The following is a 70,587-nucleotide window of genomic DNA, read 5'->3' on the forward strand; positions in this document are numbered from 1 at the left end:
GCACTGTTGCTGGGCAATGTTGCTAGTGGCAAGTCCGACTATGTTTTGAACGGATAGGGGCGGTGCGGGGCGGGTGGCGGAGTGGTGGGGGAAAGGGATTACGGCGGTAATCTTTACTCATTACTATTGACGGTAACGTTGCCCTGCACGATTGCTCTAAAAGTAGCTCCGTGTATCATCAGCTTAATTGACTGCAACTCAAGCCAACAGACACAGGAAGGTCTGTGAACAGCGACTGCCACTTTGGTTTTTAAACACATTACCATTGATTTTTTTGTGTTCTCTTATCATCACACTGTACAGGCCATGAATCAGGAAACTACATACCCGATAAAGCTTCCTTCATTGGACAAAGAGGTGAAGTACCATGTGACAACGTTAGAGTACAAGAGCACGTTTCGTCACTACGTTGAATATGTACGAAGAAGAATAATAATAGTAGTAGCAGTAGTAATAGTCATCGTCTGGTTTGTAAGAAGTAAGTAGAGAAATAAAATTTGGGACAAATGTAGGACCACATATATAATTTAGCACAAAAAATGACAGAGCATGTCGGACAACGTAGTTTCTCCTACACATTTACAAAGGGAGGGGTGAGCAGTGAGTGAGTCATTGGTTGCAATTCGCAACCCTCACCACTAGATGGCACTAAAACTTTGACACTGAACATTTAAGCAACTAGCAGGATAAAACATATTACTAAAACGTGCAGAGTACCTGACACCAGTTCTGCCGAGGTTAGTACATACATATGGAATATCTGAGGTTTGGATCATTTACTGTAGTTAAATGAGAGAAGAGATGTGAGGTAGTTAGAAGGTTTACCAGTTGAGCTGTATAGAAGAATATCATAAGAGTCCATCCAACTCTGTGAGCCACACTCAGAGAGCCACAATGAGTTCAAAATGTGTCATTAGTGATAAAGCCTAACACATTGAAGTAACAATGGGACATCACAAGAGTACAGAAAATCTCCAAAATCAAGTAGAGACATCAAAGTGAAAAATAGCATTCAGTTTTAGAAAAAAACAGACAGCCTTTTTGGGTCAAATGACTCTTGAATGACTTTCAAAGGATTTGCATGACTCAGAAAGAGTGATATGGTGCACCATTTAAAGTTTTAATGAGAAACATTAAAACTCCAATTTTCTGCTCTTGACTAAAATTACACCGTATGTCAGAATTAAAGAGCCACACTGCTGTCTAAACAGTCAAGCCACAAACCTGTGCAGCTATATACAGTATGTGAGTGTAAACAAAAACATGGGATGTGCTGCATGGCTGCCTGTGTAAATAAAGGAGGAATGTGCTGTGAACAAATTGCCTTATTCCTTATGCAAACATAAAGGAACACCAGGGGGAAAAAACATCATCCCTTTTCAATTAGTTAAACGGCTAATGAGAACTGAAGCCCTTCATTTTAATTACAAAACTGTGCGATCGAATCACTGGCAGGCAGACAGGCAGACTCTCCATGTTAATAGAAAAATTATGCATTCAACAATGTGTTGAATGAAAACAACAAAGACATGACAAGCATTTTATATTGGAACAGACAGAGTAGTCTGTGCAAAGATCTATCTGGGACATACAGTATACTACATTTGATTAAGAAAATGTAGTACAGAAGAAATGAATACTACCATAGTGCACAGAAAAAAACTATTTAAATCTTCATAAAAAAAGAGTATATTATGAAAATACACAATGCACTTTCTTGGAATTCTTTGAATATTATGGCCATGTAAACAAACATTAGACATGGTTGAAAAGAAGGCAGAAAGATAGGGAATTTTAAAAATACTGTATATTTTGCAGCCTTTTGCATGTGCGTCACTGTGAGATGTGTATACAGTATGAAGAAGAAATTCCTGCTAGCAAATGGGAAAACTGGGCATTAAAATATGTTGAATATTAGAGAATTACCTGCGCATCAACACAGCAGCAGCGTACATCATCTAAATAAATCAATTACAGACAGGAAATGGCAGATGATGAATCCTTGGAGGGCAAACGTAACCTTGCACTCCAAACTGTCAATATCCCCCTGACAGAGAAGCTCATGTTCACTCCCTCTCCAGAAAATGCATTAGACACACGATATCCTGAGCCCGGGCCTTCAATCTATCCCACACAACCACTAATCTGTTAATTGATCTGGCTAGGGGAAGGAGAGAAATGGTGTATGTGGTTGTGAAGGGGGGTTAGGAGATGGTGGGATGACATTACTGAAGAAATATATAATCTTTTATAATGGGTTCAAGGACCTTGAGTGGATGAAAGCTTGCTGTTGTTTGGGGGCCCTCTTTAAGAATTCATCCATCCCAGTTTATTGTTGGCCATCTCTGTGAGTGTTTTGAACTGTCATTGTACAATAAAGATATCAAACTACATTTTTGAAAGATAGTATTGCAAAAATGTCAATATTTTCCACTAAAAGATAGGGTTTCAGATTTCAGAAGACACTCTATACATCAAAGTGGGTCATCACTTGTATGAGTTGGAGTAATCACCTCACATAAAGGTATGATATATGTCTGTGTTTTACAAGATATATCACACAATAAAATCTAGTGTACAGTCATGCAAGCAGCTCTGTAAGGTTATACTTAATTTGACTTAATGATGATGTCAGCATGCTAACATGCTCACAATGGCAATGCTAACAGGCCGATGCTTAACAGGTTAACAGCAACACTAGCAGCTCTTTGACACTTAATATAACATGTTGCCATGCTAACACTTGCTAAGTACCACTGTACACAAAATACAGCTGAGGCTAATGGGAATGTGATTAGTTTTGCAGGTATTTGGTCATAAACCAAAGTATTGGACACATTCATTTTGGCCAGATGATGTGCTCTGTATGAAAGGTCCGGGTCACCAAAGTTTTTACAAGTTATCCTGAGCAGGGCAAGAACATTACACATTTCATGGCAATCCATAAAAGTGTTTTTGAGATATTTCATAATGTGATTATCGAACATCTCTTTCCAGAGCCCTGGGCTCTAATCTGCTGCTATAACCGCTCCACTCCACTGGGAAGGCTTGTTGTAGTTTCAAGCTCTCGGTTTTACTTCAAACCCATCATCAGAGGCAGATAGAGATGTCAGGAAACAACAGCTAACACACACCAGGTGTGCCAGCTGATTATTTGGGTGGTGGAGATGGGGCAGTGGATAAGACTCCCACTAAGCCACATCCACCAGTGTGTCCCTGAGCAAGACTCTTAACCCCTAGTCGCTCCAGAGGAGTTCAAACTCTGACATAGTAATTGTAAGTCGCTTTCGATAAAAGCATCAGGTAAATATAAAATGTAAATGCATCAGTTAGGCTGATGAAGTCACAGGCCTGTTTAATCTTACTGCTTTTAAGATAAATCATCAACACCAATCATGTGAACATCTTCAATAGATCTTAGACCACTGTTCTGGTAATGGTAATATATGCTAATGGGAAACACTTAATTAAAAAGCAGAATGTCCAAATATTTCCTTTGATGAAATATTTCAGTGTTTTTGTAAACTGTCTTTCTCATGATGTTGTCTCCTGAAACAAAATCTGTTGTTCCATGATATGTGTACCTGCTCCTAATGATTTAAAGTAAGCTAAACTGCAAGCTTGAATCTGCAACAATGTCTCGGTCCTTTTTGTAACTCTGCTGTTACAGTTTAGTCCTTCCTCACCCAATCCATTTCTTTATGAGCCTTACTTTGTGCGTTGGGTATTGTCATGAGGGAGATGGGCGGGTTCCCCAAACTGTTGCCACAAAGCTGGAGGCACACTATTGCCTAATCCATTCATTTGGTGAAGCATTAACATTTCCCAAACTGTAAATGTCTAAATCACTAAAGCACAGAAAAGTACAGGCGTCCACTTGCTTTTGTCAAAACAGTGTAATTCGCTGTCAGAAAGGGAAAAATATTAAGCTTATTGTACCATGTTTATGTTAGTGATGATCACATTTTGTACGATCCAGAAAAAGAGCGCTTTGATTTGACTCAAGCCCACCTGGTACCAAACTTCCCACTTTTCCAAGGGGACCCGAAGAAAGCTGAAGAAACCTCAGGCCGGGGGAGTCTGGAGGATGACAGCAGGCATTATTTCACACAGAGGATAATGAATGCAGAAGTGTTTTGGTATTACTCCGCTTGTCAACCACTAAAGGGATTAAGGGCTCGATCAAGGCTGCAGTGTAGGTGATAAGAGTCAAAAACAAGAACAAGAAGTGAGTCACACACTCTAATCCCTTCTCCACCGTTCTCACCAGCAGACATTTAGCAGCCTCCTCTGCTTGACACGTCCCCCCTCTGAGACATAAGGAGCTTAGATGATGCAGCATTTTTTTTTCTCCTCCAGAATAAAAAAAGATGAAAAATAACTTGAAGAAGTGCTCGCGGTCATTGCCTGCCTTCTTATTTTGACTCCTGACAAAACACAAACTCTAACAGAATATAACACACAGAAGGGTTGATGTTACCAGATATACCTTGACATGATAGTAGATTGAATAATCGTTAGTTGCAACCCTACACCATTTACAATATATTAATATATTGTGATACACAGTTATATAATATATAGCATGACAGAGGATTTTATCCATATTGCCCATGTCTAACAGACAGTTCTGGCACCGATCAATGAATAATTAAGAAACATAACTTTTAAGGTGAGACTGTTAACTTTTAATGAACAGCAGCCACTCAAGCCACAAGAGACAATTTCAAGCTCATGTTACATGCTAAGTAATGTAGTGGTGGAAGTAATGAGCAGTCCGCAAACTGACTCAGTGGACAGCAGTATCTATCTATACGCTTGCTAACCTTTGCTACCATAAGTTGTTGGTCAAACCAGACCAAGACTGTAGCAGCAAGACCTCAGAGTGTATAAATGTGAAGAAGGGTGTGTTTTACGGTTTATGAACTTTTTATTTTTTGAGGAAGAATGTGGTCTTTCTTTCTTAAAAAGTTATATAGCCTTGCTTTAAGTCTCACTGTAGTCACGTCTGCATCTCCTGGTATAAAAACCTATGCAAGTAATTATGTAACAGTAGTTTAAGTAAGCATGTGTTTCAAACATGCAGTTTGAGCTGAAATCATATTCATCACTGGTCTCTGTTGTTTAGGTTACTATTCAAGGAAAACTTCTGTAATTTCATCAAACAAAAATCATTTTAATTTTATTCAATGCAGCCTTTAACCTTTCATCTATTATAATTTTTAAATCCCCCACACTTTTTTGCATCAGTGAGAGACGATTACAGAAAATCCTGTCTTTCAGGTGAGAAACTGGAATTAATCCAGGCTGCGGGGGCTCAGTGTACAAGGCACCAGAAACACCATGGGGTTTGCAGCCCACATACAATTCTTCCTTCTCCCCAATACTCACAGTGCTTTGGCATAAAGAATTATAATGAAAGATGCACTAATTTCATTATGACTGATTTTCCCATTAAGCCACATTACATAATTTACTGCTGGGGCTTTGAATCGGTACACAAACAGCTTGAACATTGTTCAGATACTGACACCTGGTGGTCAATAAAGGCAAGGCAAAACATTGTGTGATAAAAAGCATCAACCACTTAAATAGGCTAGCTCTATAATATAGACTGCCCTCTCTGTGCCATCTATTGATTGATAAACACACAACTTTCACTGTATAGAATCAATATTGCACTAAACAGAGCTTACAAAATGTACAAATGTCCCCATGCAATTCAGGCCAGTTTCCAACCCTTTAAAAACACCTTTTAAATTTCACTCCTCTCAAAGAAGTCAGATCCACTTTGGATAAAAGTTTAATTCACAAAAATACATTGACCAATATAATGAAAATGTACTAAAATGTACTTTAATAATCCATAAAAGCTGGAACATCATTGACAGAAAAACACAAGAAGCATTATTAGAGTTGGTTTAGTATAATATATTTCAGCTTCAAGAGACATAGAAATCAATCCTTATTTTTCCCCATATTTCTTCTATAAAAGACCCATTTTTTTCTGAAGCATTATTATGCAAAAAATGGCATTAGAATATATTATGGGAGCTATGAAATCCCAGTGACTGAGTATAAAATTAAGTCACATCAGAGAGAGATATTCGCAGAAGAGAAGTCCATGAACAACAGGGCGAACAAAGAAAAAAAAAAAAATAATAATAAAAATAATACATATTATAGACCTTGATCTATCATCACTGACATGACAGGCATGGAGAATAGGTGTATGGCTATAAAAAAATTCTCACTTTTCCACTTGAAAACATCTACACTTAATAACTGATGCATTTTTTTCATGCTCGTTTTTGAAGAATATTTATAATCATACAACTAAAGAGGTCAACTTCCATGTCTTTCAAATACGATATTGAAAAAAGATGAAAAATACTGTTCTAACTTTGTTTTCCTTCTTTAACGCTGTTATTTTCTTTTTGTTAAACTGTCAAAAAAACAAAACAACACAAGGGGCTGCTCTCTGGCCATGTAGGCGGCTCATGGACACTTTATACTTTCAGAGGCTTTCATCATCATCATCATCATCATAAGTTTGTGGTGTTTGTTGGTGCAGAAATGGAGACTGTCCGTTCAAGGTTCACACTGTAACTGAGACACAGAGGAAGGTCCTCGCAGGTGAGAGACTGGAGTCTTCTCTCTCTCTTACTGTCTTTCTTTCTCTCTCTTTTTAAATTCTCTCCGTCTCTCGTGTAGATCATCCTCATCTTTGATAGGAGCAGTTCAGTCAGCTGATTCACCGTTTATGGCTGATGGAGGGAGGGGTGGGGGTGTTTGTGGGGGGGTGGGGCTGTTGGAAGGCTGGCACGTTCCAATCAGGGCAACAGTTCTTCATTACAGCATTTCTGCAAGACAGCATGGTGGTTAGGTCCTCGTTTCACATCCTGACTACCCACCTGCAAGTTGTCAGTTCCCTCTAGTGGCCGGTCAGTGACATTACATTCTTAGAAGTAGGATTAAGTGCATAAATGATCCCAAACGTCCAGACTTCTCAGGGGGCTACACACCCTCCATATTTTTAATAACAACCATATAAAAAGCTAACGGTCTGTCCTAATACCCACACCACCTCTACAAGATTTGGGGGGGGGATTTACAACATGATGTATTCTGTGTATACGTATTAGTGAGATTGTTTCTTGCGCTCAATCACATCTACGAGTGCATCTCAAAGAAATGTGAATATCGTGGAAAAGTTACTTTTTCCCTGTAATTTTATTCAAAAAGTGAAACATTCCTATATTCTGGATTCTTTACACAAAGTGAAATATTTCAAGCCTTTATTTTTGTATTAATCTTGATGATTACTGGGTCAGAGAAGCTCATTTTTGTATTAGCTGAGCAGTGACATACAAGTGTCTCAGTGAGTCTGAAAGACAAATATAAATATGACAGACTAAACATATTCTAAATATGGTAACTTGCCTGTAAATGTTTTAAGGAAATGCTTCATTTTTAGTTCGACCCTCAAGTTCTCTAAAATGGTTAATATCCTTATTTAACTCATTTAAGATTAAGGGGGATGTATTAATATTGCCGACATAACTGTAGGGTCAATATAATATATAAAAGATTTTCCTCTTTCATGTTTATGTAGTTGATTTAATTGAATGCTAAGTCAAAGTTTAGGAGCAAAAGGAAGATCAAGGAAGCTGAACGGAGTGAACACTGCTTTGTTTTGGTCATAAGGCAGTCTGTTGAGCTCCTCCAGGGGGCTTAGACACTGTACAGGTGCAACGGTGGAAAATATCTGTCTAGCTCTTCTGTGGACCTCCACTTCCCCCACTTAAGTCAGTTCTCACGGTAGAGACTTCCTGCTCTGTGGCTTATGCAGTGTTTGTCAGATGCAAGCGTTCACAATCAAAACCAACTAAAGACAGTTGATGTTAGGTATTTATGTTTGTTTTAGAGGCACTTCTACATCAGCAAGTGCCAAATCGGATATTTCAGAGCTTTAGAAAAATTCATAATTACAACTTCAGCTTGATACACCTGCGCTCCTTTTAGCTTTGTAATTAAAACAAGGCTTGGGTGGTTGGACATTGAGAGCCACTGGGGGGCAGTTCTGCATTGTCTGATCAAATGCTTAATGGGCTCAGCTTTTTTTTACCAATAGCAAAGCCTGAGTGCAAAGCATAGACAGAATAGAAATAGAAGTGAGAACACACATAGCTCTGCAAATGCATGCCCAGCTGGCTTTTTGAGTTCGTCACTCATTTAAAGGGAATGCTACCATCCAACTTTTTCACAGCAGACATTTTGACTTGAGACAGTTACAATGCACAGGCGCTATTAATAAGATTAACTATGGCTGGATTCCATTTAGATGTTCCAAGTCCAGGGCCATGCTATTATGCATGCCAGCTCTCTGGCATGACTTACTGGGCCACTTAGATATAACGCAGCCATGATTAATGCAAATGGTTACATCTGTGTTTTTGCTGCTGTGACAACTCAAAGTATCGGCTTAAAAAAAAGACTATAAAGTTTGTTAGAGAGTTGAAACTCCCAGCTGGATTAACACCCAGGTTAACTTCTAGATTTCAAAACTCATTATCGGGTCTATAAAAGTCTGATCGTTAAGTCGCATATTGCTGCTGTAGGTGCCCAACAGAATCTGAATACATGCCTGTAAGGCCTGTCCAGATTTTTTCTGAAATACATAGTTTTTACTTAAATCTTTAAAAGACACACTATCTCTTTTTTTTTTAAAAAGGTTTTTACCCCCTGTAAATAGTATGTCCTACAACGTTTGGGTTTAAAAATGTGACCACAAATCGGAAAGAAAACCTTGCAAATACCAATAGTCGGCACCTTTAGAATCACTACTGAATCATATCAGGTATCAGCTCGATGCCTCTTCCTGTCCCAGTGAATACAGTGAGTGCTAAAATCAGAGCCCGGTGGCTCATGAGGTCAGCAAACTGGAAATGGCAATGTTGTACAAAGTGATGTCCCATTAACTCCCTCTCTGTCCTGTCTGAGGCTGGCACTGTAATACCCCCCCCCTCTTGCAGTGTATGAGCTTGTGTGTTGTAAGCAGTGGAACAGTGCAGCTGTAATCCCATTAGTGTTGGTTCATTGGGCTGGCCAGCGTGTGAAGGGGTGGGGGGGGGGGGCAGCAGACACCGCCCCGGGGCCTGCTGACAGAGGCCCAACTCTCACACACACTGGACCACTAACTGACCAACACAGATGGATTCAGACGAGGAACGCAGTGGGTGGTTTAGCAACCCTGATGTCTGGGCTGGGCACAATGGTACTGTCTGTCTCACTAATCCGGTGTTATTGTTAATATCACAGTTTTATTTCCCCCCTCCCCACAAGTTAAAATTGACTGAAGAAGGTAGATATAAAATCTCTGCTGTGCTTCACAGTGTGTTCCGTCAATACTGCCCACAATGTGTTAACACTGATAATAACACCCTCGAAGGGGCTGCACTCTGACCACAACTCTTGCAAACTGCGGAATATTCAGCTACACCCATTTTAATATCTAAACAAGGACGTCCTACTGTGACACCAGACATGCACTTTTTAATGTTACATCTGTCCACTTTTAATGGTTAGAGTTTAGACTTTAGTAACTTTCAGTGCTACTGAACTGTATATGGTTTTTATTCTTGCACATAATTAGTCTTAAGCAGAAGAGGTTCGTGCTTGATACGGTCAGCTCCCTACATGGACATTTTTAAATGAGAGATTATGGTTATTATGATTATGTGGATTGACAATGTGATGCCCAAGTGGTACTGAGAAATAAATGCATTGCTCCTTTTAAAGAAATGTTTTTGTCCACTCCAAAAAAGGGGTCAGCTACAGGAGAACACCTCTAATCATGGTAAAGAGTTTTGCTCTAGGACACTTCAGCACTAGTCTCACTGACCAAACACATTAGAGTTCAAACAGAAAGTTAAATAAATAAATAATTCAGGCAGCAGTTTTCAGAGGCTCCTGGATCAAACAAACAGATCAACTAAACACAAAAAGTGTGGAGGTCTTAGTCACAATATTTTGTATATATTTGTATGCAAGTGTACGGGAAAAAATCTGGTTTGGCCAGTAGTAGAACTGGCTTCAAAGCACGGAGCACTTCCTGGGGGCTTGGAGGAAATGCGATGCTAGCAACCTGACCAATCACAGTTCTTGCAGTCTGCGTTTCCGCGAAGTGTAGTTACATTGTTGGGGAGGTGCGCGTCAGGCTTTGGCATAGGCTACAGCGTACGATATGCAGCTACGCGAAGTTGGCCTTAAGTGTGTACATCCGAGTGCAACACCGTGGATGCCTTTGAAGAGATGCAGTCCGGCCTTTCTCCCTGCCTTTGAGAGTTGCCATGGAGAACAGCTGTAAAACACCCTTTGCATGGTCAAACAACATATCCTACAAATAAAGTATTTTCTTTATTCTAAGGTCTTTCACCTTCAAAGTTTGGAAACACTGAGGCTCAGTAATCTCCATGTGACGCTGGATACACATCATGAGATTTGCTCAACTGACTGAATGTAAAATCTTTCAAAGGAAATTTTCCACATCAGGGTGGAAACATTCTTACCGTGACTTTCTAAGATGGTGAGCGGTGGGTTAAATCTTATCAGGAGCTTAAAGTGACCTGCTGTGACCTACTGTGGGTTTTTGGGTCAGTGTGACCAGTAGCTAAAATCAGAAATGGGCAACATGACAATATATACTGTGAGAATAGATTTTGCTACACTGCTTGTGCCAAGGCCGCCATGCCTTTGCTATTTCTGGATGTCAAAGGTCATTACGGGCATTATTGCAAATCAATAAGCATGACTGCTGTATGGTAATGTTTTTAATTATAGGGACCTTGCACCAATGTGATGAAGTACTTTGATTAGTCAGGCATTTAAGATACTAAATTATCAAAAAAGAAGCTAGTTCTATATTTATTTATAAAGGGTTTATAATTAATTTTTCCATAAAATGTACCATCTCTCAATACACAATGGGATTCCAATATAACAGTAAATTGTGACAGGAGATACTGTCTTGACGCTACCAGTGCTTACAAAAAGGAAGCTCCAATGTACTGTCAGGCTGCAATCCAACAAGTAGTATGGATGAAGGTTAATTATTGCATCACATACAGTAAATAGCAGTAAAGGGTGATCTAAAAATAGCTTGTCTCTGTAGAAGGACTGACACTAATAAGCAGCCCGGTTTACTGAGTTACTGTGTTCAGACTTCCTCATAACAAGTTTCCGGCCAAACTGTTAAAAACGCTTTGAAAATTTTTGAAAAGAAGAAGCGATCCTGATTTTCCTGGGAAACAACCTGATGACCTGGATTTCCTCAGACATAACCAGCTGCTGCAGTCTGCTGAGCACCATATTTAAATCCCAGCAATCATGCAGTGACTCATTCATTCAAGAGCAATGAAGATGAAAAAAGAAAATGCTAATGAAAGCACTTCACACTGTTGAAGGCTGACTCAGGATGTGAACCACAGTATTACCACCTGACAATTGAGAAAGAGGGCAACAATATTAAAGATCAACACTGTTCCTGTACAGCTGGGTATTTCTCTATTCACTATTAAAATCAAGAAAAAGCAAAACAGTAGGGTCCTTTCAACCTCTCTTGGTAGCAACTGTAATTATTACAAGTGCCCCAGGAACAGCGTTTGACCATATCTTGGAAAAAGCAAAAATAAAAAGAAGCTAGAAAACGACTCCTTATGCATTAGAGTCAATGGAGCGCAGACATGAAAGTGTCGGACCCGAGTTAGAGAGAGTCTTATACTGCGCGGTGATTGGCCAGCTACGTATTCGGGCCGTGGCTTAGGGAAGGGTCAATTACTTTGCCATCGTTAAATACGTTAAACTGGAATAACTACACACAAAAAAAAATTAATTTTAAATTAAAAAAATATACTGGTTAATTTGGAATTAACTGACCCTGTTGTTCAAGGAAGTTTCCACAGAAAATGTATTTTCTCCCCACTTTTAGCATTTGTTGTACCCCTATCTGCCTGGATTGGGGGCTCCCTCTCTGCATTGCACCATCCAAGGTTTATCCAAGTTTCTTTATCTGCTCAGGTTCTTCTTAGAGAGTTCAAAAAGCAACAGTAACCACTGTTGACATGATGTAATATTTACAGATTCATTTGACTCGTCTTGGCTGCGGGCAAACACACACGTAATAGACTGTGATGAATGACAAACTACACCTGATGTAAGTAGCATCATCTAAGGTGACATAGAAAGCTTTTATAGAATAATAATTACCCTTACAGCCTACCTATGCATCTTGACATCATGAATGTGTGAGCTGCTGGGCCTTCATGATTAACACTGTTATGAAATTTTAGACCCACTCACCTGGCTCAGAGCTGCTGCAGGGGCTGGAGGAGGGGGGGGGGGGGTCTTTAAAGCAGGACACAGTTGGATTTCTTTTTTGCCTTCTTTTTTTCCACTGGCGTTTTCCTATTTATCTGTCTGACCAGGTCATAGAAGATCTAAGGAAGACACAACAAAAAAGATCAGTGGTTTAGCAGTAAAATCATCTCTCCTCTTTTAGACAAGGCAGTTCCTAACATACCGTGGCACTGTTAATCACCTGAAGCCTCATCACTAAATTGATTGATGCCCTTGTTTGCACACAGTAAGTTTAACAAGGGTGTAGCGCTGAGTAGAAGGTATAATCCAGCTGAACTCTTTACCACCTGTGTCTTCGATGAACCGTGCTGTTCCTTGTTAACATTACATAAGCTCCTACCACTAGAACGAGGCCAGCATTTAAAAAAAAATAAATAAATAAAAAAAATTGTGACTGGTCTTTGAGGGCTAGCTGTTTACAGCATGGTCAGGTGTCACCATTGGTTGGTTTCGGTGTATACTCACATCGAGGACATTGATCTTTGACTTAGCAGAGGACTCTAAAAAGGCACAGTGGTTCCACTGTCTGGCCAGGTTCTGGCCCTGCTCCTTCCCCACCACACGCTCATCCTCCAAGTCGCACTTGTTCCCCACCAGGATCATCGGCACCTGAGGACAAGCAAACTAAAGGTAAGTATGAATCCTTTGAGGCAGGTGTGTGATTGCGGTATAAAAACAAAAAGCAAAAGCAAGGAAAAGCAAAAAAATCTGAAGCAATGAAAAATGCTAATCAGACAAATGTGGGTAAAAATAAGAGTAAAAGAGGGAAGTTTGATGGTAGAAAAAGAGAATAAAGAAAAGTAGGAGGTTTAGAGCGGAAAGTGAAATAGGAGATAGTATTCAAGTAATGAGAACAATGTTAGTGGGACAGTGTGAGTTATGTCTGTTTTTAATACTAATGCCAATACATTACACAAGTTTCAGTAATTCCAAATCATACTTTTTAAATGAAACTTTGAACACATGAAAAATGTGTTTTTCTGTTAAATTTATCAGAAATGTTTAGATGCAGAGTGCATGTTTGTATTCACCCGTTTTAATGTGCATATTGAAGGTGTGCATTAAACAGAGTGGAAATGCCAGGAATTCCACATAAAGCGCAGGCATTGCAGACATTTGTAACGCTTGGCTGGGACGAAGAAGGTGGTATATCAAAGTGAATATAGAATTTAAACTGACGGAAACAGATTTCAATAAACCAATGGTGCAGTGCATGCTGAGCTTCTGTAGATAAAGACTCAAGTGGTATTTTGTTGCTATTCATGTTCATACGTCATGTCTCTGTATATATCTGCATATATGCAAAAAAATAATCTATAAGCAGGGGGGCTGTGATAAATGACCAATGAAATTATTCTTTGACTCTTACTTCCCTTGAAAGTTTAACAAATCTGACCCTATAGGGCCAGCCCTCCTCGGCACACCGGTGATATTAAAGTCTGTGGGGGTCCAGTGCTAAGGGTGGACATGGGACTGGGATGTGAAGGATGAAAGTACTAGCAGGAACATATATTTCTCAATGCATGCTGAACTCATGCGTCCTCAAGTAAAACAGTGGAGACAGGATTATTAACAGTCAAGTAGTCTACGCAATTCAATTTGAAGCCTGGATTGGTTTGTCACAAAGTCAATCCATAAAATCAATCAATCCCTGTGGGAAGGCAAAAAAAGTCATTTAGGTTACACAACAGTGACAAAAGAGATTAAAGAATCAATATGAACTTGCAATGAATGGAGTTTCTCTTGGTTTTCTTTCTTTCTTTAGAAGAGCCAATTCTTTTCCAAACAAAAGTGAGAACAGAACCACGGAGACGATGACCACTGACATGAAGTGCAGCTGGTTGTGGAATCTCCAAAATACCAAACACTTCTTCTTTTGTGCCCTGAGTCAGATGTTTTAACAACCAAGGTAAAAGAAAAAAAAAAAAAAAAATATATATATATATATATATATATATAAACCTCTGAGGAAGTGAGAATATTCTGGGCAAAACTTCAGACCCAACTGTCACAGTGGGGAGAGCCGGGGCGGTCGGGGTGTCGGGATGCGTCTCATCCTGCCTGCTGTTTCCTGACCGGCTATCTAGGGAGCATGCCGGCCCGGAGGAAGTCATGGCAGCCCCGCCCAGCCGGGATAACATCGCTTTCCTTCCTGAATGTTTTCGAACATTTCAGATGGATTCTATGCTCCGGCTGCTCTGTGGAATTACATGATAGTGCAAGACTGTGTGTGTGTGTGCGCGCTTACGTTCATGCGGCATGCAGTGTATTTTTGTTTTCATCACTATACCACCCTCCAAAAAACTGGATGACAATAAATAAGAAAAGGCTCAAGACTCAAGTTTAAGGAGGACTTCAGTATTTTTTTCTGTCTTTTGTTTAAGTTCACAGGATATTTGTGTTTGCAGTACAGCTTAGCAAGCAAGACACATAATCAACTAGTGGAAAATTCTGCATGTAGCACAACAGGCACCAATAATATATCAGCTGGGGAAATCCATTTGTGGTGGGCCTGTAACAAATAAATCATTGCATGGGAAATCCTGCCGGTCCACTGATCGCCCCCATTCGTGTCTTGTGAATCTGTAAAAACTGGATATTTGTGAGGAATATGGTAGTACCCTGACATGCACTAACTTGCTCAAAACCTCCTTTTCCCACCCACAAGTCTAGTGTTCAGATGTCGTTTTTGACAGCAGTTATGGCCACGCTCCTCCAGATGAATACTTCTGAAGGTGTAGGATTAATACACCATGGTCCTTTTTTCTTTGCGCTCTCTCTCTGAGCTGTGAGGCAGACGACAGGAAACTGCGATGTTTAGTTTAACCCCATGGAGGTTGCTAGCGATGTTTCATATCCAAACAAGCCCTCGGACTGGACTGCTGAACGACATTTCTCCCAAGGGGTCCTGGGAGAACCAGTGGTATGCCCTCCTAACACAAACTCAGAGCCAAACTGGGAGGAAAAGTATGGAGAGAGGGGTGGTAGGATGGAGGTATGCATGCAAAAATGTTTAGTGTCAGCAGCACATCAGGAAGCATTAGCCTACTTGAAGAATCCACGCAGCCCACAGAGAATCTGTTCAGACGCTGACGTTAACATGCTATAGACAGGTCCTGTCCCGCCCACAAGGCATGCTAGAGATTGGATTGTGGGGAACACACACACACAAGAGGGAGAATGGAGTAGCTTAAATGAATGGAGCCAGTCGTTTCGAATGGAGCAGTGAGTCACAAGCATGGAGTCAGGCATTAGTACCATCCGAGTCACACAAGCAGAGACAGAGATGGCCTGAAAAAGTCATAAGACCTCTCTTACATAAGAACTGTGGAAGGAAGGGAAGTGAGCTTTTAATAAACTGGTGACTGCTCACTTACTTTATTCTTTACTCCTAAGAACTTTTTTAAGGAGATGGAATTCGGCCCTACTGTGTTTAACGTACAGTCATAAAAAAGGCTTTTTAATTGAGCTTGGCAATATTAAGTGCGTCTGTCCATTTTGCAGGCCTTGCAGTAAATGGTGCGTGGAAGAGCTGAGAATGAGAACAGCTGTAGCAGCAACTACAATAGCTGTTTTATCTTTGCAATAGCTTGAAAGCTTTCTCTATAAGAAATCTGCCCTCATGGATGAAAAAAAGAAAAACACGTTAAGCATTTCCTTTGGTCATGCATTCCTGCAAGGGGCAAAGAAAGATAAACAGATGTCACGGCCATCACAGGTAAAAGCTTAAATCACCAGTGGACTGATAGCTGACAGAGTCGCCATAATAGCCAGATAAGCACAAATGTTAAGACTGGGGATATATTCAAAGGGAACGCAGTTAGAGAAGAGGGGACGTCGACTGTTTTCTTGCACGTTGAGGAGCCACTGATCCTGCCATCCATCTGTTAGCCTGAGGCTAACCTCAGTTCCCTAACCACGAAGGGTCTAATGAAGTACCACAGCCTCGCGATCCAGTGTGTTCTTGATGAGCTGCAGCTTTCCTTGCACATCATCTCTGCCAGACCACAAGCCAGGCCATAGAGAAGAGGAGGGAACTCAGCAACAGGCAATGAAAAAGCCATTCAAAACAAAAAGCAGAGGGATATACTGGCAGATGTAGAGGAAGGGGAGCAATAGAAAGATGGACAGAAAAAAAGACATGTGACAGTTCTGCGCCAGGCTGCAGAAGGGTTTTTTTAGATGGCTGACAGGAAACAGAGAGAGGGAAGGAAAGAGTGAGAGAGAGGGTTATGGTAACATTCATTCCCTCCAGAGATCACCAAAAAAGGGCATCTCAGATCCTGCTGACGCACTATCTGCCCCACCAGAGAGGGGATGGAGGGCTTACTCACTTAACCGCCTCACAATTTACCAGAGATACAGAAAACTGGACATGTGCTTCTAACAAACAGCAAACCGGAAAAAATAAGAGGACTTCCGATTTTCATTTGCACTGTTACAGATACAAGCTGAGCGGCAGACTTGGAGGGGGAAAACCACACTGTCTGCATGAAAAGCAAGACTCAGGCTTGAACATCCATTAGTGAGACAAAGTTGTGCTGTTGAAAGGACTATTAGCTAAGTGACTATGGACCTTGGTCCCTGTTAAACACATCTGAAGAAACCAAACCACAGGGACCTTCATGCTGCTAATATTACATAATGCCAGGCTGCATACACAAGTTTCACTAAGTGCTTTGTCAATGTTTTCACATTACAGACAACACAGAACTGACACCATATAACACAACCTGCATTAATTCGAGGTAATACAAATCTGTAATTTCTGGCATAAGATGCAGTGATTACAGTGTTGAATGGTATCCATAGCAACAGTGCAATCTGGTTCAATGTAGGCGGCTGAGAACACAGAAGTGGGGCGATTATAACTTATCTGCACAACTTTCCACTATGTGTGTTTCTACAACCCATTCAACCATGAAAATAAAATATTAAAACTAAATGAGAAAAAGTCCTGGAAGAATGTGTGTGCATACTGCATACTTACATCCTCGGTGTCCTTTACTCGTAGAATCTGTTCTCTCAGGTCCTGGAGGTCGTTGAATGTGGACTGTGCTGTGATGGAGTATACCAGGGCGAAGCCTTGGCCGTTCTTCATGTACAAGTCCCTCATTGCTGTGAACTGCTCCTACACAGCGGGGAAAATAAAGAAGGACAGGCCAAGAGCTCTGTCATATTTCATATATATATTTATTGTAAAGGTCCATTGCATATAACAGGAAATCACATTGACCTGTTCAGAGATTCAGTACATACAGTGGAATGCAAGATTTCTGTCACCTTTTTCCACAGCACACTTACACCATTGTGCAGTGTAGGTAGACTGAGCGCCCTGTGATTTTCCACTAGAAACAAGAATCAACACACATGTTGCTTGCACGCAAACATACATACAAGTACCAAATTAAACAGATTTAATTGGTGAACTTTGCTAGATGCAATGTTAAGGAATGAGGAAAATTATTAACTCATCCCTTAACAGGAACAGGAATGTCTGCACCAAATTTCACAGCAATCAATCCAATAGTCATTTAGACATTTCACTCAAAACCACAAATGTCAATCTTATGGTGGCCCTACAGGAAAAAGTCAAGGAATCAGCAAAATTGGTAGGTTTCATTCTCTGGGGGCCATATGTCTTTACAAAATTAAATCTTACTCCATCCAACAGTTGTTGAGATATTTGAGATGTGATAGTTGAGATACCTGACAAACACACACTGCAATCCAAATGTCAGCATTCAAAATAGCAATACAGGGCATTGACAGATTTCAGTGGTGAGGAGTTCACTTACTGTGCCTGCTGTGTCGAGAATTTCAAGCATACATTGCTGCCCATCTACCTCCACTTGCTGTAAGAGAGGAAGAAATGGCAAAAGACTCAGATAATGTCAAGTTTAATTTCAGGTCAATGTGTATATCATATTCCATATCAAAAATACATAAATAAAAAATAAATAAAACCCAACAACCCTAGAACAGGAGACAGATGGGGGGGGGAACAAGAGCACAATATCATGACGTGAACCTGCAGAGCAGCTGCTAGCAATCAGCTCATTCCAAACCAGCACTCTGCCTCTCCCCCCTCATGGGACACTCACCTTTCTGTATGAGTCTTCTATTGTCGGGTCATATTTTTCCACAAAGATTCCCTGTACAAACTGAACTGTCTGTAAAAGAAGCCACAGAGCAAGCAAACATTAGAACAATGCGACATCCTCCGGGTCACAAAAATAAAACATTCAGAATGGCAAATTTGGCCGAAGAGCAGCATCTCCCTGCTGTATTATCGCAACATCTCGGTAAGACGTTGCCAGTCACACCAGCGCGGAAGCAGACCAACCTCAGCTAAATCTTTAATTTTATAGATTCACGTGAAACATGCAAATAAAGAGTCTAAGCTAGGACTGGCCTACATTAAGCGCTGTGCTTAAAAGGTAGGTTTACATTAGGGGTAGACTGAGTTCATCTGATAATATCTTAAGATCTAAACACGTCAGCCTGCCAGTTTGAAGGATTAACCCGACTTCATCACCCGGTCGAAGTCAGCTAAGCAGGGCATAGATTTCACAGATATTTATGGCCTCCTTACAACCCTTTCATGACTAAATAAAATACATAAAAGTTTAAGATTTTGTGTCCGTTCTTAATCAAACCAATGAAAAAGAATTGGTTTCCACATCTACAACCAATGGCAAGTCTAGGATTGGCATGTCTAGTCAGACAAAAACACTCCTACACATGGATTACACTGACTAACAAGCCTGCAGCATACATTGGACATTTTGAAAGAACTCTTCTGTATAACACTGGGATGGAAGAACACGTGTGAGGAAACAAGGAAACACAAGCATGTTGCCTGTAATTAGTTAAATAAAGTAAGTTAAAAAAAATGAGGAAAAGGACTGATCTGTGCTCTTGTAGCTCACTCTGACAAAAAAAAAAAAAAAATGCAGTAGCTTCTTTTACAACATTGTTTTCTCCAAAAATGTTGAAGCAAAATTCATTCTTTGCCATATAAATGACAGTTTTCCCGCCAGTCCCACCCTGCAGAGGTGTTAGAGGTGGGGGGGGACAAAGGGGGTGAGGAGGGAATACTCACCAGAGCGGACTTGCCCACACCTCCAGAGCCTAACACCACTAGCTTGTATTCACGCATGGCGGGTTTGCTTCACCGGACAGCCCAACAATCTGCACTGGACAAACAGGGAAAAGCAAATTGGGACAAACAAAATGAGAAAAGGTGCAAAAATCATGAAATAAAAAAAAAAAAAAAAAAAAAAGGAAGCAGCACCAAGATTCAACTTGCTTTTCAAGCTAAACAGATGAATTTTCCCAGTCTGGTCTTTCCCACTCCAGAAGGGAAGGATTCTAGTCATTCCTGGAGGTTATGGACAAGAAGCCGCACAACAATAGAGGGAACACCCATAAGTGGAGCTGCTTCAGGGTGGAGGAGGCTAAGAGTATGTGACCCCTCTCTAACACAAACCAGCTGTGGTGTGTACTCGTGTTTAGGGGGGGGGGGGGGGGGGGGGGGGGTGATACATAGATCTGGCAAATATTCCTCCTAATGACACAATCAATCTGGCGTTCACACACCAAAACACACCCTGCTGTTATTTTTTCAGTCACTCACTTGTTCTTGGTATTGTAAAATAGCAATATAGTGTCGGTCTTTTCAGACTAATTACAGAAACCAGCTGAGGGAAGTGGAAACTGCGATGGGGAGGAAATTATGAAATCACTGGAATATCCCTTTAAGGGACAGGGAGGCTTCGAATCATTGGCACACAATGTGGCGTAAAGTCAGTTGGGTTAGCCAACTGGGTCACTACAAGTTGGGCTACAGAGACGGAGAGGCTGCTACACTGAGGTTTAGCTGAGGCTGGGTGATGCGGGGGATTTCTGATTTGTCGTCTACTTTCCAGCTTCATTTCAAATTATATTTTTTGGAAAACTTGATGTCCAGCAGTCCCAAATGATTGATTTGAATTACTAAACAATTCTGTCATGTAAAAGTCAAGCCTTTCCCAAAACTTTAAGAGGTTTTCAATTATTTATTTAGTTTAGGAGAATGTTCTCAACCCATAAAGAAACACTTAATCCTTGAATTTAGAGCTGCAAAGAAAATCTTAATTACTCAAGTTGTTAATTTAAAAAAATGAATAGGAAACAATTTTGATGATCTATGCATTTTTAAGTTGCGTAAGAAATAAAAGCCTGGTTCCAGTTTCTCGCATGTGAATAATATCTGGGTTTGTTAGTCTTCAATAACTGTAAACTGAATATCTTTGGGTTTTGGACTGTTGGCCAGACAAAACAAGACATTTGAGGAAGTTTTCAACATTCTGACATTTTATAGACCAGGTGATTAATGAAGCATATAATTATTAGACTAATGTATAATGAAAATAATCACTTGCAGCCCTACTTCACTTCATATGAAAAATTCCTTGTCACCAAATTTGAAAATACATTACTTTTTTACTGACATTTGTGTTGGGATCATTTTCCCCGTTAGTATAATTCTTTTCAGTATTCCCTCGATTTGGAGATACTGTTTTCACCTGTTGCTGCATTGAAAATAAAGATTAGCAGGTCAAAATAATGAAAAATGTTAATACTAAAATCACAGTGTCCACACAGGTAAGGTGGCGCCACATTTATCCAATTTATGATATTGAGCCAGACCGATTTATCGGTCGATATGAGCTAATTGCATTTAATCGGCATCTGCTGTTTATAACGGCAGATATATGACAATTAAAAAAAAAGAGTTAGATCCTTCACTCATGTTATGGGTGTTTCATAGTTTGCCCACCAGAGGGCGACCAGCTGCAGCTCCCCTGTAACAACACTGCCTCACCACCACAGAAGAAAACAAGACCGAAGTCTACCGGAGCTTACACGCAGCATTTAGAAACCAAACACGCAGAGGCCTGTGTGAGCAGTGAGTCGGTCTTTTCCTCACATTAATACCATGACTTAAATAATTATAATAAAAACAGACCCAATCACTTCTCTTCTCCTGAAAACATTCATGACTTGCTAACCCTCCTGTTTTTCACTGTCATCTCCCGGCTTCCTAGTAGCTCACAGCAGTTTAATGTTACGGTGTCTGGGTGTTGGAAGCTGCTGACAGATGAACTGTAGATTTATTCTGAAGCAGTGTGGCAGTTCTAGTGAACAGTCCATATTTGTCTCTAGTTCATCACTTCTAAATATTCTCTAAAATCACAAAACGTTACAGCAGCTAACGCTGCCCATTGCTAAATTAGCCACAAAGCTAAGGCCGTATTTATCAGTGGAGGAGCGCTAACGTCGTAATGAGCCATTAAACTATAGTTTCTGACCTATTCTAAATACGATTGCTCTAAAAGTTGCTCCCAGTATCATCAGCTTTACTCTGTTTACAGATGGCTGAAAAAGTTCATAGGAAATTTTTGAAACTGTAATCTATTTTATTAACATAATCCATTTAGGAAAAGGTTTTATAGCCCACATACATACCAGCTTTCAATATCGGCCTGTTCGAAGTGTAGTTTATACAGTAAAGGGGTCTACTATCCAAATCATTCTCTAAATCTAAATATCAGCTCATAAATTGGCTCTTTTTCACTTTAATATTGGCATCGGCCTCCAAAAACCCATATCGGTTGGGGCTCTATAATGATACAAGATGAAGGCTGTGCCCAAACTTTGAGGGAAAACTAGAGACAGTATGACAACAGGCTTCTTCAACTACATATACTGCCTGTGATTCAGAAGCCAGAGGATTCAACTTCTCGGTCATGGGTTGAAAAGTGCAGCTTGTTGGCATCAAAGCTGTGTTGAGAAAGTGGTTAAAGTTAAATTCAGGTCTCAGACAAGACAGCATAGCCTTGCTTGATAATCAACCCATTTTTTGCAAACCATCTAAAGAAGCTAATCGCCAGCCATTCTGGGAAACAGCTGATCCCCTCCTACACGGCTCTTTTTACAGCACACTCCATCAAAATACTCGGGGGGGGGGGGACAAAGGACCTCCAACTTCAATCGCAGTGACCATGTGGGATATGAAGCCCAGACTGTGAATAATTCATACTCACTAATCCTCTACACACAAAGAGAAGTTCTCCGTCCTACAATTAGGGAAGAGCCCTTTGGAGGGGAAAAGAAAAAGAACAGGGCTGCACGAGTGCTACGCAAACAGCTTCTGCTGCACCCTCGTGTAAATTCAAGTACAGAGTCAAGTGCATGCACAGTGTCACACATACGATGTCACACAAACAATGTCACACTTAACTTTTGGCTAGGCCTCACTTGTCAGCTATCCGCATGTCACGGTATTTGTATGGACACTGTGGACTGACTACAACAGAGGATTTCAGGAACCTGCTCTGTGACAGAGGCTGTTAGATGCGACTGCTTCAGAGGTCGTTATGGAGGACGTCTGCTCCTCTAAAAAGAGTGCAGACAAAATCTATCTTCTCCCTCCCACGCTTTACATCCTCAAAAGGGGAGCAAAATAACTAACCAGTTTGGTTTCCAATATATGTGTTAGGCCCCCTTTATACTGATTCACCTGCATCTTACAGGAAGTCAGTTAGCGATGTAATCATTTCATCTGATGTTTGAGGAGGCACTCTATCTTGTGAGAGGTTGTCTCCATATAAAATGCTGAAGGAAAATTTGTTTTCCACGGGATAAAAAAAAAAAAAGCTACAAGGGTATGCTGTTAACCCAAACTGAAAATTGAGTCTTCGTGTAGAAAGATAGTTGGCAGATGTAGCCAGTTATAAAAAAATAAGTGAAAGTAGGAATGCAAGTTGTGCAAAATCTGATTAGGAAGATATCATCTGCAGGGCAAACTAACTACATTTGTGTTTTTGCCTTTTTATTACATTTTAATATTCTTGAATACTTACAACAAATACTATGTTTACATGCCATTTTCAATGCATAATGAAAATATGTGTGCATTGTATGGCCTTTGTTTTTTCGGTTTTATGTTTATAAAGCCTATGTTATTATTGGGGATGAGAGTTTGGTTTATCATTACTGATATTGCCACATGTTAGGTACACTTTACATTTAGCAGACACTTGTCCAAAGCAAAGTGTGGTAACCACTTACTCAACTAAAAAGAGAACTAATATAATTTTTTATTATTATTATTATTATGTAATTGTGGTGCTTACCACAGCAAAATAATGGTCTAAACTCTGGTCCCTCTTCTCCAGATTCTTTAAATGCAAGAGTTTAAACCATTGCTCTCTAATTCAACAATTTCCTTCAGGATAAATAAAGTTCTAGCTTTATTTTAACAATATTGGCAGTGTAGATTAAGTTACTTCAAATTTAGTTGTTTTCCTATTAACCTTTACATAACCATGTCATACAATGGATGGAGATTGCTTGAAGAAGCTCAACTTTTGCCTATAAGTAAAAAGACAATCAAGTTAAAATGCATCACTAACAAAAAGGACAAGATTTTAAGTATGTCTGAGCTTGAGTAGGAGAGAAGAAGAACATTTCTCAGCTCAAGTGTGTTAATTCATGTTCTCGAGAACGGCAAAGTGGTTGTGCTTGACACCTGCCAAGATACAAATACCAGCCTCCCCAACTCAAGTGACCTTTCTGATCAAGGCTCAAACTAATTCTGCTTAATATTCAATTAGCGAACAACACTCGTCTCCTTTGAACTCCTTCCTTATTGAACTTTCCCCTCGTAAGTGACGCATTTTCTACAAAAGTCTAAACAACAATGAGGGACTTGACTGAAAATTATGCTCTTGCACGGATACCTTATCGACAAACGTTCACAGCAGGAACTACATCCAACTGCACTCCCAACAGCCTGCCTACACACTCACGACACACACACACACACGGCCATTTAAGGACATCTCCCTTTAAAACCAAAACCTCTCGCTCTTTCCACTGCCCTCAACTACACACTGTCATTCCCAACAAAACAAACACGCCGCTGCCGTTACTCTGCTCTCGTAGTAACCCCAGCAAATAAGGAGCGAGGGAAAGCCACATGCCACAGAAAACATGCTCCACCATGACATCACTGCATCACTCACCCTCTACGGCCAAAGGTATGTATCCATCTAAGGCTGGAAATTGGACGAGGTGGTGCTGCTAGCAAGAATATGCAGCGAATGTGTCTGCATAAACTACTCCACGACTCAAACTAGAGGATAGTGAAATTAGGGAGCAGGAGGCTTCACAGCTGAATTACAACATTCAGGATCCACACAATCCTGGTCTAGTGAGGCTTATCTGACAGCATTGAAGCCGTCACAGCGCCTGACTCAGCACAGCGGTATGATTGACAGCTGCACTGTAAATCTTCCACCAAGTGCGGATGTTGAAAACGCACACATCCGTTTGGTTAAGCTAGCAACATGATACCAACTCTTGTGCCATCTTCTTATTTGCTTGCTTGACAAGCACAAGGCAACTTGAGGTTTAGGGGTAGAAAAAAAAAACAAGAGACAGTTGTTCTGCTGTAGCGTTTTTTGAGGTTGATAAGCTCCTGGTTACTCATTACCCCCACCACAACCCCAGTTCACATCGCTTGTTCACACTGAGCTTAGCATAAGAAACCCAGAGACTTTGGGGGAATAACCCAGAAACTACTGACAGCAGAAAACCTGTCAAGGAGAGGGCTTAAGTAAAGAAAACACAGCGGTAACGCGTTATTTTACAGCCAACTTATTTCCTACCAATACCCTCCTTATGTCTTGAACATTTCCTGGAAAGTCGAACGTTATCTGGTACTAATTATACGGAAAAAGGTTCTGACACTGTTAAGTTTGTTGTGTTGAGTTTAAAAAGGAGCTGTTGAAATCAAGAGGAATTTCCTGCAAAGTACTGCTCCTTTTAAACATAAGTTGAAATGTTTTATGTCATTATTTCAATTTATTTTATTATTGGAAAGTTTATTCTTCATGTTAAACTGCATGATTCCCCATCAAACTGTACTTTTTTTTTTTTTATTATTATTTATGTTTAGCTGACCTGCTGTGCACCAACTAAAAGACTAGCTAGCTTAGCAGTTAATTGGGATTAATTAATTGTAAGTATACAGATTGAACCCTGTCTCTAATTTAACTTATAATTAGTGCCAAATTACATAGTTATTTCTAGGAAACAACGTAGGAAATTAGGTTTTTACAAGCCTGTAAAACAAACCCTTTCCACCACAGAGCTTAAACAAAGAAATGCTACATTTTCACAGCGCACACTACTGTAATGTTTAAGGGCTGATATTCGTGTGTGACAGATAACACTGCATTTAACTTCATTCAGGAAACCAACACTTATGAATAATTAGGGTGTTTCTGATTACAACCTTTCAGGTAACAGATTTTGAGCACAAGGCGTCAGACTTCCTGCACAGTCTTCTCTATCAAAATTACACCGAAAGAAAAATGTCTTAAAAGAACCAAAAGCTTCAGTTCTTGCATCTCTTTTTCAGGTTCACTACAACCTTGAATGCTCCCTGTGAGTCAGAACAAAACTGCAGCTGGGCACACAAAACTTTGCTGTGACAAAGATCTGTAACTGACAAATACCATCAGCGGTATGCATCTGTGTTGCTGGGGCCTTGACCTGTAACCACATCCTCTTTCCAGAGCGAATGAAGGCTTCATGCTGATAGGATGGAAACGGAGTAGCTACCTACTAAAATAGTCTCTTCCAGTCTCTGTTCCTGCTAGAGAGTCCAGACAGCAGGCTTGCTGAAAGAGAGGGGTTTTATAGCCAGTATCTCATCATCAAAACCTGGACTATGAGAAGATTCAAGGGAAGGGGCAGATTAACTCAGTTAGCGTCTTTGCAGAAATGTCTACTATAATTGGAAGCTGTAATTATGTATAATTAATAAAGTTGACCAGCTGTGTGTTTATAGTTCCAGCATGGAGTTCACACCTTTCCTGTTTCACAACACTCTCCCTGCGGCAGAAATAACCTGCAACAGCTCGGGCTCAGACAACAGAAAGTCATTTGAGCTTTTGGGTTATCTCACTGTGAATCTACCTAGTTTGCTTACGGCAGTAGCATATGTTTATCACTCCAGGTCATGCTAAATAGCTACAATCTGTGGCTGTAACCACAGAGCAGTAACTAACACCCCGTCGATGTCTTGGATTATTGCAAACCTTAGCTTCCGTAACATTAATCAAATTCTCTTCTAATCATAAACCCGCTTAGAGACAAATCCTTAAAACACCATAATCTTTAATCCAGTCAACCGAGAAAAGCAGCTGCCCATAAACAGTCTAGTTTCATACCAGCAACCACGCTAAGACCCGTTATCAAGCTTGTTAGCAAAATGCCGCTAACTAGCTAGCTTTAACTGCTTGCAAAGGGCCGCCGACACTTAACAACCGCTAGCTACGGCTTGTTAGCAAGCAAGCTAAGCTAGCCGACACATTCCTGCCCTTAGCGTAAAATCAAAACACAGCTAGGTTGTCAGAAACAAGCTGCAATAAAGCGCATCTCATAGCTCAAACGTTACCGGACGTGGCAGGTTTTTAAAACAACCCTCATTACGGTGTATTTGCTCGGGAAAGACACAGCCGATTGCTAACGTTACCTGCCCTTCCGCCTGGCCTTGACTGAAAATGGGAGTGCACACTCCGTTTTGTACTTGAGGACAATTATTTCCATTTATTCGACAAATGCAACACACGCCGTACACTCCGCTGTGTCTGCTTATTATCCCGCAAGTGTGGACGCGGCGTGCTGCCACGCAAAATACTCATTTGACCGCGTTTAGCGTGCAGTAAAGTTTGGCATTTCCACTCACCGTTTCTCGCTCGCTGTCTTTCGCCGCTCCGCAAGTGTCAGTTCGCTTCTGTGCGCAGCAGACGTCACTCCCGACTATTTCTCATTTTTCTTAAAAGGGCATGACACATCGGCCACTCGTCCCCCGTCATTTGCATGATAACGGGCTGCGGAGTAATAACGAGTGTCACTAGAAATACACACACACGCCTTGGTTTTATTAATTGTTTGTAATATATTCCACATCAGCTGCACTTTGCTTCCAGGATTTATATTTAAACATAACAAATTCTTGAAGGATGAGTTAACTTTCTGGTTCTGAAATCTGTCAGGGATTGCCAAAATGCAAAACAACTACCAACTCAATAAGAGCTCTTTTAAGTCTATTCTGGAGTAACTGAGGGTATTTCAAAGCAACTTTCTAGTCATTTTCAGGTTTCACACAATTAATAAAATAGTCATTAACAGAAAATGAATAGACTTTGATAATCAATTGTTAAACTTTTTGTTCAAGCAAAAATGCCAAACTTTGGTTAGCACACTGTGATATTTGGTTGGACAAAATTAGCAACCTAAATATGTTATATAAGTGCTGTGTCTTCATTAACTACTTTCAAGTCAATTTCAAGTCTCCACCTGAGGTCTCTGAATACCAACCATGTAAAGTGACAAACCTTTTGACCATTTTCCTTTCACAGCTGTTAAATGTTACATAGCTGAGACCAACTCCTGTCAATATATGGACCTGCTTAGAACTGAAACATCTGGTCGATTAATCAACTAGTCACTATCAATTGACAATTTAAGAGTGAAATTTGATCATCAGTTGATTGTTTAAGTTCTTTTTAGGTTAACTTGCCAAAAATTATTGGCTTCAGTTTTTCAAATGTGAATATTTGCTGGTCCTCTGAGCCTTTTATGACAGCATACGGAATATTTGGGGTTTTACAGTGGTGGTTTCACGAAACAGACACTTCAAATATGCCACATATGATATACCTTGATCGAAATAGTCAAAGTGTTCTGACATTTTATAGATAAAACTATGACTTGATTAACCGAGTGACCAAATTAAGTCTCAAATATCCAAGGTGTATGGTCTTCTGAAACTGTCTTAGTGCATTTATTTATTGTTCTGGATTTTTTTTTTCCTGGTCAAAACTTGGGGACTTGAATGATTCTGCACTCAAGTCCCAAGTCAAGTCTTTAGGAAGAGAGCTCTCTAGCTTCATCTTGTGATTTCTGCTCAACTGAAGCCTGAAGAGTGAATGATCCCTGACCCCACATATCAAACCGGTGACGTCAAAGTTGCATCAAGGTCCCTTGCCCATCGCCTTACTCATCCCGTGTCCTTCAGCTGTAACTACACACGGAGGGCTTCAAGCAGACAACAGGTGCGTGATGCACAGAATGAAGAATATGAGAGGGAAGTGCTCCCTAAAGTGGCTTTTGTAAACGCATCCTTAAAGTGTCAGTTACACAATTTCAGCCAGGCAAAACACAACACTGGTCTGGATATGTTGGCGAGGACTACCCTCTAGTGGGGGATGAGCAGTCCTGCCCTGGCAGCAATAGTACAGTACACTTAAATTCATTCTCACTCGTAATCTACATTTTTCACAACTAATGTATTCATGTATTCATGAAACTACAAGAGACACACTTAACTTATTTCTTTATTGTACCATAGTACAATCTGTCAGACAGTTTGAATACAGTATGCATCAATCCCTTGCTCAAGTTTTGCCATTTGTTTGTACTGCGCCTATGCCATCCTTTGTCATTAGCAGACTTTTCCACACCTTCGTGTTGAAAGTAAAAGCACTGGTCACATAAAATAGAACAATCTGTTACATCTTTTTACAATCTAAAATAAATAAAATCACTTTAAAACAAACTAATATCTCATGAAGAGCATTGTATCTGATGTACGTTTACCTTAACAAATCTGAATAAAATCTATTAAAAAAAGGCCAGCCAAATGTCAGTGGCCAGCCCAAGCAGGTCACGTAAGGCAAAAAAAGACTAACATGGATGAATACAAGCAGAAAGCCTTTACTGTATATACACATAAGTATACCATACTTCTGTATTATTCATGATGTTCCATGTGTGACATGTTTTTTCTAGAGTGAACATTATCCATAGCTTGTCAGTCTTGACCTTCCGATTGTTGGGCTACATGCAGAGCATACTCTACATGGACAGACATGACAGACAGACAGACAGACAGAAAGACCCCCCCCAAGAATATCAAACAACAAAATCTCGCCACATATCTGTATTTAACCAATGTTACGTGAAACAGATGCATGAGAATGGCAAAAGGTAGATCTGTACATGGCTCTTGAAAGAAAGAAAAGTGAAGATGTGTTTTGTCCCTTCACTTCTCTGACACAGTCCACACAGTTGGGTGCGGCTGCTCCTGTTTGACGTGTGGCATTTTGCATTTCCATTTCTTCTTTGTAACTTCAGCAAGGAATTCAAAAAAAGGCCTAGTGAATGAGAAGTGGGGCATCCTTTCACTGATATTGTCTGTAGTCTCCAAAGGGAGGAGAGGGCATGGGAGCAGGGGTGGGTTCCTCTGCCAACTGGGGGCCTGGAGAGAGAGAGAAGGGGAGGGGGTCAACATATGAGTCATATGACAGCTAATGAGCGGTCTTAGCAGTTAAGTGGGCTTTTACCTAAAATATAACTTCATTTACACCTGAGTTGTGTCCCAATTCTATATTAGGTATTAATTATAATAAAATAATAATACAATAAAAAACAAACAACATACATCGTATTAAATTGCTGTATAGCCGGTACTTTTTATTTGCCACATCATAGGCCATCTTTCACAACTAAGGAGAAATTGATACCTGGCTGACTTACTGAGCTCGAGGTGCAAAATAGTCCAATTACACTTCATCCACTTTGAGTTGGTCAGCTTCAATGAAACAAACTTCCAATATCAGAAGTATTACTCACCAGCTGTGAACTGTGAAGAGGCAAACCTAGTGAGCAAGATTCCAGCGCCCTCTATCAATGCCAGCAGGATACCTCCCATGGCTGCAGAGCCTACCATGGCTACCGGTCCATCTACAGAGGAACAGTTAATATATTTTACACACACACACACACACACACACACACACCCTGTGCATTAGTCTCCACAGTTCACAGAAGTCGATTAAAAGGGGGAGGTGAAACGTCACTGTAAATAGTGAAACATGTTTTTTATGTCGTTGACATAATTTAAGGCTCAGCACACCCACACAGGTGTTTTCACTTACTCCGCATGTTTAAGCTAGGTGGAGGCCTTGCTGGGAAGACCATGTACTAGTAACCAGTAAATGCAATAAAAAGGAACAGGACAGTATAAAGGATGTCAGTCAAGTCTGATCTGTACATGTCTGATCAGGCAATCAGGCAAGAGTGACAAGGTGAAGGTGGACATCTCACATGCACCACAGTGATGTTTAGGGCTGGGCAATTAATCAAACTTTATTTTCAATTACAATTGTGGCATCCAACGATTATGAAAACAAGATAATTGACATAAAACGATTATTGTGCCACATTGTTTCGCAATAATGCTCTTGTCTTGCGTTATGAATTCAGCACTCTTTCCTTTACAGATGTGCTTTTTTACCTCTCCCTAAAAGCCCAAAGTCACTCACTCTCAGGCTGTGATGTAACAGTCAAGGTTCATTAACTTAAGCCTACGGCAATTTAAACTGCATAAATTAGCCTAGCGGTGAGCTGACTTTTCCTCTATTTTTAGTTTGTTTAAGTCACTGCATCACCCAACAGAACACCACACTGAATTTCAGCGTTATGTTCAACATTAATTTCACGTCTCTCCTCTGCTCCGTGTGTCTGTGTGTGCTACTGTCTCTGACTACCAGTAGGAAATTCTCTTAACATGGCACATAATGGAAGTGAGATGGATGTTATATAATGAGTTAATCCATAGTTTAGAGGAATCCTGTAAGAGAAAAAGACATCATTCAGCTTTAAGCTCTCACTTCCTGTGATGGCACTGGACAGTTTCGACAAGTCATGGCGAGGAGGACAGCACCTCTTTTAAAAGTTAGGCAGATTTTTTTTTTTTCCCACTCAAAGTTTAGTTCAAAAAGTACTAATGGTTCTGGCACTCTAAAAACATGCCTTGCAAACACATCTCCACACACTGAATAGTCTTCCTGATGCTTTCTACCACACACACTGTAGTTTTGATAATGCAGCATGTGCAACATCATCATTTGACTTTTGCTCGAGGCATGTATGTGCCATCTGTTGACTGTTAACTGCCAGCTTCTTCTAGGCTTACTCACTTCTTGCAGCAAGGATAGCTCCTGTCATGGCCCCACTTGTAATAGAGTTCCAGGGATCCTCCTTCCCTCGTACTTTTACTAAACCACAGTCAATCATGGAGAAGAGGCCTCCCCATACTGCAAAGCTTCCTGCAACCCAAAAAAGAACAAGAAACAGTTAAGACATCCTTTGCACTTTTTAAAGGCCATTTCTATTAACATACATTTACAACATTTATAGGAGAGCCTTTCACAATTTTATTTTACTCTATTTTATATACATTTTATACTTACTTTAAATGTGTATTTTAGTCTCTTAATTGTTTTCTTGCTTTTATCATGCATTTGTTTTTATGTGTTTTATTGTCATTACACTTGTTAAAGCACTTTGTAACTTGTTTTTGGAAAGTGCTCTACAAATAAAGATTATTATAATTATTATTTTACCATCATTGTAGGATATACTTCACACAAAATCTCTCTCACTCCCTTAAATAACAGCTATAGACATCTTCTCACATTTTCACAAACTACTTGATCCAAATACTACAGGGCCCTAGTTCAAAAAACATCAAGCTTAAATTACCGATATATGAAAATAAAATGAACAGACAATATTTGCTAATTTCCTGGAAGTCTATGGGATAGTGATTATGTTATTTGATCCCATCTACACACAAGATTCCCTAATATAGCAGTTTCACATAACTTCAGACTACACCAAATAAATACATAAAAATGTCTGTCCTAAAGTATTTATTAGTTTCTGACTATGAGAAAGTGGGAAAAACCCGTCATGTTCTTCAAAACTACTGTATTTCTTAACTATCTTTAACATTTTACTTTAACATTCCTCCCCTGAAACAGTTTGGTCTGGTTTTCACACCAGAATAGAAGGGATCAAAGCGTCCGTACAGGTTATGTCTGAGCTTCAAGAAGCGCAAAAAGGCAGAATATTTTGCCATATTTGATGAAATTCCATTTGTTTTCAACAATAATAATACAGAGGGACAGTGAAAAGTAGATCATATTTCAGAAGTGGTTTAAGACATTTCTATGGATGGATTAGATGGATTGGATACTTGCAATTGATGTCATGACTTACTTATCAAAATTGGTAACATAAACAATATGATACAGAGCTGCTCCAGCCCTTGTTCTTTGCAAAGGAGAAAATAGTGACCTTTCCAGCCTACAGAGAGTGAGCATTTGATAGTGAAGATAAAGTATCAGGCAGATACTATTTAAATTCAGCAGTTATTTTTTTACCTCCAAGCTGTGGGGCTCTGGTCTTGATAGCAGTCAAACTACCTCTCATTCTGTGGTTCATCCCCTACAAATGAGCAACAGCAAACACAGATCAATGGATACATCTTTGATCGAGTGATAACAACCACAACAAGCATGAAGTATATGAAATCACTGGCAGAAGTCTATATATATATATATATATATATATATATATAGTCGCCGAAAAAAAAACAATACTTGTCTTCTGGACTTTTCTACACACAATTCTGTTCACAGCAGCAGCTGCGCCGCATGTTGAGGAGGCGTGTTGATGACGTAGCCTATCAAAACAAAACCAACGTGGTAGCTGACGAATGACATCTGACCATCTAACTGGTGTGTTCACTGTTGCTGTACTTGGTCCGCTCTTGTAAAACATCCACCGTGTTGCGACTTGTAACGTAATCGCTGTGTTTCTCTGATAAATGCTACAATGTGTCGCCTAACCTGGGCGGACCGCCGAAGTAAAGTGTATGTGTGGGAAACACTGACTAAACCATTGTTGTTTTTTTTAACCGCATCACCCAACTTCAGCAGTGTCTCCCTCCATGTTGTTCATGTTTGTAAGTAGACGACTGCGTGCAGACGCAGAGGGAGTCATTACAGTAAAGGAACAGCTACATGTCTGAACTTACTGAGGGTGCGTTTCTGAAGCCTTTTACTGCTTGGAATATTCCTCCTCCGATAGCGCCCATGGTGAAGGCTCCCCCACAGTCGTCCACGATCCTCCAGGGGCTAAAAGCATAAGAGACAGACATTTGAAAAGGCCATTATCAGACAGTATGAAGTTGCATTTATCATGATCTCCAGATGCAGGTTCAGTCTTGACATGCCCCATGAGTATGAATTGTAAGCCAGGGGTGATTGATGAAGAAATCTCCTATTATTGTGGAAATGAAATAAAGCTAATCTTAACATAAAAAAACTTGTTGTAGTCAACAAAGTCAAAATATATAAACTGTACATCTTTACCACCTTTATAAAATATTTAAAATGAAGGCCAAGATATCTGTTCTCAGTGTTTACTTCAAGGGCATCTCCACTTAGAAATCTAAATGTAATTATTATGGCATTACTTCTTTCTGACCTTTAATGTGTCAAATCACTGCTACATAGTGAGCACATACCCAACAATACAAAAAAGTAAAAAAATAAAAAATAAAAAGTAAAAGTAAATGTTCTAGTATTTCAAAAAGCTACTTGTTACAGCACAACTGCAAGCTGCAGACATTCACTTCTAAAACGCTAAAAATGTCCTTTTATTGCCCGGTTCTTACACCAAGTACCACTTGGTGTGGTTGAAACTAAAAACCTGATCCAGGACCATCATCCTGCATGATACCTGCCCATGAATCTTTTCTAAACTGGTACTTTTAATTTCGGTTCCAACTTTTTCCCGATAAACTGGACTGGTCCAGAGACGACTAGTCTCAAGGTCCCCTCCCAACAGATAACATTAGCACACAGGTGGCTACGTTAGCTAGCTTACAAATATGCTAAAGCACACATCTTTAACGGAGCTAATCTGTACTGCACAGTTAAAACGATCACAATAGCACTTGACATTCGCTGTAAATCATACATCACCCTGTACAGACTCAGTGAGTGCAGTTAAATGGCTAAATGTAATGACATATTGGTAAGTAAACCGAGAAGGTCACTGACAACGTGATTAGGCAACGACGGTGTAATGCTAATACAACCTGCAAATACAGTTCTATGTAACGTTAGCATCTCTGCTAACGCTGGATAACTAACCGGATTGAGACGTTTTGAGTAATGCCACATGTTGCAGCATAAAATAATTACGCATACTTAACGTGTTAGTTACTTCAAAGAGGGACATAGACAGTACTTGGCAAAAAATATATATTATATTTGGTTATAGGACTCACCATGGTTCTCTGGCATATTCCTCCATTTTGTTCTTTTACTGTTCCCTCTTACGTAACGCGACGTTCTGACGTAACGACACAACGTGGTTTCTTAAAGGAGCATTTCATGTGTTTCTAAAAGCGCTAAAAACAGGTTAGCTTTAAGGATGTCACCTTGTGGGAACAGGATAGTATCAGGGAGGAAAATCAACTTGTCATTACAGTAAATTGATCTATTTAAAAATGTGTACAAAACAATAGACCCAAGGGCCTAGGGAGGGTATGTCACATGTAGACTGTTTAAAAGGCCCCTACCACTATCCAGCGACTACTGAATTGTCCAGGCAATAATTTTGATCCAAAAATATAACCCGTCAGTGCCTAGTCAATGTATTTGGTACACAAACAGTTAACAACCCTTGTTCTCTACTATGAGTTCCATGTTTTTAACTTTTGAAAGATTATGTCCTCCCCCCTCAGATGCCTCATAGTAGTTTGGTCCGCTGTCTACCTTTTTCAGACCCCCAGAGACTTCATTTCTAAAAAAGCAACTAGTCACAAATCTAGTGAGATATTTCGACCATCAGGGGGAAAGTGAGAAACGTCTATTATATTGTAGGCTAATTTATTCCACTGTGACTGCATGCTGCTCAGAGTATTCTCAGTCAGCGTCTCTCCCTCTCCTCTCGCACCGTGTGTGAGGAGTAAGACGTAGGTCGCTCTGGAACTGTAAGAGAACACAGAAGGAGAACAGGGAGGTAGACAAATCTGATATCAGAAAAGAAGGGGTGGTAGATAAGCAGCTGGCTTTGTAGCAATGACGTAGTTTTTTTTTTATCCCCCTGCTGGAAGATGTTTGATCATAGACTGTATAAAGGTTGCGACATGCTGATCCTTACCAATCTTGAGACCAAACCTACGACCATAAAAAGATTGTTGTTGTGTTATCCTGCAGCCTAAGTTTAAGCATTAAACAGAGTTGGGACATCAGGGGCTCCGTTCTTACCAGCAGTAGTTAATTTATCAATGTCAGCATAGTCAAATAGTGTGCTCAGTCTTGGGGGACATGCATTGCAGCAATTCAGTTAAATAAGTCCTTATAAAGCGTAAGTAAGCTATATCTTTATTTATTTATTTATGTGTTCCAGAGTCAATTTAGCAGCTACAGCAAAATAATAGAGATTTAGCAATAATCATAATAGCAAGACAAAGAAGAATATTTTCTTTAGTTTTTGAAAGATGAATGGCACATGGAGAAGAAACCCAGGTATCTATGAAAGTGTGACTGGTTTTACAGTATGATCAACAGAAATAACAACATCCCTTAGATCGGATAAAATCTGCTTCGGAATAAACATAAGACAACCAAAAACAAAAATGTTTTAAATCCATTTGTTGATATTGTTTCACTGTGTTGAATCAATGTCTGCAATTAAGCAATAAAGAATGAATTATTTAAAAAATGGCTGCCACAAAAGCCCCAGGTTCACTGTGTGGGAGATGGTGCTGGTTCAAGTGCTTTCTCCATTCTGTTGTCACATTAAAAATGTTTTCTTTCAATTATATCTTAACACAGAAACAGAAACTCTTCTGGATAATGTAATGACCCCATATGTTTATATTATTGCCACCAGTTTGAATTATTGTAAATTCATGTTGTGTCCGTTGGCAGACAGGTTATAATAAGATGTAAATCACAATGATGAATTGAAAGAGCTTCATCGTTACCGTTTAAAGCTAAACATTGCACCATGATTGCTCATTTCACCTGCAAATGAACCAAACAAAATTGATTCAAGCTGCAGATTGTGTTTTCAGTTTACTCAACACTTTCATCTTCAGCTTCAACTCAACATTAGCTAAGCATGTCTCTGAATTCTCAATAAGACTTTCACGTTGATCCATGTCATAGAAGAGCTCCAATTGTTTATCAGATATTATTGTCTGTAGGGAAATAAAATGGGACTTTTACTTGCCAAACCAGGTCTGTGATTAACTCTAAATTTGTTCGGGAAAAACCACAATATCAACTACTGTGATAAGGATCCTATTTTATTACCTGATCTTGGTTTGTGTATCAGAAGTCAGTTTTAAGACCTTTGCTATATTAGCTGATATAGTGCTTACATGTTACATATAGTTACATTTGTTTTGAATTAGATTGCCCCACAGCAAACTGGGTTCATTAAGTTTTCCAGTGAAGGGGGGGTCTAGAGGGGCCCACCAGCTCGTTTTTGCCCTGGGACCTCATAGCAGGTTAATTCGGCCATGCTATAAAGAGGAAGGAACCTAAATATACAGTTAACTTGAAGACTAAACTAAACTACAGTATGCTGTGCAAGTGATGTAAACACTAAAGAAGAAGTGTGGATATATTAGAATGTCCACTGAGTTACATTCTGCATACAAATGAGCACCAAGTTCTCCTTAGATCCCCTTTGTTGGTGCTGCACAACCCATAATCTTAACATTTTCATTCTTTCCCCTCTTTTTCCTCCATCTGAGATCAGCGCTGTTGGTCAGGGGAGCAGCTACAGCCGAGAGGCAGACCGCTGGCCTGCAGCCCATTATTAGGAAGGAGAAAGGAATGAATTGCAGATCAAGCGTTCATTGAGAAATGCCCAAATATAGGCATTTCATGGACGCAGAGGCTGAGGCAGGGAGATGGAGACATAACATGGCCTACTGCTGGCGGTGCTGTTCTCCTTTTCTCCTCTTAACACCCAAGATGACGGTGGGTAGACACTAGACAGCTCCCACGATTTCCCTGCAGCTTTAAACATGTATTGTAAAGATAACAGAAATCTTCTGGTTGCAGAAACACAGGCATATAAATGAGTCTAGTCAGAGACATTATTTAAGCTGCAGGATTGTTGTTGGCTATGGCTACATATCTGTATATGGCTCTGTAGATACTGTGCATATCTTCCTAGCAAGTGTAATGTACACAGTGGACATGTGGAGTGTATTATTAAAAGTGTACGATTTAATATTGACCATAAATCAACTGAAATAAATGACAGCTCAACAGATATTATTACATACATAACTTGATTTATCATACTGAAACATAGCAAAAGTCTGTATTTTTTTGTATTTCATTGTACATAGACTGTGTATTTTCTCTTTAATGATATCAGCCTGGCATAACATTACACTTGTGACTTTGCAAACATAGCAGAATCTTTTATTGAAGACATACAGGCTCTGAAAGAAAGGCATGTGTAATCAGATATGACAGAGAGTCCTTCATTACACAGTACACATACAGTCTGAGTGCCACTCTGATTTTTGTTTATCACATTCAATTCGTTTAGAAATGACATTCACTTAAAAGTATGGCATAAAATCAACAGGAGGGTTGATATAAGCCAGTAATGGTTTTCCAAATCCCCCTAAGGTTATGACATGCCGATGTATTACATTTCTAGTTATGTAAGGTATTCAAACACTCAGGCTAGAATGATTCTGTACAAAATATAACATCAGATAGTGAAAGGCAGCTATTTGCACTTCCTGGTAAAAATGCATTATGTAATTATTTCCATGCTAAAACTCGTTCGTCATGCCGCAGGATTCCACTGGGCTGCTTTCCAATCCATTAAACCCTGCCTGAGATGTCTTGAGATTTGGCAATGAGACACACAATCAAAGCAATCAAAAACCACCTTGACCTTTTTATTTTTCTTACCCAGATTTTCTTAAGTCAGGCCGCCATGTTTGTTAATTCCCTGATATTTCCACCATTTCGGAATTCCTAGTTTGAACAGATTTACAACTTACAAGTATAAGGTGGATTCCCTCTCCACAAATAAATAAATGGTCAAATTAATGTCCACTATATCACTGAGAAACTTTAGTATATTAGAATTTTATAAAGAGTTATTTGAATATCTTATTAAGCTCATCGCACACTCCTACCACGCTCACATTCAGATGCATACACGAGCCTTCACGTTATATGATCGGCTTCATATTATCTAGTGCAAATAACCAGCAAAGCGTCAATATGAACTGAAGACAAACAACCACATGGCGACTCATGGCACTGTCTGCAGTCGGCTAATAGAGAGCCCTGCATCACTCATTCTCGGGAGAGTCCTTTTGGTCCAGTGTTTGAGGGGAGAACTCATAGTGAGGGCTAGTCATCCAACCGATGGGCATCTCATGGTGCACTTCCTCCATCCATCCCACAGCACAGTTCTTCGACAGCATCCTGGGGGAATGTAGAGTTTATCGCCTTGAAAACCTGTGGTGAGATGTCAGTTCTCCCTCTCTCTTCTTCTTCACTTTATATTCCAACAGGAAATATTACTGCAACCACTTTGGTACCGGCACCTTTGGAAAAATAAAATGTAAGTATGTGAGAATATAACATGGCCTAGCTAACCTATGCATAAAGCAAGCTTTACGTACCTTCTTGAGTTGTTTCACATTGCTATCTCTGATCGAGGCAAGCAGTTGGTCCCTTGAGTTCTTACTACCACCTGGGCTTTTTCCATCCAGCTTCCTCTGTGACACCGGAGTCAGAGAGTTCCTTAGGGAGTCTACGTCCAGCATAGGAGGCGGTGGAGGTGGAGGTCCCCCCCCAGGAGGCGGTGGAGGTGGGGGTGGACCGCCTCTTTTAGGTGTCAGCTTTGGCGATGGCATAGGTGAAGGTATGGGAGAAGGTTTGGGTGAAGCTCTGGGTGAGCTTCTCAGAGATCCTCCGCCACCCGTCTTGGGTACCTCCAGTGTACCCTTCTTCTCCCCGTTGGCCTGGGCCTGCTTCTGCTCCTGCAGGCGCTTCTGCCTCTGTCGGTCCATGTTGCGACTCAGTATGTTCGTTGTGGTCATCCTGGGTCCAGCTAACTCAAAGTGGTAGCCCAGTTTAAGCAGGGTGGTGTTTTCTTTCAGGATCTTGGTCATCTCCATCTCGGTCTTCCCACCACAGATGTGACGCTGGTTTTGAAAGCGCAGCTCTGTCAGCGTGGAGTTGTGTTGCAGCGCCTGGATAAGAGACAGGATGCCCTTGCCCGTCAGGTGGTTGGAGTCAACATTGATACTGGTGAGAGTCTTGTTGGTGCGTAGTGTGCCTGCGATGGCATAAGCCACATGGTCGTCCGCTCGGCAGTTAGCCAAAGCAAACTTCTTCACATGGGTGTTGTTGTGCAAAGCCTCTGCAAACTCGATGAGTGTTTTTGTCTTGATGACCTCTGAGTTGTTGACATTGAGCTCAGTGAGGGAAGGGTCATTGCTTCGAACCTGCTCCATCAGCTCATCAAACATGCTCGAGTCTTCCTCCTCCTCCTCTTCCTCTTTCGCCTTGCTGTTTGGTGTGTTTTTGTCCACACAGTTGCCAAGTTTCTCACTTTCCTCAGCTTTTTTAACTTTTCCTTTGCTCTCCTCCTGGTCCTTTTTCTCCTCTGCTTTCCTCTCTGTGCTAATCTTCTTCTCCTTCTCTTTCACGTGGTCGCTATGGTTCACCAGCTCTTCTCTGTCAGTTCTTTTTTCTTCCTTGTCATGTTTCACCTGCACCTCACCCCTCTCAGATGGCTGTCGTTCAAGTTTGACGTCAGGTTTGTTTTTATCTTCAGCTTTTTTCTCCTCTGCTTTAGGCTTCTTCTCTTCTGATCGACTCTCTGGAGTCTGACTTTCTTTTACCTTGCTCTGCTTCTCCAACATTTTAGAGACAAGTCCTTGTGTCCTGAAACTCTCCGACTTTCTCTCCTTTTCCTTGCCCACATCCTTTTCTTGTTTTCCTCGTAGTTTTGAGATAATGTCTTTGGTTTTGCTGTCATCTTTTCTCCTGCTGTCTTCTCTTCTCTCCTTCTCTCTGTCATCTTTTTTGTCCTGTAGCTTAGAGATCATATCCTTCGTTTTGCTACCTGTGCTCTCTCTGTTTTCTCTTCTGTCTCTTACGTTATGGTCCTCATGTTTCTCTTTCACCTCCTCTTTCACACCACTCTCTCTGCTTTCCTGCTTCCTGTATCTACTCGAAAGCCGACTTTGTGCCTCTTTGGAACTTTCAGGGTCTTTGCTGTTTCTGTCGTCCACCTTAATATCTCTTTCAGCTGACATACTGGCTTGTCTTCGTAACCCTACTTTCATGTCGTCATTCCCCTCCTGGCTCAGGCCCATCTTCCTCAGATATTCCTGCTTCCGGCTCTCCTTTTTCAGCTCACCCTGCAGGAGGACGAATATGAGGATTGTGATGTGGAGAATCATATCAGCGTTGTGTCAGAAAGTAAAGTAAAATAAATATATGCTTACACCAATAGCAAACAATGATAGATTTAATCAAACATCCTTGTGCAGTGTGTCAAAGGATGTAGTGCCATGAAGTTGCATAGCTGAAATAATTCATTGGCTCCAGTATATAATCCATGACTTTACTGTATGATATAGCACCGAACCCTACAAATACCCGTGCAAATACTGTATCCCTTTACTGTCAAACAGCTCCTCGTCCATCTGCTCACTGTAAACACACACACTCTGACTGACACAATATGGCATGTGTGTTTACAGTCAGCAAAAGGACAAGGAACCATTTCTTATAGGGATATATTTGCAGCAAGTAGCTTGCAAAGTGTTTGATTTGTGAGTCTCTATCTGTTTTGCTGTGTGCAGCCGTGGCCCTGGCAGATGTATCCTTAAAAGGCAGTGAGCGTAGGAGCAATCAACCAAGGAATTCCATCAGGCCGGGATTAAGAAGCTCCACAGGGCCGGAGCGCCATCGACTGAAGTGTCTCTCTTTAAACACACAAACTGCAAGAAATCTGGCTCCCTGACACTCAACCAAGGAGGGCTCAAAAATCTTTTATAGCATGTCACAGGAATAAAAGAAATGGTTTGGTGTGTTTCTGAGGCGGTCGCTTGTGAGAAGATGCTTAAAAATGTGGACTTTATGTAAGCAAGCCCCAGAGGGGAAAACAATATTTTTCCTGGCACAGAAGCCAACTCTACACTCTGTATGAGCTGTTGGACTTGGGGTGCACTGGGATCAGTTGGCGGTTTGGTTCAAGCTAAATAAAAAGCTATCATTAGATACCATGGGGACAGTGGATGTTACATAATGCTGTAATCTGTTGGTCATAAGGGCAAACATAGTTGTTTGATTTTCTAAACTCTTTGAAAGTCTGCAGGCCATTTTTTATTAAAAACTGTTCACATACAAACATCTCAAGAGAGCAATGGGGCTTAAAAAACATGCAGATCATACATAGATCATTCACTAATCGGTGTTTCTTTTACATCAAATCCAAAACAATGTACTACCAGATATGGAATCAATCAAGCATTCACAAACCTCAAATGACTGGTCCCTCTGACTGAGCCTCCGTTTAGGGCCACTCTCCCCTCTGCTGTCCAGTTTAGTATCCCGGACATTGTTGCTCGTAGGTGGCTGCGCTGGTTGGCTCTCCCCTTGCATGATGATCTTCCCATCATCTGGGTTGAGATCTGGCACTTTCATCATGTCCTTCTCCAGCTCCTCCATCTCTTCAGGGGAGAGGGTGGAAAGCAGGTTGTCCAGGTCTGGGTCCTCGCTGACCTGACGGCCCGTACGGGTCAGGCCTCTCACCTTTCTCCTGGACATTGTTGCCTAAAAAATCTGGGGTAAAGGCTACGGCCGTGGAGAAGAATAGAAAAATTCGGTGTCTTTGGAGGCGCTGATGGTGTTAGTATAGTAAATCCCTTTATTTAAATTCTGATTATTGCCGAATTTCTCTCCTATGGTGAGAAGTTGAGGATTCCCATAGGCCAAAGCTGGTGTCCTGCTGCCCCGTCGTGTCTCGCTCACCAAAAAGCCACCAGAGGCATCAATCCTGGTGCAAAGAGGGAGGACTCAGTCTTGCAGTGAGGGGTACCAGTGATGAACTGCAAGATCCTCGCATCATCAAAGTGGACTGTGAGGCTGGGACATTCTTTGAAATCCTGTTAAAGTGCATTTCCATATTTAGTTCAGGGTGCACACTCCTTTAAAGGTAATGGGAAGGGCTGAAGTTTACAGAGCTGCCAGAGCAGAGTTACAGACTTCCTATTACACAATTCATGTTTATATTGAGTTGTTTAGTTACGACTCTAATTTTAACAGCTGGGAATTTAGATTTTCTGCCACAGTAAGAGGTGTTTTATGAACTTTTCCTATTTCCTAGTTGCTTGAATTAACCCCCCCCCCCCCGACAAAACTTTGTTTTTTACTGGTGGCTCAATAACACCAGCAGGCCAATGATTTAGGGGGAAACAGATGAATTATGTGTTAAGATTGACATGGTCAGTACATATGTGCAGTGAAATGTAAGGTGGCTCGATGTCCTAAAAGCCTGGTGTGCAATAAAGAATAAAGAACATTATCTCACTGTTTATTACATCAAAGGCACTAAAATAAAGAAACTTGGTAGATTTTAAAGCAGAACAAATCATATATTAGGTTAAAAACTATTTACTAAAAGTAATTGTGTAAAGTCAATATAATTTGTTCAGTTTCATTTTCATTTTCAATAAAATAAATAATTATATGTAATATCATATAATAAAAACATTAGAGTAAGGGTTAATTTGACAATTAGAAAAAATATATATATAACAGCCAGAACTTCAAACATAAAACGAAATATACATGTAAGGTAAATATAAAATGCTTAATGTTTATTGGCCTGGTGTGTGGAGGTGCTGTGTATTTTGCAAAAAAAATGTAAAATCTACATGTCACAGCTGTAAGGCAAACTGTACACTAAAATCTTGCGCCAATATACAAATAATAATTTGTAAATAACAATGAGTCTTTTTAGGGGCACACATTTCTTATGGATTATATGCTGCTTGTGATGACAGTGAAATTAATCAATTCTGCCTCAACATCTGAACACATTAAACATTGTTTGGAGGTTAATATGGACACCTAGTGGTCAGAATGATGTTAACACATACTGACCCTATTTTCAAAGGTTTTATAATTATATTTCTTGGAAACAAAAAAGACACAGCATCCACGTTTACATTCCAAAGTTAAATTTTATGTTAATAGAAATAAGAACTTTTCACTCACTTAATATGACAATGTCATACCATCCATAAGACAACAGACAAAAAGTTATTTTGCCAACTGATGTCAGGTCATTAAACACACTCATGGAGTTGGTTCAGAAGCACAAATAAACCTAAACATCATTGAGCAAATGTTATGTTGAACTACATATGAAAGCATCTTATGAAGAAACGTCCAGTTTTCTCTTTGTGCTTTACAATGGCTCAACAAATCATTACATATGGATGTCACCATAGGAAGAAACAATTACGCTGTAATAGCCGGTAAAAGGTGTCTTGTCTTGTTTGTGTCTCATTTGACTTAAAGTTGGAGATAAATTACACTTGAATTAAAGTAGTCCAGGCCAGCCAGCTAACTGTACAACACTGCCTGAGAAATCAATCATATTATTTTATTATTAAGGGGCATAACGTTACTACAGATTAATTACAGGTTACAGGCCCTGACCTCACTGGAGCCCAAATCTGTAAATAAAAAAAGACATATTGGGAAGTACCCCTGGGTTATCTGCTTTCTTAAGACAGAGATGAGAAGACTGATTACTCAGGTATGTGTCGTAAATGTAGTTAGCTAAGTTAAAAAAATTAGCTAATTAGCTGCTCCAGTTGCAACCGGCTTTCTTAGCACAAGGACAGGAAAGGGTGGTGAAAAAACTAGCTGGCTGTCAAAATGTGACAAAATCCATCTACTAGCACCTCAAAAGCTCACTAATTAACAGGTTGATTTAATCCATACTAAAACCAGAGTGGAAAAAACACAATTTGCTGTTTTACATGTGCCGGATTCCACTGGTCTCCCAGCACAGCAAAGAAAGAAACCTATTCGGTCACATAATCTCCCATAAAACTGCAACTTGTCATTTTTTCTACTTTTGTACAAATTAAACAAACAAGATATAAAGTTAATTAGTGAGCTATTATCTCAGAACAGAGCCAGCTAGCTGTTTCCTGTCTATCTTAGCCTGTTGCTAAGCTAAGCTAACCAGTTGCTGACTTCAGCTAACAGCTAAAGTTAGCTTAGCTATATATTTACCACATACAAGAGATTGGTATTGATTTCCTCATGTAACTCTCTGCAAGAAAGAAAATAACCTCATTTCCGTAAATGTCAAACTGCTGCTTTAAAAACAGGTGGTCGACAAAATCTATTTTTTCAACAGTAGTGATTTTTGGCTTTGTAGCTTTCCACAAAGTGAGAACCCGTTTACAGTAAAAGTTAAATTCAAGGACAACACTACCTAATGGAAAGGTGCCAAAATGCTAAAACGTCATATCTTATGTTACATTAACAATACATTATGTTAGAATATCATAAAATATTCAGATGAAGAACAGATTTACAAAATATGTATTTAAATATTAAATTTCTTTTATCCTCCATGGTTAACTATTTTAAGGCGGGACATTTTGTTTTAATCAAGCTGCACCGACCGACTGATATGTTACATGAAATAAACATTTAACATGGAATGTTCTGTATAAAAACATCCTACCTGGCATTATGGGATTCATCATCTAAAGACTGATTTTAAATTCATTTAAAACCAGAAAAAAAAGCGTGAGAGGACAGATTTAACTTGGACTGGGGGGTAGCATGCTGATATCAAGATGTAACAATGGGATTACAATGGGGCAAGCTAAGATACTACCATGAAATAAATTAGTCGAGTCAGATACAAAAAAGAAGAGTTGAACTTAGCAGGAGACTAAATGCTTACACAGAATTAGAAGTACCATAAAATCCTTTAAGCCATCTGAGAAAGTTTAAGACAGTATCACGCTGCCTTTGAGCCATACATGACAGCTTTTTAATCAAATGTGCAATTTGTTTTTACCTATATCCTCTAACGCATTACGAACCCCCCCCCATCATATACAGAGATAAAAACTTGTCATCATATTTGGAAAATGTTGATCAATGACTGATATGACCTGGAATGTCGCCTTAGGTAGTTATCAATTTATTCAAATTTAACAAAAGTGAGGGAGATAAGCATTTCCCCCTTTCAATAAATAAAGAGGGAGTGCATTATCATTTTTTCACGTAAATCCCTTCTGACCCCTCTGCTGTAAGGTAATGAGCCCTGTCTTTCAGGTGACACTGTCATTGAGGTGAGCGTGTCAGAGCAGAAGTGGCAGCACAGAGTCGAGAAGCCAGACGGATACCTCCTCACTTTGGAGATGGTGTGACGCCCTCTTTGAAACCTGCCAGCAGCAATCAGGCGTCAGGTTGCAGAACAGAATTTGACTTGTGTAAACACTCCAGAAAAGTAGGACAACGTTGTAAATAAACAACAAACAAACAAAAACCTTAAAGTGCCTCCTGTTTTCTTTCACAGGCAAACCACTGCTAGTCAAGCTGTAGTGTATATTTGAGTGTATGTGTTTGTGCGTGTGAGAGAGCGTTGCTGCCTTCTCCGCTTGAAACAGTCGTTTCTCTCAGTTGCTTTTATTTACCACAGTGTGTGTGTGTGTGTGTGTGTGTGTGTGTGTGTGTGTGTGTGTGTGTGTGTGCGCGCGCGCGTGAAGACGAGCCCATCAATGACCAGGATACTGAGGTGGAGAGTAAGGTGGAGGGGCTGAAAAATAAGTAGGTAGAAACATAAAACATAGTCAGATCTTCATACACTGCGACCGACTATGTTAAGAATAAATTAAAAACAGAAAAAATAATCATTCAATAGAATTCATCCACAATCCATTCCAGAATTAAAACTGCCACTGCAACGTGCACATTTCACCAAATTTCATGGTCAAATCAAAGTTGAAATTTTCAACCGGTGCTGGTGCTAGAGGATGGTGCCCAAAACAGAAAGCGTAAAAAAAGTTTTTTATATTTCTTGTGAAGATTTTGACCTGATGTTGGTGCTACAGGAGAGCTCAGAGGGTCACCTTAACATCCCAGTGGACCATAAATATCCTCAATAGCTTTCATGGCAATCTGTCCCATGGTTATTAAAATATCTTATTAAAAGGACCCAAAAAACTAAAAAACACCTTATTAATTCTCTGCTGTCAACAGGACAATTAATACAAAAACGCTATTCTAAGTAACTATTATTCATGCTTCTCTCTGTGTACAATAATATTTTGGCTCCAGCAGGGATTGTGTCATAGGCATGGGCGGTATCAAAGTATTAACAGTATATCAAGGTATTTAGAAATCCTGAAAGCTATAATTTTCAATACCGTCAAAAATACAGATGCTGATATTTCTATTAAACTGATACTGAGATGCTGTAATGAGGTTAAGGTAGAATTTTCCAACTGTCAGCCCAACAGCCGGTAATATATTTGTGCAGGCATGTGTGCGGCGGCCTAAAATAAAAAACTCACCAAACTGTCTTGGTTAGTCTTTCCACTGTTGACTAACTCTCATTTGGCAGAACTCTTAACTCTGGCTCTACACACTGTTCCCTGCTGTCTCTCTCTTCTGTTTCTGGCCTCTTTGTACTCCTGGGTTAACCCACTCTCCCTTGTTCTTTTGAGGCAGACCATTAAATTGGTCAAATAAAATGACACCCCCCCCCCAAAAAAACCCAACAGGTTGCAGATATTTACGGTTGGATACGGTCCAAACATGTAACTCCAGATCATGTTAAAGTCCAAAAGTCACAATTTAGTGAAAAAAGATGGATGTAATCATTTCCAAAATTCACATCATGTTTTTATTCAACAAAATTTTCTGCTTCAACCCATATTTAAAAGGCTTATGCCTTTTAAAAACAACATTTTCACAGCGGTCCAAAAGCTTTTTTCTCTCCCACTTGCCATACACATAGGGAGGCACTCAGCTGCAGTAACAGGGCGGGCTAGTAGCTATCTCACATCACCATAACTAACCAGTTATATTCATTAAAGAGTTGATTTCATTAAAAAAGACCAATTCAAGCCAAAATATTACTAAAGACATTCAAAGCTTAAATCGTAAACCTAATAGAAGCTTAAATAAAAAACAAAACAAATAGACATTTGGTACTGCCCTACCAATGTATGCATGTATTTCTAGTCTTTTTTTTTGAGTATTTTAAAGACTATATTTTGTCATCAGAGCAAGAGAGCAATTTATATTGAAAATCAACAAAATGTGGACTTTATCTTACCCTGGCTGTATGCAGGATCCATCAGGTGAGGTGGATAAGGTCCAGGCTGCATCACTGGGTACTGTGGGGGCATGCCATGGTACTGGGGCGCCATTGGATAAGCTGCATGTAGATACTCAGAGGGTCCCAGTGGTTTTCCATAAGCGTCATACATGGGCTCCACTGGGTAACTGGCCATGGGGATCTGCTGGGCTGTGGGTCAAAAAGTACCGACTGCTGTGAAGGAAAACGGTAAATATAGGGCTGTCTATACAAGCCTGGACATGAAAAGTAAAGGTCTTACCATCATAAGGTGTCCTGCCCCTCTGCTGCCTTCGCTGGTAGAGGTAACAGCAGGAGCACATGAAGCAGCAGACCATGGTCGCAATGATCGCCACAAACAGGAGGATGGAGGAAGCAATGCCAGCTAAAGTGGTGGGGCTGAGAAGAGAGAAAGGATAGGACTTAAGTTACAAAGCCTTTCCTCACTTTGATCATCTCACCCCACGCTGTTCCCCCTCCTTAATTTTGCTAATTGCGACTCACTTTAGAGAGGATTAAAGCAGAGAAGGCTGTGATGTTGAGCTTTTGATTCAGACACACTGTTTTTCACAAACTGACCCTGAAATCGCATCTGAGTTAATGACGTACACCCCGCGCGTCTCGTCTCTCTACCAGATTCCATCAGTTCAATGTCTCAGTAACACAAGAAAGCCCTCCACTTCAGCTCAGCCTCCGCCACCCACTGATCTGATCTCCCGTTGGGTTTTATAAGCTGCAGGTTCTCTGCTCACTACTAGATAGTGATGGATGGAAGTGCTGTGGAGGAAAACTATCATGTTGCAGTCTCTCAGGTGCAAGCTTGCTTAGTCCAGCATTATCACGATCCCTCACAGGGGACTCTGGCATTTAACACCACTGAAAGCACACATAGCTGATGTGATAGAACGACTAATAAGAACACTTGATCGCACTTGTGGGGACCAAAACAGGGTCATGTAGTCAAACGCAGCCAATGGGACATGGGATCATGCCGGTTTAAGAGTGTGTAGTTGGGCTGGGCGCTCTATCGGTATAATGAGATATACCGATATAATTTCAAAGGATATAAAATTAGACAATACCGTTTATACCGATATAGTTTGATGTTGAGTTAATTAATATGTTTCCGGAAAGTCCTACCAAAGTTTGCTCCTCTGTTTTTCTCTTGCCACGCCGCCCCTCCCCTCCCTGTGCGTCTGCACGCAGTCGTCTACTTACAAACATGAACAACATGGAGGGAGACACTGCTGAAGACCTGGCTTGTAAAAAAATAACAATGGTTTAGTCAGTGTTTCCCACACATACACTTTACTTCGGCGGTCCGCCCAGGTTAGGCGACACATTGTAGCATTTATCAGAGAAACACAGCGATTACGTTACAAGTCGCAACACGGTGGATGTTTTACAAGAGCGGACCAAGTACAGCAACAGTGAACACACCAGTTAGATGGTCAGATGTCATTCGTCAGCTACCACGTTGGTTTTGTTTTGATAGGCTACGTCATCAACACGCCTCCTCAACATGCGGCGCAGTTGCTGCTGTGAACAGAATTGTGTGTAGAAAAGTCCAGAAGACAAGTATTGTTTTTTTTCGGCGACTTTATACAAGGTAGCCTACTACTGATGGACAAAGTCACTGGAGCAGATATAATACAGAGAGAGAGAGACGGAAAGAAGCGGGGCACGCTAACGTGTTTGTAGCAGTGGTACGTTAGGTCTGTGAGTGTGAAGAGAACTGAAGGAGGCGGATTCTATAAGTGAGTGACACTTAAGATGGAGAATGAAGTAGAATTAAAATAGTGAAATAAGAAAAAAGGTAAGTTACTACAAATGCCCTCTAAAACCGTCCATATCACCCAACCCTAGTGTGTAGGCTTTGGACTTATTTCAGAAATTGCTGGTAAAATGCAGGGTGATGGTGGACAATGTTTTCTATAGGTTTATAGACAATTTTTGTTTCCACTAAAATTCTTTCACATAACATAATCATCCCACAATGCAAATACCATGAAGTGCTGTAACTGTTTAATGTTAACATGTCTAGCTAACGCTGCTATCAGCACACACAAGAAACTTTAACCCATCACCAAATTCTACTGCTTCAAGTATAATATTTGTTTTTAATAATTATGACTAAACGATTTGGAAAAAAAATCTAATTGCGATTATTTTGACTGATTTTGCAATTTCGACATGATTTGCGATACTAGAGGGAATGATCATTTTTATTCTCATTTTACTTGAAAAACATATTAAAATGAATGTTGGGGTGATTTTGTGTGGATCTGCACCAAACATAGATGTTTTCTCAAGTCTCTATAATATGATGATGCGTATGCCAGGATATTTCTGCAGCACGACGATATTTCATTTTAAATGGTATTTTGGCACTCATATCACGTTTTATTAAACATTGCGCCTCCTGCGACTTGAAAATTGCACTAGGCCATATTGCAATTTGGATAAAATTTTGATAATAATAGTTCAGTCCTATTAATAATGTTTTGTAACTTCCTTATCTCTAACTTTGTCATTATTTGTGTGTCAGTATACTTTGTATTACTATTTATGTTGCATTGTTTTGTTTCAAATCATTCATATTCATTTGTTTCATCAGTTATTCTTTTTGTCTTCAGTAAATGTGATCTGTAACCAGATTTTGAGACTCAACAAAAGGAAATTATTAAGAACCTAAAGCAACATAAGTTTGTTCTAAACCTCAGGAACAGTATGTGTGACAAAGTGACCACTTGTGTTATCACATGACCAAAATCCCACACTTGGTCACATAATGATGCGTGACGAACATGAAAGGCGGTTGAAAGCTAAAGAAAAGCCAGTAATTGGAGCTTGGGGGTTAAAAATATTTTGTAACACATTTCATTCTTTTGTTTTGGGAGGGAAAATGTAGGCAAAGCTACAAATAGTATATTATATGACATTTACCTTATAATGCAATACAAAAATAATGCATACATAAAAAGCATATGTTATGAATGCTAAATATATTGCCAATTTATGCTTTAATCGTTTGCCTTTAGTAAAATAAATGGCTGTAACTATGTTTATTAGTGATTAGTCTAACGTTTTTCAAATGAAGACAAATGCCTGCATCTTGCAGGGAAGGAATTTTTTGGTGTGGACTGTTGCAACACATTTCTTCTAGCAGGATGTTAAAGAATCTGTTTGCCTTACGGAAATGAAGGATATGCCCCCACCTGAACTGGAAGAGCATGCAGCGTTTCTGCTCCCTCTCTGTGATCATCTTAAAGGCGTCCAGGCAGCAGTAGCGCCGGTGGCAGTTCCCACAGCAGAACGTGATGAGCGGGCAGTCGAAGCCATTGTGCCAGGTGCCATTTTTATCAACGTACCACAGACAGTCCTCGTTCCCACTGACTGCAAAAGAAATGCAATACAGAGTGTGAGGCAGGGTGACCCTACAGGGAAGATGTTCAAAGAGGGTAAAGACAAGAGGGAAGCAGCAGGTCAGACTTCATTTTGTTCTCTAAAGACTTTTTCCCCCCTCCTTACAATCTCTCAGTTTTACTGACAACTGTTGTTTCTCTTTTATCACACATTTTCACAGTGAGGAAATTATTGATTCTTCACTTACAGATACTTCTTTCTATTGCCTTCAGGAGAAAATTTATATTTGTACTGTACTTCTTTCTTCACATCTCTCTCTCTCTCTCTCTCTCTCTCTCTCTCTGTCTTTATATATATATATATAAAACGGCTGGACAATAAATAACAATAATTATCGCAATATAATTTTTTTCAACAACAATATAACAAATGTTCAATAAACATTCAATGCATGTTTGACTTTATTTATTATTATTTATTTATTCACTTGAATCGTACACGAATTAGGACTTAATTTTTTATTAAGATGGTTATTTTGTTGAGGAAAAAGGACTGGAAAAAAAAGCTTTTACTAAATTTGTTTTCTCATGCATATGTGTTGAAAAAGATTTTATCATAATTGTTTTGAATGTTCTACCTCAGATTTGTGTGTTGACCATAAAGACGAGTTTAAACCACAATTAACCATCAGGTTTCTTCAACTTTCCCTCAGTAGCAAAAATCAGCCTTTAAACTCAAAAGAAATAAAGATTTGATACTTATCGTGATAATTATCGATATCGAAAGATATGAAACTTTTTATCGTGATAAAATTTTTGGCCATATCGTCCAGCCCTAATATATATATATATATATATATATATATATATATATATATATATATATATATATATATATATATATATATATACACACATACATACACACACACACACACACACACACACATACACACACATATATATATACACACACACACACACACACACACACACAGACACACACACACACTAGAGCCCGACCGACATGAGATTTTTAAGTCCGGTACCGATTTCGATATTTGAAGATTTTAAAATCCGATAATATACAAAGTCTGTCAGCCAATATCTCGGCCGATGTTCTCCCCCCCCCTTATTTTAAGAAACGCATAACATAAACAAAGATTATCCCTAACATTTGTTATGTTGAGACCTCACCAAGATACCATGACATAATGCAGTTTAAAAATAAACTTTGTTATTGTTAGAAATAGTATTTTGAACAAAAGTACAACAAACTATATTAAAGTTTTGATAAGAGTCAAATGTATAAAAATACAGAAAATATTTTTAAAATATCTGCTTTATTATAAATTATAGATCACTACTACTAATGAATATTAAATTAAATAGTGTATGTATTGTGGGGGCCAGCAAAACAGAAACTGTAAAAAATACTAATATAGTAATACTACTAAAAATAATAATATTACCATATATCATCTCTCATGTCATTGCTATCATAATAATGATAAACAGGGCTCTCCTACATAAGCAAATAATTATATATATATATATATATATATATATATATATATATATATATATAGTCATGCAGTAGTTATTACCTTACATATAATCTGCCACTATAACTACTTTCTACATCTAGTTTATCACCTGCACTCTGTTAATTCTATCCAATGCTACAGAAACGATTTCCTAACACACTTCTGGCTCCATGATACATTGACGCAGAGGAAACGCTGCCCTTGATTTAATCTAATACTACATGACTCTCTACAACAAGGACTTGCAACTGTGTGTTAGATACTTTTACAGCTCACGTTTGTTAACAAGTCCCCTCTGGTTTAATCATTTCTGACACGCCGACTGTAACTAGAGACACTACAGTTTAATCGCTCATTAATGTTAGCCTCCTCCATTGATAAACATGGCATTAGCTTTGTGGCTAATTTAGCAACAGGCAGCTTTATCTACTGTTGGCGATGTTAGAAAATATTTTGAAGTAATAAATTAGAGAGAAACGAGAGGACCGGTCGGTAGAACTGCCAAACTGCTTCAGAAATAAATCTACAATCATGTCTGTCAGCAGCGTAGCCTCCAACACTAGGTTACCGTAATATTAAACACACTGCTCAGCCTGGAGAGGGCAGTGAAAAACGGGAGTCTGGTCTCCGAAGAGAAAAAGTGATGAGGGTAGGGCTGGACAATAAAACAATAACAATAATTATTGCAATATAATTTTTTTCAATAACAATATAACAAATGTTCAATAAACATTCAATACATGTTTGATTTTATTCACTTGAATCATACACTAATTAGGGCTTAATTTTTTTATTAAGATTTTTATTTTGTTGAGGAAAAAGGACTGATAAAAGCTTTTACTTAATTTTACTCATGCATATTTGTTGACAAAGATCTTATCATAATTGTTTGAATGTTCTACCTCAGATTTGTGAAGTGATCCACTGTTTGGCCTCAAGAGTTTAACACCACAATAACCATCAGGTTTCTTCAACTTTCACTCAGGAGCAAGAATCAGCCCTTAAACTCAAAAGAATTAACGATCTGATACTTGTGATAATGATCGATATCGAAAGATATGAAACTTTTTATCGTGATAACGTTTTTGCCCATATCGTCCAGCCCTAGATGAGGGCTATTTTTATTATTATTTAAGTCATGTAACTGACGTGACAAAAGACTAACTCACCAGGAACACCGAATGTTTTGTTCTGTGGAGCTGCAGCGTGCCCACTGGTGGGCAAACTATGCAACATTCATGACATGAGGGAAGGATTGGACTCTCTTTTTCTCTTTTTTTATGGTCATATATCGGCTGTTACAAACGCTGTTCTAGATATATCTGCAAGTAGCTTATATCGGCCGATAATATCTGCAAAACGATAAATCGGTCGGTTCTAATACCTGTGGCAGAGGTTGAAAACTGATTAGGCCTTAATAAGGTACCCAGGAGATTTAAAGGACGTGTATGTCTGATATCAAAAAGGAGTCAATTTATTCCTTTTAGGATGCAACTATGGATTATTTTTATTATCAATACTTTTTACTATTAATCAACTAATTGTTTTGACTATAAAACATCAGAACACAGTGAAAAAAATGGAAAAATAATTGTTGCTGCTCTAATTAATTAAAAAAATATTTTTGATTGAAGAACAAATCAATCAACACTTGTACAGATGATCAACTCTTCTAAAGCCAGAAATGAAACAAAACGGAAGAAATAACTCAGATGTGTGATGTTATAGTTCTGTGGTCTCTTGGGAGAAAAAAAGTACACATACAGACTGGGTGCAGTACACTGTCTTTCATCAGAATAAATAGATAGTGAGTGCTAAAATGGGTTGCAAGGTGTGATTATGTTTTCCACAATGTAGAATTTAAGCCACACTAAATGACAGCCTGGGCACAACAGCCACATGTGAGCTTATAAGTCACACCGACCTGTAAGTTAACATGAGTTTTCTGAAGTCTGGGAAAACAACACGTTTGTCCTCAGAGAGCTGATGTTCCTTGTTGAATAGAGGATTTTTTCTTTTTTCTTTTTTAAACTGATGGAAGCTCCATTAGATGTCGTCTGCAGCGTTTTGCCAAGATCTATAGACCTGGCTCCTGAAATGGTCTAAACTAATTTTGGATGATGACGACCTTTTGGGTGTTGGCATCAAGAATACTTATTCTGCCATTTGATATAAGCCTTGTTATTAGATATATTGTTGTCTCTAGTACTAGTATTGTTTAATGTACTTTATGCAGACTGTCTTAAAACTGCTTTGTTGTCACAATGGTGTCTTGGTCAAGCGTCTTAACTTGTTGAATAACAACTATATTTGAACAAGTATTGTGATTTTGTAATATTTTGTAACTAACATATCACCTTGAAATAATTAAATATACTGACATCAATAAAAAAAAACAATACTATAAAACATAATTAGTTAAACAATAGTTCAGAGTTACATCAGTTCTACTTTTGTACTTTTGTACTGTACTGTACTGTTTAGGCTATATTATCACTTTGAATTGCAATAACCTGAATAAAATGTTCTATAAAGTTTGACTGACTGGATGTAAGGCTTGAATTAGCTAAGTGTATGCAGAGCTGTTAACGTTAAGCCTAACTAACGTTAGCTAACGTTACTTTGTGTTGGAGAATAAAGACATTTTGGTATCCTTATTCTTTCATTCCTGAGAACAAGAGGGAGTTATGACGTCAAACCTACTACCAGACTAACAATAAACAATAACAACATTAGCTAGCAATATATTTTTGCTATTTCAATTTTCATTTTTTTCAAACAAACACAAAAACCAGTGAGACTAGTTCACGGAAGACTGAACAAATGGATGCTAAATGTGGTCGGACACCGGACAGTGACCGGTTTATTTAACGTTACAGTTATCCAGGCCTGAAACAAAACAAGTAAACAACGGCAGGACGTCGTGTTGACTGCTGAGGAGCTGCAGGACGACGCAGAGACCGCGGCGGAGTCTAGGTGTAACGGCTGGAATGAATAACAGCCGTGCACGCAGAGAAGACGTTTGCGGGGATCTACCGTTAGCTAGCGGCGCCCGGCCTGTACGGAGAGCCGTTATCTTACCCTGAGAAGTGCAGAGGACGATAGTGAGCAGCGCCAAAGTCAGGGCGATGAGGGACATGTTGCCCGCTGGAAAGATCATCCGCATCCCGATTCAAAGCAAGTGACGAGATTCTTGAAGAGGAGGTTGTTGTCATCGGTGAAAGCAAACAAGAATGATCAGACTAACGGCCGCGCTCAGACATTATCCAGGCTCAGGAGCAGCACACGCGACTGGATCGGTGATTTATCCGTCGAAATGACACATCGCGGCTGTGACGCCGCTGAACCGGGACAAGCAGGATGGTGCCTTCCCGGACCGTCGGGAAAAATCTATTGGTTCAGAGTTCGTGAAGAATCAGACCGTTTCGTAGGCATAGTCGTGTATTTGTGCAAAGGACAGTGAAACTGTAGTAACGCTGGCACTGATTTCAGTAACATAACATATACTGTAGTAATGTAATTAAGTATAGTTTAGAGGTACTTGTGTTTTACTTCAGTATTTGCTACTTTATACCTCATAGCAAACTACTGTCTACTCCACAACATTTCAGAGATTAATTTGTTCTTATTTTTACCATAGACTGTATATAAAAAGATTTTTACACATTTTATGTGCATAGACATGCAGCTTTTAAAATAAGATTTCCCTCTTATCAAGTAATTTTTAATATAGAAGGTGAATCTTATATCCTTATACAGTAGGAATATGTCAGATGAATGCAAATTAATTTAAAACAGTTTGAAGATGCACACTCATTTCTTGATTTCATTTTTACATTTTTAAAGTAGAAAGATGTTTTAATATTCAGACTGCACAGCAAAATGAGGTATTTAGGATTTAGTTAAGGCATCAGTGATAATAACTCTATAATATATAACACTGTAAAAGAGTCCATTATACACAGTAAATACTATTACTTTTTAATACTGATTTGGCTGTTAATACAGTTATAATGTCACTTAATAAGATTATGAATGCTGGACTGTTATGGTATTATTTTACTAACTAATCACTAATTTTACTAAACAATAAACTAGTTTAGGGCTCCGGACTACATCAAATAATATTAAAAAATAGGTTTAGGTGTGAACTTCAAGTTGTTATGTTGATAGTAATTAAAACGGAGGTAGTTATCAGTTCATCTAGCCTGTAGGTTAGAAAGTCACTACAGCTCAATGTCTACACGTCATCACATTTACGAGAAGCACAGAACGCACCTTGAGAGGTCAGCTTGCCCTCCTCTCCTCCCTCCCTACCCCGCCCTGGTGGAGAAAGTCTTGGCATGGTCAGAAGGATTTTAGCATGCAGCTGATGAAGAAAACAGCTTCTCATGATGTGAGAGGAAAGTGTAAAAGGAGTTTCCCGAGTCGTTGGGAAATTAAATATCACGGGGAAAACCATACGTTTAAAAATATATATATTTGTTGAAGGCATGGTGATTGCAAAAAAAGCTAGATGCTAAGAGCGCCTCCTTGAGGGAAATCTGCAGCCTGTCATATGTTCAGAGGTGTCCTGCATTTAAACATGAAAAACTGAGGTGTGTGGCCAGGTGCAGACTGTAGTTCAGTTATATCATAAGCTTTTTGGTCCCAACTACATTTATACTCCTCATAGTAGGAAAACTGCAGGTGTTAATAACATTAAGGATGTCCCAGTAAGTCAGCATGCACAAGGAAGGAGTCTGGAAGTGAAGCAGCTAAATGGAATTCAGCCATCATTACTTATATTATTTCCTACTGTGAGAAGTCAAAAGTGTATTCTGTGGACATCTGAAACTTTAACCTAATCAGAGGTCTAATTAGCTGGAATAGGTGGAAACACTTGTGTGGGTGTTCAAGGCAAGTTTTTTTCAGTTCAGGGCCTTGAAGCTGCTTGTTTTAATCCTTCTGATTTTCTTCTTTCAACCACACTGTGGGTTCATTATAATTAATAATGGAAGACCTATGGTTACAGCTATTCAAGGCCTGTCAGACTGTATTATGTGATCGGTCTTAATTGTCCAGGTCTCAAGTACTGTGCCGTGTCTCACCACATCTAACAGCAGACATCAAGGCTCTACCTCTAGTACAAACTGTTAGTTTAATTAGTGTAATTTTTTTTGTATTTTGGCCACTTTCTGCTGACAATTGTTCCCATAAAACCTTAAATGTTAGAGATAAGCTTATATAAAGAATATAATGCATATCCTTAAACTGGAAACGGTCCATTTATATCTAAGGCAATTCATCTCTAACAGTTATAGCGCCCCCTTCTCCAGCTTTATCAGTAAATAAAACCGTATTAAACAAAAATTTGAGCAACTCATAGTTTTCTGATGGGTTATTTTCACCACTTTTATCGTGCGCGTCATCTGTCCCAAGGATGTCAGCAGGACATTAACATTTTACTTTAGGTCCCTCTATTTAGCATTTATTAGATCGTATTAATGTATTTGTCAACAAGTGGAACTGCTCCCATTTCTACCCATGTAGAGGCTGCTGTATATGACAATAGTTATACAACACAGTTGTAATAAAATGTGTTCATAGAGAATTTATAATTGTTACCAAATACTGCACATCAACACTAATAAATGTAATTTTATTTACATTAAATGTTCATAGACTGCTCATAAATGTATGCAGCCCAGTAAGATGAGGCAGCATGAAGACTGATCGTCTCCCCTTGAGGAAACAGCATGTATATTTGAGTTTTAAAATTTCAGATTTCATTAAAAAAAGTTATTAAAAAGACATGTTTATTATTCCCAGCTCAGGGAGACAAGAGAAGAACCTGGAAATCAATCTGGAAATGTTGTCCTTTCAGGACTTTTATTTAGAAATTTTTTCCATCCCAAATTTCAATGGGTACAAGGAAATGACAAGGCTGTGAATCACCATGGCAACAGTGTGAATTCCCAAATACCCACCGTACCCACAGACCTGACAGCCGGTCGGAGACCTTTTCATTTCCTGTCAGAAAACAGTCGACATTTTCTGAGCCGCCAAACGTTTCTCTCCCTCTCCAAAAGATCAGGATGTTTGTCGTTTTTATTTTTTACTTTCCTTCAATCAATGTAAACTCTCTTGGATATGTTTTCCATGTTGCATTTTACTCTGTTTATACAGAAACACAAAAATAATGGCCTAAGTTACAAATAGAACATGGCAAAATAGTCCGTTCATATTTTGCGGTTCACCTGTCCCACTGTGAAGCCTCGACCTTTTTATTCAGTCCTCTCGTCCATTCTGAAATTACTCTAAAAATGGTGAGTCCTCTGACCTTCTTCATGAACACACCTGTGCAGTCTCTCACCTCTTCATCTTCCTCAGTTTAACATCTCCTTCATCCCATCACAAGTATGTAGAAAACAGGCGACTTAAGGTTAAGTGCATGTCCGTCTCTTTTAACCCCAGTCCCTTCCTCTGCCAGGCCTGTCATCCCAAGTTTGTCTCTCCTTTTTTTCTTTGCTATGTTGTAAATATTCATCATGAGAGCGTAAGTGATGGGGCAACAGGAGAGAGTTTTAGCAGTGGCAGACGACGGGACTAGAGGCCTATAGACTGCAGGGTTTGTCTCTCGGCGGTGTTGAGATGGCCTGAGAACATGCTGTAACATGGCTGCTGGGCGAACTGTGTCAGGAAGTCTGTCAGGTAAGCCTGGGAAAAGACAGATGACACAGAAAAGGCAAATTAGAACGACATCAGTGTTATAAAAGGGATAAAGATTTAATAAATTACTAAAAAGGATCTGATAGTGATGTAACAGGAAGAATCTGCTTCTGATGCACAGGTAGGAATCCACTATTCACAAGGGGTGGATGGTTCATTTTCCTTAAGGAAGACGTGTGCTGTCGATACACGCTGGTCTTTATTTTAATCATGTAGCCACGATAACCAAGGATTTATAACTCTTGTACTTTACGGAACCTGTATGCCTTGATTTTTCTGGGAATCCATTCAGACTCTGGCATTTTGTAGGCCAAAACATTCAGACAAGTACGGGAAAATAACTCTGCACAATCAAATAACATTTTTCCATAAGTAGTGCGAAATGCAAATCCTAATCGAACAAGGCTGGCACCATTTCACCCTAAAGTGCCTTTATAATTGGACCATCTTCTGATCTGACTTGACAATCGAGGACAGAAACACTGTGTCACACTAGCGATGATGGTCGCATCTTGCAGTGGTGGCAGCAGCCACCCTGAAGCAGCCAGCTCTTCCCAGAAAGCATTTATAGCATGCATGCTTTTTATATATATATATATATATATATATAGATATAGATATAGTCAGCCACCTTAATATCTGTGGGAGTACTGGCCTAATACGCAACGGTGAGAAGGACCCCTCTATGGCAATATTACATTCCTACTTGCACTAATCTCCAGCAAATCTGGGAGGCTCTTAAGCTGAGATCTCCCAACTCATTAACCCCCCCGCGCGCTGCTGCCTGATTAATACACATGAAACTTCGTGTACCTGTAGATCAATCTGATATATGGGGTCTTTCAAGGCATCCGGATCATCCTCATCATCATCCTCGTAATAATCATCATCTGTAAGGCAGGAACACACCGGGATATGGAAACTTATCAACCAGAATCAAAGTTCGACGATAACAGCAAAAGCATGGCATGCATGGAACCTGAAGACAAACCACAGGAACAGCCGAGGCACTGGGGAGACACTAGTACCGTATTTGTTGGAAGCGATGAGATCAGAAAGCAGCTGCCCTGCAAGCCCTTCGTCCTCCTCCTCATCCTCCTCCCTCTCTTCCTCCTCATGGTCCTCCCACATACCAGTGGAATCTGAGACAACAGCAGGTAAATGAAATGTCTGCTGTCATAATTTTTAGACAGCTAAAAAAATAATATGCACCCAAGTCAACAAGACAAGGGCATCCCCTGACACTCGCCAGTTGATAATTGTGTCAAACTGTCAAACAAAAAATTACTTAATATCACCATTTTACATTTGGCTGAGTGACAACAAATATAAGAATACACAAAAATAAATAAATACAAGCTTGCAGAAGATATCTTTACATTTAGGCCAACTTATAATAATTGAGGAGAAATAGGCACTGCAGAAGGGTCATTAGTGTTCATGTCCCTTACAAGCCATGTGTCCTATTAAAGCTTCACTGAGTAAAACATTAAACCCCTGAAGTGAAACAGAAGATTATTTGTATTCACCTTGGCTCCAGTCTGCTGCGTTTGCTCTGCTGGCATTTGCCTCCACTACCGTCGACAGCTCGTTGATGATCAATTTGAAGATCTTCACTAGCAAAGGAATGTTGGTCCACCTCTCTGGATCTGTAGAGGAGAAATAACAAAGTTAAGAGCTGAATGTTAACAGCACACGCCATCCGGTGGTGCATCGCCACTGTAAGGATGTAATGCGATTGTTTCAACCTTGTTAAAAAAAAAATATATCAACTACGCATTTATGGTCACGCATATTACAGAATCAGCTGTCTCCAGGTCATTAGGTTGCCTTACTCTTTGCAGATTTGGAGCGTGTGCGGATGCCGTCTTCAGGGCCGTAGATCTCTTCTCCCTTCACCACAATGTCCTGGAGACGTTTGTCATCAGTGTTAAGACCGTGCTGCAGGAGCTTACAGAGAGCCACCGTGCTGCAGGAAAAGACAAAATCAAAGATAAGATAGGTTTAATATATGTTGCAGTGCTGGAGAACAGAAAAAAAAAATATTTAAAGCCATTTCAGGTCATGCCATCAGCACAACTCTGTTTTAAAGCTACACGGTCAATTGATACAAAAAAAAAAAAAAAAAAAACCTGTAACAAAACACAGCATCCCTGACGCCATGTAATCAAAACCATGCCTGGCCAGTATCCTCCAATTGCAGAGCCAAAGCTGATCCGAATGTCCACATTCAAAGGTGGGGTGAAAAACCGTCCGTGATAAAGAGAGGGGATATTGTTTAAATTCGGGGATAATGACACATTTTCAGACGGTCTCAGTGCTGCACTCGTTTGTACAAAACAAACGTCACAAAACTAGTTCACTGCATGAAGCGGGTGTGACAGTTACAAAAACTGATGGACAGGACAGAGTTTTAGTGTGTGTGCACATTTATGTGGTTGCAGAATCCAAAAGGCAAAAAAATAAAAATTCTTAAATTATACTTTTTTTCTAAATTGCAACAACTACACTGAAAAGCTAAACTACTGGTGCCGTTTTCTTTTCATACTGGTGGAGCAGGTTAGCATCTTTAGACCGCTAGGACGAGTATGACGTGACAGAGCAAGCTACTGACACACCGCCATATTGTTTCATTGGTTTACATCTTAAAATCATTACTTGAAGGCATACATTAAAATGATTATTAAAAACGTTGTCTGACCTGACTTTGCCCTCGTACTGTCCATAGAAGAGGTGCTGCCTGCTCATCCACTCTGTCATGACGAACTCCAGGGCAGGTTTCCCCGTTGGGCCGGGTAGACTGCACAAGAACTCCAGCAGAGGCTCCAGCTGGGAGTGAACCAGGTGGGCAAACACCATGATCAGAGACTACAGACAGAGAAAGAGGAGGATGAGGAGGAAGGAGGAATGATGAAGTAGTGTAGGTAACTGAATCATCGACAAATACCAACCAGGTAATGAAACATATCAGGAACACGTTTGGTGGTTCAGCCACACATCACTTTCTACCACTTCCCCCCTACCTGCATGACACTCAGAGTCTCGGCTTGCTGCATCTTGCTCAGAATGGCTCGGAGGATCTGGTCCAGTTGTTCCCCAAGCTCAGTTCCTGCCCGAGAGATCAGAGTGGACACCAACCTGCCCACGAAGGCAGCCGTGAACTCTGAGGTCCGGGGGTCCAGCAGCTGGTTGACCACCTGCATGACGTACCAGAGGCCACTGTTCCCCTGCTCGTCCCGCCACTGAGCGATCTGCTCAAGTGCGACAGAGACGTACGCCCGCAGACACTCGCCGCCGTTCTGTAGAGAGGAGGAAAAGTGGTGAAAGAGGTTACACAGATTTGTGCAGATAAAATCACATGCCACATACTACAGTTTTTAATCAGTATCAAAGCAATATTTATCTATGTGATGCGAATAAATGAAGACACTAAGTTCAGACAGTAAGTGAACTTCAGTAAAATAAAAAAAGGTTTCTAGGTTTACCTGCATTATTGTGTTGTCATCGGTACGTAAGGTGCACTGTGCCACCACAGGGAACGCCTGACAGACCAGCACCTCTGAGAGAGGGGGTTTGGTGTTTCGGACAACTGTGGTCAGGATGTCTATGGACGTCTGTGGTGCAGAGAGGGGGGAAGTGAAAGTGGTCAGGCTCTGTTATGACTAGTACATTACAAAGCAGGTCCTGTAACATTTTCAGACCTGTCAAATCTGGACAAAGTTTTAGATATCAACAACAATACTGTCAGAGGTGCAATGAAGATGGAAAAACTGGTGGAGAAATGTAGTGGTGAGAAAAAAATTCATCTTCCATCGTCTGGTAACAATGATCATCCCCCGCAAATTTCATTTTACTTTCACTTTGTTTTTGAGAAACTCAGTCATGGACCAAAGAGATATCTTGCTCTGGTCCAAAAAAAAGGACAGAATGACTGACTTCGATTTTGACATTGGTTGTGAGGCAACAAACAAGGACACATCATTCTGCCACCTGCTCCTTCTTAAAAAGGTGCGAAGCTTTTATACATCTACTTACAGCACAGAGTCCAGCAGGAATCTTGTCGTGGGGCGCCTGCATGATGCTGACCAGCGTGGGGATGAGGCGCATCTGCATGGGGCCCTGGCAGCCTTCGATCTGTGCCAGTTCCTTAAAGATGTCCTGAGCCAGGGACGCCACCACAGGGTCTAGGGAGAAGAGAGGAGACAGGGCCTGAGAAAAGATAAGAGACAAATCAAATCTACGTGTCTCTTATGCGTCTCTGTGCGTCTCAGCAGTCACATGACAAAACAACCTGATAGGTGTTTTTTATTGCTGATGGCGATTTTAATCCAACATATCTACCTAAATTTTGCGCCCCTATCATGTGTGAGGACACATTACGAGATGAACTTAACACATTTTATGCTCGCTTTGTCTACTCCACCTCCTTAGGACCGGCAACGGTCAGTATCCACAGCAGATATGAAAAGAGTCCTGCTGAGAGTGAATATGAGTGAAGCTGCTGGGCCTGTTAACATCCCTCGCTGTGTACTAAAAACCTTCAGTGATACGCAGAGCCCAAACGATACTAAAGGACAGTACCCACCCCAGCCTAAGCCTGTTCACCCTGCTGCTGTCTGTCTACTTTATTTCTCAACGTCATTTTATAAATTTTGTATATATCGTTTCTTTGTAGCATAAAGGGAACTACAATCTGCATCTCATTTTTCAACCCTGCTGTAAAATATATATATATATATATATATATATATATATATATAAAAATAAAAAGTAATATATAAATAAAAGTAATTCTGAAATGTAGAGTACTGTGTTAATGTAGTAAAACAGTTGGACAGAGGACGTCGTTGGAGCTATAGCAGTACCATTGTTATATTTAAGGAAAATAGCAATGGTGAGGGGGCAGATCTTGTTCTCGGCGCTGGTGGTGAAGGCAGGGTCGACAGTGCAGACGATGCACAGAGTCTCCATGACGAGGGTCAGCACCTCTGAGCTGAACTGGGCGGCCAGTTGGACCAGTCCCTCGAGGATGCTGGGGAGGAAGGGCTGGAGGACATGGGTGCTCTCTGATAGCTTCAGCTGATCACAATACCTGGAGAGTGACACGGATAGCAGCCGTCAATGAACAGGCCGTCTCAACCCAACATTTATATTTGTGTTTATTCTGTCTTTAGGAAAATTAAGCAACCCTTTCAAACTCTTTGAAATTACACTGCATGCACGCTGTATCTGCAATGTTATTAATATTTGTCGATAGAAAATGTAATACTGTACAGATCAGACTTTCAAGTTTTTTTGAAGATGCCAAATTGTTGTTTCATGACAGATTGTGTTCAGCTTTACCGTTAGCCAACTCTGCTTGTGTGCTCATGGACTAATATCGTTTTGGGGTATTTAATACTTTCAGCATGAACACTGGAAAGATCCAGGTCCCTTGATGCTGTCACAGACTACTGCCTGTACTGTGGTCTTTTCTCGCTGTGTTAGATCACAAAAATAACACAACAACTCTGTGCCTACATACTGGCACGGTGGCAGCATTGTTTAAAAACAGCTAAATACACAGCTTGCTTACCCCCAGATGGCTCTGACTCCGGAGATGCGGACGGAGGGCGGCTGGCTGTCGTGGAGGCCGCTGACGGTGGCCTGGAGGAACTGCTGGATGAGCTCAGGAGACATGGCTGCTGTGAATCGACTGGCCGCCCAAAGAGCTCGGCCAAGAAGGAACGGAGACGCCGCTGGTCAAGAGAAAAACAAAAAGAGACAGCAGCGACAGTAAGGTCATCATTTTGCGCGGCAATTTCCCTGGGTTTAATTTGAATTCAATAATTTGACAGGAATCAGTCACCATAAACTTCAGACACTTAGTTCTTGTGATAGATTTGAAAGGTCGTTGTGCTGTGTTGTAGATAACTTCTATAAAAAGCTTCAGTTTAAGAAGTACCTGCCAAGTTGAGATCAGCAAGGATGACACCGGCCAGGAAACCATGCATGTCAAACTGGATACGACCATTTTTTACGTTCTCCGTGATGATGGTTTTGACAGAGCCGAGGGCCAACATGCAGGCCTCATGGATCTTCCACCTGGTTTGAGAAAATTAATATAATTGCTTATCTGACTTAGAAGCACAGCGGTGCACAGGTGAAATCAAACTCAATACAAGCAGGATGGCAGTTATTGTCACGCTTGGCATTTCATTTTTTTGTTTTCCAGGAATGTGGCTCAAATTGGACAAAGGTTGGGACGTAGTCAGATAAAGACAGAGTGTCTCTCTTCTCACCAGTGCTCATTGCCACTGTTTTTGGCCTGCTCTGCCTCCTGGAGGTGTCTGGTCGCTGCCGCTGCCAGCGCTACTGCGCTCTCATTCTGAAACTCTGCAGCAACAGCCTACAAGCAGAGGTCAAAGGTTACCATCATTATACACACTCTCATGGTGGACCAGAGGCTGCAAAGGGAGCTGATGAGCAAGGAGTTGCTATGAAACCACTGAAAACGTATAAGTGCATGACATTTCTGACGCTTGTTTTACACGTGACTGCAATGCTCAGCATTCCTGGGATTCAACACTGCGCAGAAAATCTCTGTTCTTAAGTAACCAACCATTTCCAGTCCTTTTCAACCATTAGGGAAACATGGTTTGCCTCAAGTGTATGTGGAGGAGAGCCAGGAGGCGTGTTTCTCCAGGACTATGTATAGACACTAGTAGGCATGAATGTCTTCCCACCCTCTGCAGACCCAATTTAAATAAATATGAATGAAAAGATTTTCATTTTGAAACATTCTTCCAAAATGTTCAATTATTTCAAGGTCATTGTTTTACGGTATAAACAATGTTTCTACTGGGTTCTGCTTAATAGTTTGCCATGCCAACAATTCTGCAAAGATGAGTGGGCCAAAATTCCTCCACAGTGCTATAAAAGACTCATTGCCAGTTATTATACAAAAGGGGACAGAGCGTTTGCTGTCAGGGCCCCGAGGCTCTGGAACAGCCTGCCCAGGGAAATCAGGTCGGCTGAGTCAGCGAACTCTTAAGAAGCCCCTTCTTAAAACATACTTTTATAGGAGAGCCTTTCCCAATCTTATTTGACTTTATTTCATCCCTGTTTATTTTATTCTATTTTACTTATTTTATATTTATCTTAAACGTGTATTTTAGTCTTTTCAATGTTTTCTTGCTTTTATCTTGTATTGTTTTTGTATTATTGTCTTTACACTTGTTAAAGCACTTTGTAACTTGTTTTTGAAAAGTGCTCTACAAATAAAGATTATTATCATCATCATCATCATCATCGCAAACGCTTGATTACAGTTGTTGCTGCTAAGGGTGGCCAAACCAGTTATTAGGTTTAGGGAGCAATCCCTTTTTCACATGCCATGTAGGTTTGGATTTTATTTCCCCTTAATAAAAACCTTCATTTAAAAACTGCATTTTGTGTTTTCTGGTGTTATCTTTGTCTAATATTTCAATTTGTTTGATCTGAAACATTTTAGTGTGACAAACATGCAAAAAAATATGAAATCAGGAAGGGGGCAAACACTTTTTCACACCACTGTATAGCAATAGTAAATCGCTTTGGATAAAAGCGTCAACTAAATGAGTAAATGTAATGTAAGAGCTGTAAGCATAAAGTCTTACGGACAGTTATGCAGCACGTTACTGAGGCTTATGTGTTTTATCTCCCTCGTTTATCATAACAAAACATAGAGGCATTTTTTCTTTTACAGGAGGATCATTTCTGTTGCAACACTTACCTCGTTTCCCCTCACTTTTTGTTACGGAAATGCTACAATACAACACAAGCATAATGCACCTCTGGGTTAACTCCATTTCACTTTCTGATTAATAACACAGTAGCACGCATGGTCTATGTTTTACTATGCTTACAAAATAAGGGGCAGCTGTAGCTCAGGAGGTACAGCGGGTCGTGGTGCATCGACCCCACCTCCTTCTGTCTACAATTGTCATTGGGCAAAACACAGAACCCGAAATTGCTCCCAATGGTTGGCCAGCACTCTATGTAGTAGCTCGCTGCCATTCGTGTGTACGTGAATTAGCGTCAAAAACCTTGTAGATAAAGCGCTATATAAATTTAGCCATTTAATTTTGTAAACGCCTGGAAGGCGGACTGTGGTGACCACCCCCCCCATCCCTTTTTAAATCCAGTCCGGTTATATACGTGATCGGAGTTCATAAAATATGAACAAAGTGCAAGCTGTAAGGTGTTTTTAAAAATGTTTGTCCAATAGCATTTTCACACAGATTTCTTTTGAAGAGTTTTTATCTCACCAGAAGCAGGTCCTGAGCAGAGATCCTGACCGAGTAGGAGAAGGTGTCGTCATCCTCGTCCTCTACAAACTGCTGGGGGTTAGCTGTCCACACTTTGATCTGAAGACACAAGAGGGCAAACAGTCAGGCCTTTCACCAGTGAATAGTCATAAATATATATATTTTATTTACACTTTCTCACAGCTCATCATGTGTTAAGCTCATTTCTCACCTGGTCCTCAGTGATCTGCATGTACAGGATGATGTAGTAGATGAGTTCGGGCAGGGCTTTCTTCACTGTGCTTTTGAACTTGTTGTTCTCCAGCAATGTGTGGACAAACTCAAAGATGCTGAACACCAGATTCTCAAAACCCAAAACCTCACCTGCGAAAACAATTAGAAAACAGTACCACAATATTGAGTGTTTTTTATTGTCTCAGCAATTTTTTTTTCAAATGCATGTGACATGTAGCAGATGAAAAAAAAATGTGGATAGGACGATGTGCTCACCATCTGAGTCTACTGGGTCATCTACTTCCTCGGTGTAGTTGACTTCTGTTCTCACATAAGTAAATATATAGTTAAAGAAGAAAAAAAACGTTTATAAGTCTCCTTAGCTTTCAGTTTCTATGTCTTGTAGTACTCATCTCAGAGGATTTTTAGATTTCTGTCATCAAGGGAGTATCATCGGGCACGTCTTACTCAAGATTTTAGTCTTATTATTCGCTTCACCCAGTCTGCTTCAATCTGAAAATATCAGATAAGAGACATCCACAAAATGTATTTCAAGAAGTAGAATTTACATAAAATGAGTTGTGTTTTGATGTTGCGGAGTAAGCTGGTTCCATGTAACCGCTGTAGTCAAGTGGACTAGAGAGGATGTTCTGTATCTGAAAGGCCACAAACTCCAATCTCACAAGTGTTTGATAAATGGACAAAAGGAAGTAAAACCTGTTTATTTTATGTATCTTTTCACCCCCAAATGGAAGTTATTCTCACTGGTCTAAACAACGCTTTCACAACACAGACAGCAGATGGTTTGCCAGCAAGAAATAAGCTTATACGTATTAAGGATATAAAGCTGCACTTTCAGTCAGTGTATTCCATACAATGGGTAATATCTGCTGCATGGAGGACACCATGGGTTTGGGGAAGTTCTTCACCAACGCTGTTACTGCCTGGGAGGGGATGACAAAGGAGAAATACAGATTTAAAGTGTTAATTGTAGACTATAAAAATGTACAAATAACTTCTCGTTTCTTGAATGGATAAATGTAATAATATGACTAAACTGCCATAATCAAGCGACAGTTCCAAACCCGCTAAAAAGCACAAATACCATAATTTGTAGTTAACCGATTTACTAATTTAAAAAAAGAAACTTTTCTCTCCAGACTTTGGCTAGTCTTCTCCTCCACAGCTAAACACACGATGTCCATTCAAAAATTGAGAAACTTGAAGGTCACGCTACTACTACAACTACTTGATGACTCTTTGGTCCACAGAGTCTCACCTTGAGGACTTCCATCTTGAGGCCGCTATCAGATGAGGGTCCGTCAGGCATCTGCAGAGCCTGCACAAAGGCTTCTGTGAACTGCTGCACCACAGGGAAGATCAACGCTTTGGCTGCACCCTACACAAATGTACAGAGGAGGTACAGTTACATTAAAAACACAGTATTGACAAGTTCAGGTCACTTTCTTTCTGTAAAAATACAAATATAACTGAGATATGGAGCAACCAGTAAAACACGAGAACAATTTCACAGTTTTATTCTTATATTCTTATCTCAGTTTTATTATTATTTAGTCATAAATGATCAACTGCAACTCAATAAGATGACACATTTTCCGTGGCGAAAGAGATTCAATCAAAAATAAAAATGTTCCATTATATAATGAATTCAAACTAAATCTATTATGTTATTATTCATAAAATATCTGAATGTCTTGTTTTGACTGTCTCACTTTCTCAAGCTCTTCAATAGCGCAGATGAGGTTGGCACAGGTGGTGAAAATCTCCACCGCTCTGGATCGCGTACGAATACTGTACACCTGCAAGAATTAAGGAACAGCCCATACTTCCCATCAGACAACAGACCAGGACAATTCAGTAAAATGAATTTAGGGCTGTATAATAGTGTTGAAGCTGAAATAGATTTTTTTGTTATTGTGGCTGTTAGACAAAAAAAAAAACAAAATGCTAAAAATATGAATTTAATCCTCTTCAGGGATGGTGCAAAAACCAGCTTCACTATTCCTAGGTTTTCACAATAGTTTAACGTCCAACTGAGATGGAAAAGTTCCTTCAATTTGTATCTGTAGCAGTATCGTTGAATGAGCGACAGAACACAGATAGCATGATTATTCACGACGTGCATCATCACTTTTTAAAACAGTGAAACACTGTATTACACCATCTATACCGTAACACTCTTTATGAGCAGTAGGGATAAGAGTTGTTGAGTAGTACCTCAGCCATGGTGAAGATCTTGTACATTTCAGGTAAGATGACCGGAGCCACCAGCGGCATCTGTGTATCTGTGACCTCCCGGGTAAACTCTAGACGTAACAGACGACAGGTTGTTACATAAACAAAAAGACACTGAAAATGGGTATTGATCCACCAACATGGTTTTTAGGCGGTGCAAGTTTTTAAAATATTATATTAACAATTGTGTCGTTACAACTTTATTACACCAGATCAGTGCATCACTAATGAATAAAAGGAAAATGCAGTTTAAATAAATGTTAGAGCTCTGAAATCTTACGCTGTGTCATGCATTTTAGAGTTAAAATGTCAGTAGGTTTCTTTTATTTTTTTAAAAATTATTATTAATATTTCATATCAACACTGCCTCAGCCCTTAGGAAATTTA

The 70,587-nt window shown here is 39.9% G+C and overlaps 5 protein-coding genes across 9 annotated transcripts in view; all 5 read right to left on the reverse strand.

The window, feature by feature from the left end:
- Positions 1-5,831: 5,831 nt before the first annotated feature.
- Positions 5,832-27,355, reverse strand: LOC123987226 (ras-related protein Rap-1A-like). 3 transcript variants are annotated; one of them, XM_046075921.1, is made up of 8 exons: positions 27,224-27,355; positions 19,523-19,611; positions 18,522-18,590; positions 18,216-18,272; positions 17,408-17,548; positions 12,883-13,026; positions 12,361-12,497; positions 5,832-6,863 (listed from the first exon to the last, which is right to left on the reverse strand). In XM_046075921.1, exons 2-7 carry the CDS (start codon positions 19,577-19,579, stop codon positions 12,408-12,410), a joined length of 558 nt encoding a protein of 185 aa, XP_045931877.1. In that variant the 5' UTR covers positions 19,580-19,611; positions 27,224-27,355; the 3' UTR covers positions 5,832-6,863; positions 12,361-12,407. The 3 variants fall into 3 exon arrangements, with proteins under 3 accessions (XP_045931877.1, XP_045931878.1, XP_045931879.1); XM_046075922.1 differs by having other exon boundaries at positions 19,523-19,616; positions 27,224-27,277; XM_046075923.1 differs by lacking the exon at positions 27,224-27,355 and adding an exon at positions 27,011-27,124.
- A 1,509-nt stretch (positions 27,356-28,864) lies between these two features.
- Positions 28,865-34,829, reverse strand: timm17a (translocase of inner mitochondrial membrane 17 homolog A (yeast)). Of its 3 annotated transcripts, none has more exons than XM_046029177.1 (6): positions 34,688-34,829; positions 33,428-33,527; positions 32,772-32,835; positions 31,524-31,652; positions 30,175-30,285; positions 28,865-29,800 (listed from the first exon to the last, which is right to left on the reverse strand). In XM_046029177.1, the coding sequence occupies exons 1-6, from the start codon at positions 34,711-34,713 to the stop codon at positions 29,724-29,726; spliced, it is 507 nt and encodes a 168-aa protein (XP_045885133.1). In that variant the 5' UTR covers positions 34,714-34,829; the 3' UTR covers positions 28,865-29,723. The 3 variants fall into 3 exon arrangements, with proteins under 3 accessions (XP_045885133.1, XP_045885134.1, XP_045885135.1); XM_046029178.1 differs by lacking the exon at positions 34,688-34,829 and adding an exon at positions 34,613-34,667; XM_046029179.1 differs by lacking the exon at positions 34,688-34,829 and adding an exon at positions 34,608-34,626.
- A 2,998-nt stretch (positions 34,830-37,827) lies between these two features.
- lmod1b (leiomodin 1b (smooth muscle)) lies at positions 37,828-42,531 on the reverse strand. Its single transcript, XM_046075775.1, has 3 exons — positions 41,958-42,531; positions 39,083-40,831; positions 37,828-39,004 (listed from the first exon to the last, which is right to left on the reverse strand). The coding sequence occupies exons 1-3, from the start codon at positions 42,243-42,245 to the stop codon at positions 38,978-38,980; spliced, it is 2,064 nt and encodes a 687-aa protein (XP_045931731.1). The 5' UTR covers positions 42,246-42,531; the 3' UTR covers positions 37,828-38,977.
- A 1,112-nt stretch (positions 42,532-43,643) lies between these two features.
- shisa4 (shisa family member 4) lies at positions 43,644-56,113 on the reverse strand. The gene is made up of 5 exons (XM_046075776.1): positions 55,814-56,113; positions 51,039-51,216; positions 48,083-48,219; positions 47,800-47,991; positions 43,644-46,275 (listed from the first exon to the last, which is right to left on the reverse strand). The coding sequence occupies exons 1-5, from the start codon at positions 55,896-55,898 to the stop codon at positions 46,235-46,237; spliced, it is 633 nt and encodes a 210-aa protein (XP_045931732.1). The 5' UTR covers positions 55,899-56,113; the 3' UTR covers positions 43,644-46,234.
- A 2,459-nt stretch (positions 56,114-58,572) lies between these two features.
- ipo9 (importin 9) overlaps positions 58,573-70,587 on the reverse strand; it is a 17,259-nt gene continuing 5,244 nt past the window's right edge. Inside the window, exons 5-24 of the mRNA XM_046075462.1 lie at positions 70,183-70,271; positions 69,678-69,764; positions 69,224-69,343; positions 68,788-68,888; positions 68,221-68,279; positions 67,943-68,094; positions 67,732-67,830; positions 65,725-65,831; positions 65,388-65,527; positions 65,019-65,181; positions 64,309-64,535; positions 63,479-63,627; positions 62,929-63,057; positions 62,467-62,742; positions 62,145-62,311; positions 61,279-61,412; positions 60,973-61,092; positions 60,472-60,585; positions 60,257-60,333; positions 58,573-59,431 (exon numbers count right to left, since the gene is read on the reverse strand). Coding sequence (XP_045931418.1) covers positions 59,321-59,431; positions 60,257-60,333; positions 60,472-60,585; positions 60,973-61,092; positions 61,279-61,412; positions 62,145-62,311; positions 62,467-62,742; positions 62,929-63,057; positions 63,479-63,627; positions 64,309-64,535; positions 65,019-65,181; positions 65,388-65,527; positions 65,725-65,831; positions 67,732-67,830; positions 67,943-68,094; positions 68,221-68,279; positions 68,788-68,888; positions 69,224-69,343; positions 69,678-69,764; positions 70,183-70,271 — 2,621 coding nt within the window. The 3' untranslated portion in view covers positions 58,573-59,320. The remainder of the gene's footprint in view (positions 59,432-60,256; positions 60,334-60,471; positions 60,586-60,972; positions 61,093-61,278; positions 61,413-62,144; positions 62,312-62,466; positions 62,743-62,928; positions 63,058-63,478; positions 63,628-64,308; positions 64,536-65,018; positions 65,182-65,387; positions 65,528-65,724; positions 65,832-67,731; positions 67,831-67,942; positions 68,095-68,220; positions 68,280-68,787; positions 68,889-69,223; positions 69,344-69,677; positions 69,765-70,182; positions 70,272-70,587) is intronic.

The sequence above is a fragment of the Micropterus dolomieu genome, linkage group LG18, assembly GCF_021292245.1.
Source record: "Micropterus dolomieu isolate WLL.071019.BEF.003 ecotype Adirondacks linkage group LG18, ASM2129224v1, whole genome shotgun sequence".
Taxonomy (NCBI): Eukaryota; Metazoa; Chordata; class Actinopteri; order Centrarchiformes; family Centrarchidae; genus Micropterus; species Micropterus dolomieu.

What these genes read in the sequence shown, in the direction of transcription:
- LOC123987226 (XM_046075921.1), bottom strand. Translation starts at nt 19,579, where the DNA reads ATGCGTGAATACAAGCTAGTGGTGTTAGGCTCTGGAGGTGTGGGCAAG. An exon ending in GTGTGGGCAAGTCCGCTCTG is followed by an intron (nt 18,591 to 19,522) that starts GTGAGTATTCCC and finishes CTTCTTTTACAG; the next exon opens with ACAGTTCAGTTTGTACAGGG. An exon ending in GAGTAAAGGACACCGAGGAT is followed by an intron (nt 13,027 to 17,407) that starts GTAAGTATGCAG and finishes GCTTGTCCTCAG; the next exon opens with GTGCCGATGATCCTGGTGGG.
- timm17a (XM_046029177.1), bottom strand. Translation starts at nt 34,713, where the DNA reads ATGGAGGAATATGCCAGAGAACCATG. An exon ending in GAATATGCCAGAGAACCATG is followed by an intron (nt 33,528 to 34,687) that starts GTGAGTCCTATA and finishes TTATGCTTTTAG; the next exon opens with CCCCTGGAGGATCGTGGACG. An exon ending in GCTTCAGAAACGCACCCTCA is followed by an intron (nt 32,836 to 33,427) that starts GTAAGTTCAGAC and finishes GCTCATTTGTAG; the next exon opens with GGGATGAACCACAGAATGAG.
- lmod1b (XM_046075775.1), bottom strand. Translation starts at nt 42,245, where the DNA reads ATGTCCAGGAGAAAGGTGAGAGGCCTGACCCGTACGGGCCGTCAGGTC. An exon ending in AGAGGGACCAGTCATTTGAG is followed by an intron (nt 40,832 to 41,957) that starts GTTTGTGAATGC and finishes GTCCTCCTGCAG; the next exon opens with GGTGAGCTGAAAAAGGAGAG. An exon ending in ATGTGAAACAACTCAAGAAG is followed by an intron (nt 39,005 to 39,082) that starts GTACGTAAAGCT and finishes ATTTTTCCAAAG; the next exon opens with GTGCCGGTACCAAAGTGGTT.
- shisa4 (XM_046075776.1), bottom strand. Translation starts at nt 55,898, where the DNA reads ATGCGGATGATCTTTCCAGCGGGCAACATGTCCCTCATCGCCCTGACT. An exon ending in TGCATGCTCTTCCAGTTCAG is followed by an intron (nt 48,220 to 51,038) that starts GTGGGGGCATAT and finishes CTCTCTTCTCAG; the next exon opens with CCCCACCACTTTAGCTGGCA. An exon ending in GGGCAGGACACCTTATGATG is followed by an intron (nt 47,992 to 48,082) that starts GTAAGACCTTTA and finishes TTTGACCCACAG; the next exon opens with CCCAGCAGATCCCCATGGCC.